Source organism: Thermobia domestica, chromosome 12, assembly GCF_964235325.1.
Source record: "Thermobia domestica chromosome 12, izTheDome1.hap1.1, whole genome shotgun sequence".
In the NCBI taxonomy this organism is placed as follows: domain Eukaryota; kingdom Metazoa; phylum Arthropoda; class Insecta; order Zygentoma; family Lepismatidae; genus Thermobia; species Thermobia domestica.
Window position 1 is genome coordinate 202630563 of NC_137465.1, and position 68194 is coordinate 202698756.

The window sequence follows — 68194 nt, forward strand, 5'->3', positions numbered from 1 at the left end:
ACACACATACATGCACACAGAACATGTGACTACTAACCAACTACCATATGACTACACAGACACCTAGTGGGAAAAATATGAACTAAGACGTCACCAAAGGCACACAACATTCTAACAAGTGATTCACGCACAAACAGTTCCAGGAAGTAACTGAACCTATAAGAACCGATTAAAGTCACAGTTGGAGTCAAAGTAAAGACTTACCCTATGCGCCACCGAAGAAATTCTCCCGTCATATAATACAAAGATATAAGAAACAGTTTCCTATTTTTCACGATAGATGGCAGAGAAGCTTACTTTTCCCATTCAACATTATCAGAACACTGCGATTGCGATGCAGTCGTTGTGATAATGATTGTGTTTACTTTCTCTGCGTGTGAAAGACTGTTTTCCCGTTATAAATGTAAGATTTCTTTATATTTAGTTGCAGATATTAGCCGTTATTTATACATCTATACATCAATACTATTTCGCTGTGGACATCTGGCTACGGTAAGTGAGTAAACAACCATATTAATATTGGTTGTTGTTAATTTTTTAAATAAGCTATCACCAGAGCCGTAGCTAAGGGGGGGGAGTGACCGGGGCTGTTGCCCCGGGAGCTGATAGCAAGGGGGCGCCGAACGAGCAAGAAGAAAGAAAAGGTGTCGGAAAAGAGTATACGACGCGGCGCCCTCTAAAAGAATCGGTGCCTTATTAAATGAATATTGTTATCGGTTTGCAAAGAAATACACTTGTTACAAATTTTCTTGCCCACCCCGCTCGCGATTCAAATATTTCAATAAGAGTCACAACAAGTTTTTACTTATTACTTAAAGAAAGTTATTATGTACGATTTGTTAATGACGATGTGATATACAAAGTGTCGAGTAATGACTTATAGTGTACACAGAAGCGTTGTCAAAATCGGAAACGGTCAAAGTCTGAAATACATGTTCAGTATTGTGATGGTGATGAGTTTGCTTTTCTACCCAATCAGAGTAATCACGATGGTGAGAATGAAAGTGTGAAAATGAGAGGAGTGAAGAGACACACGCAAGCTGCTGTTTGCACAGGAATATTAAAAATGAAGGTAAACAAGAGAAATAATAACATATTCGAAATCTTAGAGTGGGAGCATAATAGAGTCAGAACTTAGCCCAACGAATTTCGTCTTTTTCAAAGACTAATCACTACCAATGTTTATTTTTTATTCCATTGACATGAAATGCTTCCAATTTAAAGGAATTTATTGGGATCATTTCTCCATCAACTACTTATATGTATGTTTTTTGTGTATACGTATCAGTTGTGTTTTGTTTTATCTATCTACATACAGACAAAACACAAACCTTCTGAATTTCCGTTATATTTCACAAATTATTTTTAACCGTAAAATAATTAACTCTATAGACTAAAGAACCCCGAGGTTCAATGCCGCGTTCATAAAACCTCTCCAATGACTTCTGTCCTTACCCAACTGAATCCAGTTTCTATCTTGTATTTCTATTTCTGCCAGATTCATTTTAATATTGTCCTTTCATATGCATCTTCGTCTTCCTAATGTACGTTTTCCGGTTGGATTTCTAATCAAAACTTTGAAAGCTCTCCTGCTTTCTTTCGTTCTCGCTACACGACCTTCTCACCTCAGCCTCCTAGATTTGACGACCCTAACAATGTTTGGTAAAGGGTGTAAATTATGCAGTTCCTCGTTATGAAGTTTCCGCCATTCCCGATAACCGTTCCTCTATAAAAATAGGGTCCGAATATTCGTCCCTGGATTTTATCCTCAAATACTTTGTCTGTATTCTTTTAAAGTAAGCGACCATGTTTCACAACAATACAGAACAACAGGTATAATTATCTTTGTATAAATTTTGATCTTCAAATTCCTTGACAGAATTCACTACGACTAAAGATTTTGAACTGAACACGAATTCCCTGCTTTCAGTCGTCATTTAATTTCTTCGTGGATATGATTTCGGTGTGTTAATATTGATTCTACATATTAGAAAATATCAACTTTATCGAAAATATTATTTGATACTTTGACGTATGCATAATTTGCAGTATTAAAACACGGACGTTATTTCAGACCTCTCTTGAGGGGGCCAAGAGCACCGCCGACTTAAGATTTTAACGTTTTGTACTAGTGTATAGTAGACAATCGATTAAAGTATGTGTTCCTCTTGGGGGGACAATTGCCCAATCCTGCCCTCCCCCCTAAATGACGCCCCTGTATTAAAATCCAAGTGAACTTCCATGTATTTAGTTTTCTCTGCATTTACTTCTAAGCCTGCAAGGATTTAATAATGCCTCTGCATTTCCTTCTATTGTTCGCCTATCTTCTTCTACCAGATTTACATCATCAGCATACGCGATAACCTGGAGAGTACCATTCAGCTCTAGGCTCAGGTTGCTATCTTTGATTTTCCTTATAGAGTAATCCAGAATAAAGTTGAATAATAATGTCGACAACGTTTCATCTGTTTCAGGCCATTCTCGACGAAGAAGCTCGTGGACAAGAATTTTCCTACTCGGGCTTTACTTTGGGATTCGTTTAAACATCTTAATTAAACTAGCTTCTTTCAGTATTCCATATTCTGCAAGAATCTTGCACAATATTTCTCTTCTAATAGAATCGTAAGCCTTTCTAAAATCAGTAAATAATTGATGTACTAGGGTATTGTATTCCCATTTCTTTTTGAATGTTTGTCGAATGGCAAATATCTGGTCCTTAGTTGATTGTTTTCGTCTAAATGTACACTGATAATCTCCAATAATTTCATCCGCGCATGTGATCAATCTTGTTAATAAAATGTTTGAGAGGGTTTTATAGGATGTTGACACAAGAGAAATGCCGCTAAAATTATTACAATCCGCTTTCTCGCTTTCCTTGTGAGTTGGAACAATAATAATTCATTCTTTCCACTCACTCTTATGGTAATTCCTCCTTGTTCAGATAAGGAGAATGAGTTTGTGTAGTTTGTTCCACAATTTTCCTCTCTAGCTAAAATTAACTAAGCCAAAATTTCGAGTACACCCGGAGATTTGTGTTTCTTTAATTTCTTTATTGCATTTTTTACTTCTGTTCGGCTAGGTTCTGAAATTTATGGTTCTGCTGTGCATTTCCCTTTCCCCACAAACATTAGTTTTTGGCTGTGTGTTAAGCAAATCGTGAAAGAAATCTTTACATCTATTCAAGATGCTATCCGTATTAGTAAGAATTGTTCTGACGTCTCTCTTTATTATATACACACGAGGTTGATACCCTTTCTTAAATTCGTTGATGACCTTAAACATGTCTCGATTTTTTCTTTTACTATTATCTTTAAATTTATTAATTTAAGCTTTCAAAAAATCGCGTTTCTTTCTTCTTAATATTTTGGAAGTTTCCCGTCTGATGTAAACGAAATTTAGTGTAGTTATATCATTCCTGGTCGAAAAATAATTTGTTCCTACTTATTTCCGCATGCCCCAATTTTTCTCTTGCTGAAATTTTAATGCTATCCCTAATTTGAACCTACGTATCCCCAACATTAGAGCTCTCAAAACCTCACAGAAAGACAATTTATTACACTTCAATATGGTATTCCCCTCTCGCCTGGTTCTTCTCTAATTTCTATAAACTAAACCTCTTGGTTTTCAGATGTTGAATATTCTCTTTATTCCACGACAATCACTTTCTCTTGTTATTGCTGCTACCAGAAAATGATCAGTGTCACATTCGGGTCCTCTTAACGTGAGAATATTAATTATGCTAGACTGTCTTCTTCTATCTACTAAAACGTGATCAATTTGATTGTGTTCTTCCATCTGGTGAGGTCCATGTGTATTTATGAACGTCGTGGTGTGGGAATTTTGCACTCTTCACGATAAGGATTTTGGATGTTCCAAAGTTCACGAAACTAACCCCGTTGTCATTACCTTCCTTATGCAGACTTTCTTTCCCTATAACCGATTTGAAAACATCCTGTTACTCTACCTTCGCACTGAATCCTCTAATAGAATTTTCATATGGTATCGCGGGACTTGGTCGAATACCCGTGATACTTCTTAAAAAGTGTCTTTTATATCGTCATCCCCATGTTATGTTGGGGCATATTCATTTAAAACAATAATACCACGCCACCGTCCCCTGAGAGTAATAAAAGAATGTCTATCATTAACAAGTTCAACCCGTTTAATTGCTGATATTAAAAGAATCGAAATTAAAATGCTATTTGTGGGGTCACATACAGAATAAAATTACAAAAGTTTAGAATTATTAATGGAAATTAATGCTGTCACCTATTTCGAACATTTTAGAAATTCATAGTCTCTAATGTATTGAAATTTCATTTCTTATCGATAGTATGAAACGTTACAAATAGTTGAAAATTTCCGTAACTGTTCTTCAAGTGGATTTGTTTACAAACAAAGGTAGTTTTGTCAAGTTTAATAAAAAAATTCAAATACTCCTCTTGAAAACAGCTCTTATTTGTAAAAGAATACATAATGATCACTTTTGGCTGTTACAATGGTCTTCAAATAATAATAATAATAATAATAATAATAATAATAATAATAATAATAATAATAATAATAATAATAATAATAATAATAATAATAATAATAATAATAATAATAATTCAGTGTAGTATAACAGTAGCTGTTCTTTTTCTTATAAATAAAAAAGGGAAGGAAAGGCTTAGTGTGATAAGTGTAGGGGGACGCCGAATTCTACTTCGCCCCGGGCGCCGAAATCTCTATGGCTATCACGCAGGTGTACAATAGTTCCTGAAATTCAAACACACGGTTTGCTTCATTTTTCTATGCTTTAAGTGATTCTTTAACACAGTCTGGACCAGTAGTATTCAACCTTTTTTTCTCACGTACCTACGGTTGCCAACTCTGGAAAATAAAAAACTGGCACCCCCTCAAAATTCCCTATGATATAGGTCTAAGTATGAAGTATCTCTGTTCAGACCCATCCATGGGAAGAAAATGTACTACCATGAACAAATGTGCATTAGCACCAGTATTCTGCATATCCTTAATACATTCACTAATAAGCTTAATAGATATTGTGCCGTAAATGAGAAACTGAAATCGGCATTGATCATTTTATTGTATTTACCAGTAACTGCCACTTCTTTAAAATTATCTAAACATATGAAAAAATTTATTAATCTTTACGTGACAATTTTGGATTTGGAAAATGAAATTTATTCTTTAAACTTATACTTTAACTAGAGCAGACTGCTTTAAAAAGTCCTTTTTCACTCTCAATAAATATATAAAATTCCTTAAATTTTTCCTGATACAGTCCCTGTCATCTCTTTAAAATTATCTAAACTGATGAAGAAAATATACCGTATTAATCGTTGATAGATGGTGAAACGTGACAGTTTTGGATTTAGAGAATGAAATTTACTTTTTAAATCTATACTTCGAACTAGATGAAATTGCTTCGAACTAGATACAAATTTGAAAAAAAACGGTTGTTATGGGGCTGGTAAGAAATTTGTACCGTTTACCGGCTTTAATCAAAATAAGAGCAATATTTCCGGCCAGGCCGGTTGAAAACCGGCTAATTGGCAACCCTACGCGTACCCCTAGACACAGTTCGCCATCCAATTGTGTGCCCCTGAAGCTGTTTAAAGGAAATTAAATCGAAATGAATTTATTAAACTTAATACACTTGTTCCGTTTCTTAAAATGGGGGACAAATAGAGACCCACAATCTGTGTGCCAATCTAAAAACTACTTGCAGGGAGATAAATTGCATATCCGTAAAAATTAACATGAGAAATTTCAAAACATATGAGAGACATCCAGTTCTACTGAGGAGGATTATCTCCAACTATGATCACTCAATAAATATTGGAAATATGCTTATTTTAGGATTACGTACTGCCAGAAACATCTTCGCGAACCCCCTTTTGAATAGCACTGGTCTGGACTGTTTTCGTGGCAGTGTTGCCAGAATGACACTAAAAGTTGCTAAGTAACACATATAGTGACTTCAATGTTGGGTAAAAAGTCGCTAAAAACAGCCACAATATTTCTGTATCATATAATAAGTGAATTATCACTTAATAGTGCATAAAGTTTTTTTATTAACATGGAACAGAATAAACAATTAAAATATTTTTCAGTGCGAATATTTGATACGCGGAAGGTGAGAAAATAGTCAAAGTATCCAAAAATAAGAATAACCTGAGGCCAAGGTTGTGTGAACTGGAAAATAAACTTTCCCACAACAAGCTATAACATAACACCTAGCTGACCTCGATATGTGCATCTGTGATCTGATCTATTGTTGGCAAGAAAAGTTAAAAACAAAATATCTGATGAAGTTCTGGTGAACAAATACACGGATTTTCCGAAACTGAACAGAAAAACAAAAATAACCAACACTATATTCGTATACATAACAATAATATTTATCAGAAAACTATTATTTGACTGGTCTAAGATTCAAGAATATAGTGCCAACTAGTTGTGACAAACAAGGACATTTACGAGTATAAAAAGGCAGATTTTATAAACCAAGATTCATTCTTTTGAATTCTTTCTTTCGGAATCGATCATTCATTCGGCTTCCACCATTTCGGATTCACTTCGTTCCGTTCAGAGCTTCGACATGAAGTCTCTGAGTAGCTGTCGTCAGGACATTAAATATAAACTCAAAAAGAAATTATAACTAATGTATGGTATAGTATAACAAGTCAAAATTATCTATTAGCAATTTACATGCATTTGTAGTTATTGTATGCTTCTTTCTTTAATACCGTAATATATTTGTGCATTTGACTTATAGCTATGTGTAATTGTTTCTTTTATTCTGAATATTAATTAATTACATTATGCATTCTTATTATTATTTTTATTCAATCTCTTTTATTCTACTATCTGTCACATCTGAATGAAATGTCATGAATCATTTGGGTAATGGTCTCCATGAGACAGGCAATACACCAGCGTTTCCCAACCTTTTTCAACTTGCGGCACACTTCAGGGTAACTTGAATTCTCGCAGCACATATTATTATTATTATTATTATTATTATTATTATTATTATTATTATTATTATTATTATTATTATTATTATTATTATTATTATTATTATTATTTAAAAATATAAAAGACTAGTATTTTTTTCTGATTACTGACATCCTTCTCTCAGAGAAGAAAGCTCGATCACTGGTTTTTCCCCGTGGTAAATTATTTTTCATTTTAATTTAAAAATAGAAAGCAATTGCAATCAGATATAGGACTCAAGTTGTTAAAAATACACTTTCTTTTTCGAAAACTGTATCCAACCTTTCACTAAGAAGGAAGATCACTAAATAACGAACGAACAAACAAATATCTTTTACTTTTAAAACACAAATGTAGGTAATTCGTATGCATGTTTACTTTGCCGGAAGGATTGAATAATATTTTAAAATTTCAAGTTAGGAAATAGTCTGCAACAATAAAGAAGCAATAATGGTCATAACAATTATAACAAATACTTTTTTTTTCCAAAATAAGAAATGTGCAGAAAAATGTTCTACAGAAAAGTAACACAGTATGAAACTTTAAATTTTAGTTTCATAGTAGTAATGTGAAATACAAATATACCTTTTTCTCTATGTCTTGCAATTTGATTGCTATAGAATTAATAATTTTGTTTCGATTTCCTGGCGGCAAACCAGCGACCCATTCGCGGCACACCGGTTGGGAAACGCTGCAATACACTATAATCCCACTATACTACTCGTTCCATTATTGTAGTATAGTAATACTCTTTACCCACTGCACCGTTATGAATCAATTATATATATATATATATATATATATATATATATATATATATATATATATATATATATATATATATATATATATATATATATATATATGTGTGTGTGTGTGTGTGTGTGTGTGTGTGTGTGTGTGTGTGTGTGTGTGTGTTATCTGGCTCAGTTAACACTATAAAATACTCATACGAAGTCCAGAAAAAAATCTAACATTCACCCTCTGCAGTAGTTTTCCCCGTATATTGTGACCTATCTGAAAAGAGCCGGCTCTACCATACATGCAATACGTGCATTTGCACGGGTCGGCAAAATCTGTCATACCTATATTATTTAAAATAAATATTTCTTGTTGGAAAGAGACTTCATAATGATGGTAGTTAAATTTAATAAGCTGACTTTCTATTTGAATACTACGTTCATAAATCTTATTTAGCGCACATTAGTTTAAAATCACATGGACAGTGCTAAAGCAAATGGTCAAACAAATCCTAGCATGAATTGCTTGATTGTTGTCAAATACAAGAACTCAATTCTCGAAAAGTAGGGAACACCTGTTCCATTTAGTTAGTTATCACAGTTTTGATATGAAAACTAGTCTTATCTTCGTCACAAACAAGTTCCTTATCATTGAAGGTAAAAACAAGTTCATTTTTTAAAAAAAAATTAACAGATATACAAGGAAAATCAAGAAATAAAGATAAAAGAGCTAGTTGCACTGAATTGCATACTGATGTATTGAGATTGAAGCTCGATATTGAATTCTATAAAAAGGATTACCATCTTTCCTCTGCAGATGTGTTTCCTTTATCTTTCACTAACATAATAGATTATTATTTAAAGAAAAAAAGACACAACGAGATTTTATTTGTAGTGTTTAGGCCTTTCTGAGTGCGAGTGTTATTTCCCTCCCTTTCCTTCTTCATGATGGATCGTGGCTTTTAAGATTTTTTCTTTCTAGGGAAAGGGGGGACCGCAAATGATGCCATTACATGGGGCGGCAAATTGCCTAGGGTCGGCCCTGTAATTGAATGACACTGAAACGTTCTCTTCATTATAAGTTCATTCACTTCACTTAACTCATGCTTCTACAGCTGATCTGCTTGCTATTAATGCTTTCTGTATTCTTTAGTACTTCTGAGCGGAAGTTGTGCAAATAGATTACATTGGAGCTTAGAATTTTTTTCCCGTTAAAGAACAGGGTAACAGAAAACAAAGAGGGATTGGGTGGGATAGTACATTGTATACTTTGGCAATTCATTATCACTTGTCCTGATTAAAACAAAAAGAAATAAAGGAAATATATCAACTTTGAATAAATAGTAATTGATTACAGACAAACAACTTATTCTCAGTACAAAAGTAGCCAAATCTTCATTTGAAAATCATCAAAATAGTCGCTAAACAAAAAATAATTTATTTTGTCATCCTAGAAGTTGAATCCACTGGATTTAGAAACTTTCCCTCCAAATTGGCAACACTGTTTTCTGGCGCCATGCCCAAATAATTGCATGGAGTTTGATATTTATTGTTATTAATATTATTATTATCTCATGGAATCTTCGTAAAATGTCCATTACTCATATTATCTGACGTTGTGTTTACCTTCCAATATGTATCTATTTAAAAAGAATCAGTCGGACTGATGTGGGTTGAGCTAATTGATGACTAGGGGCGGTGCTTTAATGTAGTCACAAAATCATATACCTTCCTAATGAAAACAAAAAAGAGAAACATTTATTCCTGTATACGGAGCTCCCCCGTGTCTATGTGGATAGCATACGCATCTTTGGCGTAGTAAACGCAAGTTCGGTTCCCGGCAGGGGCTTATGTCGTTCGGATCCCACGTTAAGCTGTAGGTCCGCGTCTCATAGAACTCTCTTGCTGAAAAGTACGATAAATTTAATCCAATCCAATCCAATTGCTATATACGAAAGGAGCAATGAAAACAAATTTTAGGGATTAATATGGATTTCAATGTGCAACTCTGATTCACATCTATGAGAGATTTGGCAACGTAGTGTAAGTCATGATACTTGGTGTTACACTTATCTCAAGTGCTCTGGCTCATAGGCGGCGCCAGGATTTTGGTAATGTGGGTGCAGGCTGGGAAGTGATAACACATCCTAACATTGTTGCCAGAACGCTCTGCTGTATTGAGACTTAAGATCTCAAAAATAATCCCTTTAGTAAAAGAAAAACTAGAAAAACACTGTATGATAGCAAGTAACTTCACACAAATATATATCCAAACATAGGAAACTGTAAATATACAAAATAGAAAGGATTATTGTAGGAAATCTGAAAATCGAAGTTAATGTGGGTGTAGCTGCACCCACTGCACCCACTGTGGCGTCGCCTATGCTCTGGCTTGAGTGTTTTTTAGCGTTCGCCTACCTTATAGAACAGTACTTTGAACTCCTGACCTTGCAAAAGTGAGTACTCTACTATGACACTGTGGACAAAGACTCATCATATAGTGGAAAGGAAGTATGTATTAAAAAGTGTAAATTAAACTCGGACAAGTGGAACGGTAATGAAGGATTTCATCAACTTGAAACAACCTATTGTCCATTATATGTGAAGATATTCTGTCTGGTTTTCTGTGCTGAACACAACTGTCAAAGAAGAATGTAAGGGATCACAAATGAGAAATCTCAAAAATTTGAATTTCGGAATGATTAAATATACTCTTAATACTGTCTTTTGTGTTATCTGGTATGTGGTATTAAATAAAACTTTTCAACAAGAAAGGAACAACCAAGAATATTGGAGTTGTCAGTTGATTGGTTAATTGTATAGTCAGTATTGAGGCTACACGAAACAAGATTAAATTAAATGAAATCTTACAGTTTAACGTCCTACGATTATGCCCTTTAGGCTACGGGAAACGGTGATTAAAGCAAGTGAACGATAATGGAAAAAATTGGTGGAATGAGAATGTGGGGGAAAGGGAGAACCCTGATAAAACCCACGCACATGATGTTGTCCACCACAAACGTAGGCTACTTGGGCGGGGATCGAACCACGGACCCCACCTACTAAGGATAAGTACTCTACCACCGAGTCACCATACCCGCTTAAGATTAATCGTTTAAATTGGAGTTTAGATCGTTATTCAGATTTTATTCAAGGTTTGATACACCTACTGAGGACTGAACCAGCGAACACACACAGAGAAAACACGAGCGTCAACTACTTAGCTATGAAATGGTGCGCGATCTGGAAGAATTCTCCAATCAAGAATAAAGTGAAAAAATAAAAATAGGGAACGACAGGCTATAAGATAGTATTACTTATGCATTTTTTATTTCACACAATTTATTTTGAGACTATCGAGACGAGATCGAGACTTGTCCCTTGAGACCGAGACCGAGGTTGAGACAGGCATTTCTTTATCGAGACGAGACCGACATCAACATTGCGATTTTCGGCGCGAGACGAGATCAAGATTGAAACCACTATTTGTCAACTGAGACTGTACAGTCTCGTTTCGATACCATTCCTACTTGTAATTCAAATAAGTAAAATACCAATAGGTCTGAGTTAGAATAATAAAATATCGAAAAATATAAATTAAAATTTTACATTGAAATATATATATATATATACACGAATTCATATTGCCTTTACTAACATGAAGAACGGAATTTTCATACATTTGAGTCAATTATCAAGTCGTGTTGGAAAGACTTAAGACGAGGAAGACTAATGGGGGGTTTAGTAAATTCGGTCCTCGCTAGAATTGTGGGACTCCACACTTACTTTGTAGCTTCCTCGTAGATGTGTGGTTAGTAGACGTGTCTTGGAATGCGATACCAACGCTCGATTTCCGGTAGGAGAACAGGCCCGCAACTAGAGGGAGGCTGGCCCCTCCAGACCTCAACACAAAGCACAATTTAGATATGTGCAAGAGAATTTTTAATGACTTGGCCCCCCAAACCACTGTGGCTGGTTGCGGGCCTGTAGGAGAACATGTTCAGATTCTACATTAAACAGTAGATGTACGTCTTGTTACTGAAAATGAACGGTAGAATGAATTATTAATTTGCTTTAGAAACAGTCGAAATCGAATGCACATTTGAATTTTAATACTGTGAACCCATAGTCTTCAGGTTTTAATTATCAGTGATCATAATTTTGAGAAACAAGTTTTTTTTTTTGTTTTTTTTTTTTTATTTTTTTTTTTCAATCATATTACTGTCATTTCAGTTGTTGTTTATTTGCATGTCATAAATAAATGTCTGGTATTGCAAGGCAATTTTGTAAACTATTTTGTTACGTTATTGTGAAACATTGTACAGTATAATATGTTTGTACAGAGTAACACAATCATCAGACAGCTTGTTTCAAAAGATATTTCATTTTAGTATGATGTTAAAATGGATGATGTCAAGGAGAATTTTGATTCATCAAGATTTCGTCAATAAAATCTTGAGAGGACGTGTAAGATTTCAAACCCGATTATAGAAACTGTATTACTGCAATTCAGCACTTTCCAGTCCTTAGTTTGTTTCCTAGATCATAGAGAACCATAGAAATCTATTCACGGATACATGGAAAGATTTACGTGGATAAAAATTCTTACATTCACTGTATTTTTTTTTCTCGTTATAACAGGGTCTGAGTTTATTATTCTGAAAAAACGCTAAAACAAAATATGTTAGTTTCATCTTCGAAAAATCTACGCGACGTATAGGTATATGCTTTCCAATCAAAAACCTACGTACAACACTCTAAAGCCTGATACTTACATCCACAATAATATCGCACAGATATGCTAAACAAACAATACATTACACACTAAATTCAGTTTATTATAAACATACATTTAATAATTCAATAATTTGCTTTTTCATTTTATCACGGCCAATAAACAAACAGTGGTAAAACATTCCCAAATTATCATAACCTCTCCCTTGACATCATAGGTGCGTTAAAGTATACTGTTAGTTCCAAATACTAATAGATTCAATGTAAGTTGTCCAAGTATCATATAATAAGTGAATTATCACTTAGTGCATAAAGTTTTTTATTAACATGGAACAGAATGGACAATTAAAATATTTTTCAGTGCGAATATTTGATACGCGGAAGGTGAGAAAATAGTCAAAGTATCCAAAAATAAGAATAACCTGAGGCCAAGGTTGTGTGAACTGGAAAATAAACTTTCCCACAACAAGCTATAACATAACACCTAGCTGACCTCGATATGTACATCTGTGATCTGATCTATTGTTGGCAAGAAAAGTTAAAAACAAAATATCTGATGAAGTTCTGGTGAACAAATACACGGATTTTCCGAAACTGAACAGAAAAACAAAAATAACCAACACTATATTCGTATACATAACAATAATATTTATCAGAAAACTATTATTTGACTGGTCTAAGATTCAAGAATATAGTGCCAACTAGTTGTGACAAACAAGGACATTTACGAGTATAAAAAGGCAGATTTTATAAACCAAGATTCATTCTTTTGAATTCTTTCTTTCGGAATCGATCATTCATTCGGCTTCCACCATTTCGGATTCACTTCGTTCTGTTCAGATCTTCGACATGAAGTCTATGAGTAGCTGTCGTCAGGACATTAAATATAAACTCAGAAAGAAAGTATAACTAATGTATGGAATAGTATATAACAAGTCAAAATTATCTATTAGCAATTTACATGCTTTTTCTAGTAATTGTATGCTATTTTCTTTTCGTGTTTTATTTGTGTATTTGTCCTATGTGTAACAGTTTCTTTTATTCTGAATATTAATTAATTACATTATGCGTTCTTCTTATTATTTTTATTCAATATCTCTTATTCTACTATCTGTCACATCTGAATGAAATGTCATGAATCATTTGGGTAATGGTCTCCATGAGACAGGTGATACACTATAACTATAATCCCACTATACTACCCGTTCCATTATTGTGGTATACTAATACACTTTACCCATTACACCGTTGTGTTGGCACATGATAATGCATAAGGTTATTATTATTATTATTATTGATGCGGACATTTTCAGTAGCCGCTCAATAATTCCCAGAGGGGGATTGTCATATAATAAATTGGCACATGATAATGCATAAGGGTTTTTTTTTTTTTAGAAAAAAAAACAACATGAAATTGGAATCATATTTTCAGTGTACATTTTCGTACACGGAAGGTGAAAAATAGTAAATAGGAAGCGATAATACAGAGCGTTCAAAAAGTCTCTATACACCTGAATTGTCACATATTCAAAGCAACGAGAAAATTATTTTACTCAAAATTTATTATGTTTTATGGCATCAAAGCACTATGTACAGGGCGTAGCATATACACACACATTTTCACAGGAAATGTTGGAAATATCCCCCATGAGCCTCCAAATGTCCCCCACCCCCACGATTCAGGTGTATAGAGACTTTTTGAACGCTCTGTATATAGTGAAGGTTAGTTGTGTGAATAGGAAAACAAACTTTCCCATCAAAAGCAACAACAGCCAGTTGACCTCTACGTAAGCTTCTCGGCCCGTTGCTTTTACAAAATATAAACACATCTAGATATAGAAAACAAATGCATGGACTTTCCAGAAGAAAAATAGCAGCAACAGAAATACGTATTGAAAAACATTTTTTTTTTTTATTTTTCTGCATGTTACATCAGAAGGTTGAATAATATAAAAAGCACGGGCAAGAGGCATGGAGCATCACAATTAACCTCTCCGTCGATTTATACGGATTGAGTCAAATCTTCAGTAACCGCCATAGAGTTTGGGACGCTTGCTTTGTAAGTACCTTTTTTCTCCCATGATATCCCTTCTCTACTTTTGGGAGGAGTTTCAGTAAAACTCTACCATCTGGCATGTATGAGTAGAAAAGTCATTCATCATTGTGGGTACAAGTCTCCTGGTGACACGCAACCCACTGTACAAGTCAATTTTCAAAGATTTTATTCTCATTTTTGTGCGATTCAGCATAATAAATTGTATTTTAAATGGGGCCTCATGTTTTCATTTCAAGCCCTGATATTTAAAAACACCAAGAAATTTAGGTTGGTTTAAATTGCACTTTATAAATACAATGTCATGCTTTTACATTTTTTAATATTTTACAAGGGACTCTATTAGCTACGTCCAGCACTAATTTTTATAAAAAGAAAACCCAGGTTAACAATACCTAATGAAAATATTATCGTGCCCCTATTATACAAGTTAATAAATACTGGAGAAATAAAGCTAGTTTTTTTGTTTTAAATTAGGCTACATTGTTAATAAGTACATATATATGTTGATTGATATGCAACCGAATGAGAACAAATTCTGGTCAATCTCGGTAAAGAAACTGGAACAACACAAGATTGACAGGTATTTACGACGTCAGTTGATTTCCGCTAAATCCACCAGTTTTAATTCTTCAATAGATTCAATTCATTGTCCTGGTTAATGTATTTAAAATTAAATTCAATAATTCTCTACGTAGCACTTTACACTGGATTTATGATTAGGATAGCAAATTCGTTGTCTTGTTTTCCTGTTTCATTCAGCGATTCCAATACAGTATACTATATAAGAAAATGTTCCATATTAGGAAAAGAAAAGAACCATTTTAAAGAATGTATGCATTAGGTAAGGTTTTTTTTTTTTTTTTCATTAGCATGAAGCGATATTGTATCAATGTGACCTTCCCTGCATGGAACTCAAAAACCGCTATTTATACCAATTTGCTCTGTTCCAAAAATTTCTGTACAGTTGCTTTCCTAAATTCTGACAATTTGATAATTTCATGAGAAATGTTCTTATTATTTTCTGTCCTTGAATGCGTTTGAAGGATTATTTCGTAATAGGAGGAACAAAACAGAACCTAAGAGAGTTTTGCTTTCCCACTTATACATTCAGGTACTTGAGAGACCAATCCTTGCTTTAGGCAAGTCATCAGTGTAAATCAAACGAGCCAAGTAAATTCAAAAGTATATTAAGTAATACAAACAAATAGAATTACTCAGTATCTATACACACACACTAAGAATGTGGATTTAGAAACATTATGGTAAACGAGAATTTTAGGAATGATCCAAACAACTGGATTAAAAGATTGCAATCTTGGTCAATAATTAGTTTTGGATCAGGGGCTACAAAATTTTGAATGGACCCTAAATCAAGTTTTTGTATTTTCTTTGGAATGACACATCTACTGAGTTAAGTGATAGTTTGGGTTTGGCTACACTACATATAGTTCTCCAGATATAAGGCTTACAAGAATTTTTTGATTGAAATATAGTGGATCTTTTGATACAAAAATCGGTTATTCCAGATATATTAGAGTTGAACGAAAGGAAAGTGCTTTAGTCTAAAGATGAACCTAGATACCAATTGAAAGACATTCAGGTAAACAAAATGATATGCGTAAAGTGTAAATGCTCATTATTTTCGACATAATATTGTGGTATGCCAAATTAAACCAGCTTATTTTGCCACACTCAAGACCTATAGTTCAATTTCAGATGGAATCCTAGTTGGTTCCGATTTTTCATCATTAAATCTTCAGTTACCTTTCGCTGTTTGTGACATTGCTCCAGAACATTCATCCTAACGACTACATCGACTTCAATAATAAAAATCAGTCTGAATGTTGTAGTCTGTAGCATCTTGTGAATCGTTATTGTGAGTTAATATTCCAGTCAGAAATTCAAATAAAGTTAAAAGTCAGCGTATTCTCTTACGCAGTCTTTCTTGTAAAACGTTCCCAAAAACAATAACCATCATTCTTTTCCGTGTTGTCAACGCTACCTCACAACATGCAAGGTAAGAGGTTCATAGGTTCGTTATCTTCGGTTGTCTCATGACTTGTACGTACCAGTACTACAAATCCAGCTCTGTTTACGTCACAATTTGAAGACAAAACTCTTCTGTTATGCTGACGTACTCGGAACAGTAAATAACATCCAGTGACAGGGTACATTGTCATTGCGCTGAGGTTGTAAGATTTTGGAGAAACACTTTGCGTTATCAGAAGCCAGGAGATTTTCCACAAATTCGAAGAGAGTTGACCGAAGGTTGAACTGAACCACATGTGCTGTGGCTATCGAGCATCGTGACACCGCTCTGCCGTGTCGTGACAAAACGCTGTAACTTTGGCGAAGAAGTTTTGCGAAAATGAGCCTTAAAGTTTTCATCCGAAAATGTGATTTGTATCGTATAGAACCAGTGTATCTTGACTTGGGAAACACGTGGTCACATGTAATGTTACGTAAATGCATGTTGTGTGATTAACTTTTGTGAAAATTGATTGGTTGACCATTATTGCCTAGTTACACTGGTTCTACACGATACAGATCACATTTTCGGACGAAAACTTTAAGGCTCATTTTCGCAAAACTTTTTCGCCAAAGTTACATCGTTTTGTCACGACACGGCAGCGCTACTTGCAGGAGTTAAGAAAAAGCCTCGTATGTTTTGAATTTTTAATGGACTCCTGGGGATCGAGTTGTTTCTCTCCCTCACCTTTCCTATACTTAGATTATGCAATATGAGCCACAAATTCCTGTTTAAAAACCTGCTCTATCAACTTTACCAAGACTAAAAGTAATTATTGGTTATCATTGTTATTATTGATATTAAAGTAGGAATACGATAAGTGCAGATGTTTAGAAGGTTTCTGCTTTTGAGTGCACATCTATGAGTGCACAAGCACATGAGTAAAAGTACATCCCAGTCTTCACTCTGTCGTGTTTTTGTCCATTATCTGCTGTTTTTCCTCCTTAAGAATAGTGAGAAACGATGTTTTGTAAACTAAAAAATTAATGCTGTGTGATAAGATTAAACTGAAAGTGAAGAATACATTAATCAAGGTTTTCATTGTGAATCAGAAGACGACAGCCCACAAAAGTGAGTAGTTCTGAAACTTAAAATTTTGGCTTAAATTTTGACATTCTGTAAAGATAAGATATTTGTCAATGGACGTCCACTCATTAAAATGCTGCCTGGCCGTTGCTTCTTCATAATTACACTCACCTGAAACCAGGGCGATTATTCCTTCTACAGTAGCGTACACGCAGTCACACATAGTAAAGGTAATTTTAATTTTCTCTTACAGTATATTTCTCAAAATTAAAAAAGAAATTACCCTTGTTATTCGGAACACAATACTTATTAATATGGAAAATACCAGATTATAAGCAACAGCACGCACACTCAAACATCGTACGTGCCTTTGAGAATGAGCCCGATATTTAAGTGTGGTTATGTACTGTGCAAAATATAGGGGTCATTACGCCTTCGATAGTAAGTACGTCTCTTAATATGGAATTACGTGTATTTATAATTAATTAACGAGGTAAACTCTTTGACAGCGTATACATTTCTCTTCAGATGATACAATACTCGATACCGACACGAGCGTACGGTCTCTTGGAATCATATTCGATTAGAAACAAGGTTCACTGATCCCAAATTAGAAAATAATTTAACGTATGAGTGTACTTTATTTTGTAATTCTGTTTGTACTTGTCAGATGTAATGACGATTAACTACAAGTAAATTATGTACGATGCTACTAGGTTACAGAGGAACAAAGTTGATAAGAAAACTTAATTTGAAAAAAGTTTACTTTCGTCAGTATAGAATATTACTTTCCACTTCTCATTGATTGATTATTCTATTGATTTCGTGTTCTCTCCCAAACACTATAGAATGGATTCTAGTGTTTCTCATATCCTGAGAATGGGTATTTTGGAACTTCAAGATTTTTTTTTTCAGCTGATAACATCTTCACTGAGAGTTTTGGCACGAAAGAGAGAACATTTTTTAATGTGTCAGCGTTCTGCCACGAAGGTGTATCAAGCGATACCTCAAGCTGAATAAACTGACATGCTTAAGGTAATAAGCTCTGGATTATTTCATTCGAAAAGATCGAGAAAAACAGTTTTTTTTTATTTCGTTAAGAAGTAGATATGTCGTTAGTTAGCACTGCGATGTAGTTCTTGTATTCTGCTGGAATAGGTTACTATTTATTTATGTATTTCATATAAGAACGTCTGTTAAGAAGCAAATATATTACAGTTTGTCTTCTCCCGCCACATACCAAGTGAAAATGAAAACGCTGTAGGAGAGACCTTACTATGCAAAATACAAACCATTTTACTCTATTTTGGACACCCATATTGCCACCAAATTTAGAATCTCTGTGTATACCATTCCTTGGACTTCGAGTCAAAAAAAAAAAAACATTTGACTCCACGCCTCACATCTTTCTCATTGACGAATGTTTTACCATGAAGGAAGTGCTTCGATGGACGGAACAAGTGGCAATCTGAAGATGCTAGGTCAAGACTGTACGCTGGATGTGGTAACAATTCAACACCTTTAATGTTACGGAATTTTTCTTGAATGACATAAGACCTACGTGAGGGAGCATTATCCTGTTACACTAAGAGGTGTTTGACGTTGATTAAATGTGGGTATTTTTTCTAATACAATTTGTAACAAAGTGAATGTATAAAACATTTAACTTTGCATACCAGACCAAAATTGGCGGCGGAATGACGATTGTTTGCATGCTATCTACAATTTTGTTTTCTTTTTTATTTTGTAACGAAGAATATAAGGAACAGCAACTATATATATGAGCTCTATCCAAAAATATATGTTTTAGAATCCTGAGGTACTCACGCAACAATTTTTATAGAGGTAGTTGGAGAGTACTTTATATCATAGGCCCGTAATCAAACTCCCTCTATAAAAATTGTTGTGGAAGCACCTCAGGATTCTGAAACACGCATTTTTAGATAGGGCACATACTAGTTCCTAAGTGAAGTCTTGATCCGACCAAGGTAGGTCCCATAGTTTTATAGTTATGAACCTTTAAAATTCATTTTTCATGATTTCGGCAGCCTATAACACGTAAACGGTGGGGGTTCCGCCCTATGTTTATTGGAACTTTTTTGTTTGTTTTACTCTCAGGAATCACTCCTCTGCTTTTGTACAAAGAATTTAGCGTCATACTGGAGATATATATCCTTTGTGTGTGTGTATATAATTTCGTTTTCAACATTAATAATCACATCTTCCTAATTTCCAGTTCTTTAATGTTTTATACGTGATTCTGTTTAATTCGCTAGATTAAGAGTTCGTACTTAATAACATAAAACGAGCTCCAACTTGCAGAACATGTTAACATTAAATTACATTAAAAAATTCTCCAGGATTTCCGAACCAAATTTTAAAATTACGAAATATGAAATGTTGAATTTAGAAAGACAGAAGGCAATAGTAACGTATTGATTCTACATACTTCCTTCACCAATTATATTAAGACAATATATAAAATCAAAACTGTACTAGATTTCAAATATTTGTAAGTTGCTAATAACTTCAGTTACATTGACTTTTATTGTTTTTAGAGCAGCCAGATTTTTTTGCCACCAGTTGACCACGGATGAGATTCTGCAATGCAGATGAATATATCCCAAAGATACGACTCGCTCGGAAGAGTAATGCTCCCGGAAGTACGTTTTCTTCGCGCGCTACTCAAGCCAGCTATTTTACGCGCTATTCTAGCCAGCTCTTTTAAGTTGGTCACAAAATTTATATAATGGGGGTCAAGGTGGAACAAAACTAGCCCTGAGCTTCTAACTCATTCCTACTACTACGTATCTGCAGAAAAGTAAGTAAATCACTTTTTTGAATATTATTTTCATCATATTTGAATAAAAGTGTTATGAATTTTTTTAAAAAAAAAACTTTCCTTGGCCTGGGTTTGAACCCACTCCAAAAGCGATATTCGTTACTAGCACATAGCGCTAGCACATTCGCCCACGAGGGCCGACAGCAGCAATCGTTTGGTTTCTGCTATTTGAATGCTACATGGCAAGAAATGGATAACGCCAACCTATCAGAACTGTGTATTTCATTCGTATTTCGGGGAGCATTTCTCTCCCGAGCTAATCCTCCAAAGACCCAGCAAAATTTTAGTTCATGAAACTGCCACTAGAGGCAGCAGCAGTTAGGTGGAGTTAAAGGTCTTCATTCCATAGCATATATCTCCGTATGGAAATGAACACAATTATAACTTACGGTTTATTTCCATTTATGTGTTGATTACGTTACAAGTTTCACACCTCTGCTCCAGTTGCTCACAGTCCAGCTTAGTGTTCACGACACGACCATGAGGAAGGTCCTAGTGCACGAGTCCTTCAAAATTCCACGATACAGCAAGCATGAGTTTGTGTTCAAACAACCCGTATTTCACTACGGGTGATCGTCCTGATTTGGGTGCATTACTGGTGTCTGAAGTCTCACAGTAAACCCATTTTTCTTCTGCGTCAGAGATCGTGGAATGGAACGCTGATCCACCAGATTGTTCAACAGTGCTTTGTACATTTCCACTCTTCGTGTTCCTGCTGAGAAGTGAGATTATTGGGAACAGTTTACATTGTATACCTTCCCAACAGTAGCCAATATCCTTTATATGGCTGATTCTGAAGTATCCACCTAGACAATCAATATACGGGTACTGGTGCTTGGATTTGCCCCCACAACTTGGAATAAGCCTCCATGTTAAAGGTATCGGATCTTCCTACATGATGTTTTACTGGCAGGTCATATCACACTCTTTGATTTTTTTTTTTTTACTCACATCTTTGCTGTATTGTAACTAACTGCATGCTCCCCTTTCAAAGCACAGATGTTTTGTGCTGCTTCACGAGCTGTGTGTCTGAGTTGAATCTCATACAGGTGGAGCTCACGAATAAGTCTTTGCCACTTCAAATTTCAGCTCATAAGACTGTCTCTAACGAGACTAAAAACGGCCATTAATTTATGTATAACAGAGAAATGATTTCTCTGTGCATTGGTTGCTATGTCTCTGTTAAAAACTACAGAAGTAATGTTTTCAGAAATATCCAAAGCTTATATTCTGGCATGGAAAATTTATGGGACACATCGGCAATGGTGGCATGCACATTTCCTAGCAATGATGCACTTGTTATGGTACTTTCTCTTCAACCTGTGATAGAAACAACAAGTGTTTCAAGAGTGTTACTGTATTGACTACTAGTCTTTTTTAATTATTATTATTTCACTTGTTTGATTCCTGGGAGATTAGCAGCGTAAAGTACGTCAATATACTAAATTTGTTAAACAAACTAGAAAACTCTTGTTAAATTATACAACACATACAATGCTTTCAAATTTTCCTCGGAAAGATTTCGAATAAACAGGGAGTTAAAATACTGGTAATCCACGTTGAGCCTGATCGAAGAAATGCCTTGGCGGAATGCACCCTGAGATATTTCCCGAAATCACCACTGCTTATGTGGATAAAAATGGTTCATATGAGTAGTACTAGTGACAGTTGGTCTCGCTTTTGTGCCTCTGAGTTCCTGGAACAGGAGCTATGGTCTAGCTTTACATAGGTCCACCATTTCTAGATTTTGGCAGGTATGCCTTAATCCGCGCCTAAATTTCGGGAAGGGTACATGGGAATACTCCCTTATATTTTGGAAATTGATAAATTTAAAACATTAGTATGGTAGCATAGGACCAGGAAATGTACATCTCTAAGTTGGCACATACTTCCACTTCCATTACGATAATTGACTTCAGTATCCCAAATTTTCTACATCAGAATTCATTGATATTAAGAGAAGTGGCATATTTTAATGGCACGAGCTTGCAAAAATGTTCAACATGGGTCTTCCTCGAAGATTTCTAGAGATCAGCATACGTCCGGATTCAGACAATGGGCTACCTACGCAGGTGCTGACTGTAGTATGTGTTCAAACTTAGTTTCAACTATATCATTGGTTATCGTCCATTAAAACAATCGGACTAGAAGTTTTTAATCCTTCCGATCAATACATTTTTCCTTCTCTTTTATTTTTTACAATGCTTTTATAGATTGACAGCAATGACTTGTCTAAGATCAGGAATGCCCGTTAACGGGTTTTAAGATGCAGAGAGTTTATTCGAGGAAGTAATTTTTCTTTGCAAATGGCATAGTTAAACTGGATAAGGTAAATTTGGGAGGGAATGGTAAATCTGGGAGTGAGGAGTCACGCTCCAGTCTTTGTGGATGGGCATTCCTGTCTGAGATGCTGAAATTACAGGAAGTTATAAAGAAACACAACGCTCTATTATCTATTTACAGTAGTTGGTTGACAATAAAGCGTTTCTAGCTAATGTTTTCCTCATTTGACTTTGTGACGGCTTGTTACGTTATATTTAGCTAGAATTCTACTAGACCTACAAATTCAAGCCATTTGTGTCGGGCTATATTCTTCACTTTTTCTTTCAGAAAATTTCGTCCCTACACCCAAATATAAATGTAATGGACACTGAAATACTATTTGCTCAAGTGTACTCTTCACAAGTGTAACACATAATCGCATTTTAAATTACCTTAGGTCCGGGTGGTTGCTGCGGAACTCCGGGAGAGTGTGTCTGGAAGAAACATTCCTTTTATTAGCTTACGGTGTAAGCACACGAGAGCTTATAGTTTCCATCCAGGTGTGTGTAATACTTGATTTCTCGTAACTACCGGCGGATCTAAACGAAATTTGGTAGGCAAGTTGCATATTGTCTAAGAAGTAAAGATTGCTATATTTGGTGGCCAAGCTCTTCCAGTGACGGGCTCGGCTTGGCGACAGAGGCGTCTTACATAGCTTTTCACTTCAGGATCTTCTGAGTTTGGCTCAAGACTGTGTTCTGCTTGTTAGAAATGTATTTAGGTTGTGTGTACGCGTAGGCAACATCAAGTAATTAGGCATAACATCAACAGATGAAAGACAGAGTGGTTCAGTGCTGACTCGAAATCTTCATGAGACGTCTTCAAGGAAAAGCTTTAAAATGTTGTCTTGCACTTGTAAAAAATTTGAATTAACTGTTGTCAGTTTTATAAAATGTTCTAGAAAATAACAAATGTAAGCACAAAACTTCAAATCAGGTAGAATTTTGAAGTTAATGAAATTAGGACTAAAGAATCGATGACAGGATATTGATTCTACTAAAATATAATAGTAACCACAAGGCATTTATCAAATGCACTAAAAAGAATATATATACGAGGGCAATTCGGAGGAAAAAAACCTCCGTTTGCACATGTGCGAGAAACGGCCAAGAAGAGTGACGTCAGTCCTGTGACGCTGTGTGCAGTATTCCAGTAGACAGTGAGCAGTGCAAGGAAACAGTTGGGTTGCAGTTCACTCGTCCGCTATAACAATTCAAAATGAACATTTCAATATAAATTCCGCCAAATTTGAAGTACTTGCAGTAATACAATGTCAGTGCGAAGAAACCTTCGGCAGCTGCGATTCGTCGCGAACTGTGTGGTGTTTAGACTAAACGTGATGAGTGAAGGTGTGCCGTAGTACGTGAATGATCTGTTAAAGATGTTCGAACTGATATGCATGATGCGGCAAAAAAGTGGTCACCATATTTAGTCAGAAATGAATTCGTACAGAAAATTAACAAAACTGCCGAGACTACCACCTTCAGGCAGATGAAACAGGGCTTGCGTCGCACCGCTTCCACAATGACAATGCACTTCAAGATGCTGTTAGCGAGTGGCTTCATTCCTAGGTGGGATTTTTTTTAGAAGGAATTTCATACCTTATAAAACATTATGACAAGTAGCTCAATTTGAATGATGAGTATATTGAAGAGTAATGTAATGTTGTACTTTTCTAATGTGTATAATAAAGGTTCTGTGTTTGCGAGTGTATGTAATTGATAACCACTGAGAAAAAATATATACTTAGTGGAATGTTTCCACATGGAGAGTTTATAGATTAGAACGTCCATAATTAGTAAACTATGTAAGATTAGAGATGCCGCTAAGCACGAGTTCGTCCATTAATTGCGCTAGTTCTTTGTTTCAAGTCTTCGAATCGTCTGCACGCTAGCGACATATCTTGGCGTCAGGTAGGAGCCAGCGCTGCTAGTGACAATTACAGCATGAATGTGAACTATTAGGGTCGTAAGTGATATAGTGAGGCGTCTTGGCTTTATAATAAAGATACGAGATACATGTTAAATAGATACGAATTACTGTAGTTAATTTTGCAAACTGGTTACATTAATGTCATTTTATTCACTTCCAATAAATTATTAGTGGGGCAAATTTTCTTAAACCCTAAAATATGAAGTAGATAATTACCCTTTTCCAAAGCATTTCGCATCACATTTATCACGTGTATATACATAATTAGAAACTTGTGTTAACCTATAGTTGAAACGTCACTTTTAGTCTCAGATACCAGTTCTTCATTTTATACAAAAAAAAAAAAAAAACTTTTCTTTTCCAATACAATTTATAAAAACATTCTTTTAATTTTCTTACTGTTAGTATTTTTCCCTTTGGCAAGAACGCTAATTTTTACGAAACCAGCTCTACGTCTTAATGGGGATGTACGTAATCTTTGTAACGATATAGAACAAGTTGGTAACACATATGACGAGAGCATAATGAGAAATATAGTGTATTAGGCTATCTCCCAATTTTCAAATTCTCGGTTATTTTAGAATACGGTTGCACACTGAGACCAGAAATATCTAAGAGTGAAATATTATGTTCCCAATTGTTAAGGATATTTAGTGTTGATTTAGAGAGTAAGCAGGGCCATATTTACATGGATGAATATGGTCCATGGCAGGAAAGTTTTTCAGACTAAATATTCTCCGAGAAAATACCTTATTATACGGTAAATTGTTATGTAGGGGTAGTTGGAGTAAGTGGGGACAGGCACGTTTTCTAAAAGCTGGTAAAAACATATGAAAACATTGATATTTTTTATGGTTCCTCCAAATTTGAAGAGAGTAGATATAGTGCCATTGGTCTGGTAGAGTGGTTTTAACTAATACTTAGAGTATAAAAGGATACCCCTATGACAAAAGTGGATCCATGTTTTAGCGTGAGATCAACTTTCGTAGATCTTTCAGCGTTTGGCTATCCCGAGATAATTGTTACAGAATCATCTGGGGAAAACATTGTACGGTTAAGAAGAGATGATAAGGTACCCATAATAGTTGAATGTACTGTGTTATGTTTGTCAGTATATGCACAATTGAGGTGTCTTCACTTATCCCACATTTTTGTACAGTGGAGTAAGTGGGGACACAAATTTTATACCTGCAGGGTAAGTGGGGACACAAATTTTATATCTGCAGGGTAAGTAGGGACATGGGCAGATGCAAGTATTTCCGATATTACATCTGAAGATGATGACGACAGTGCAATGCCTGACTTAGAGCACGTGGAACAAAATGAATATTATGCAACTGATTACGTTAAAAATTGGTATATTGGCAGAGTCATAAAATCAGTTAGCAAAAATGTGTATGAAATGAAGTTCCTTGAATGAATTGGCATACAGTTTCCTTTTTCACTTCGAGAAGATGTAGATACTGTACACAAAAGGGCTATTTTGTATGGCCCTGTTAAGTTTGACACTGTGACACCTTTCGTAATTAAGCCTTCTATTGTAGCTGATATTGGTAAATACTATGGTTTCTTTAAGGCAAAACTGTAGACTACAAATATAGTTCATGCAGTCAATGTTTTGTGTAGACCCTATTTATATCGTATAAACTATAAGTAGATTTGCATTAGATGCCTTACAATGCTCAGTAATAGTCATCACTTTTTAAGGCAACGACCTATGAATCTACATAGGCCTCAAGATGTAATCTACATTTATTCTTATTTGTCCATTTTTAGAACTGTTAGGCACTAGTAAATTTGTTAATATTCAGTATTTGGTTGTCATAGTCCAGAGACGTACCCCATCAGGAGCTCTGTAGTTTTTTTTTTTTTTTTTTTTTTTTAATTTTATTTTATGTTATGGACTAAAGCTTATTTTGTCTATCTCCACTTTCCCTGTACCAAATATCAAGCCTCAGGGCAAACTATAATCACATATTTTTCATTATTTCAATGTTTCTGGGACAAGTAAATGATGTCCAGAAAATATTTTAATATCGGAGTTTTCTGAACAAAATAAAACATATTTTTGAAATATTGACATTGCTTGATTTTTTTTTCTACATTTGCTACAGCATCATTTTCAAAATGTATCTCTGGCTAGAACTGCAGGAGAAATATGAAACTTGGACCTATCAGCAGTAGACAACAGGTACTCTGTCCCCAATTTCCCTTCTTTATTGCCTGTTTTAACATATGGAAGGGAACACGGTTGTCCCTCACTTACCCCAAAAAGCGTGGTAAGTGGGGACAGTAACTTATTTTTAATAAAAACTTTATTGTGGAACAAGTATCCACATTGCCTCAAAATGGGCCCTATGTGTATCAAGTGTACAAACCAAAGTTAATATACCATACTTTCAGTTTGATAATCGGAAAACCATTACTGGTACAGTATTTGAAAGTTGAACGTTGCAAAACGTGCCCCTACTTACCCCAACAACCCCTATATATTATTATTTACGTATTATTTTATTCATTGTATAGATATATCTTTTACAGTTCTAGTTAAATGTGTATTATTTATTTCAGTGTTTCAAATTTTCTACACCGCTTTATATTGATTTTGAAGGTGTTAAATATACATTAATTTTCGTTTGCATTGTTCATTGTAGTGATCGTAACTTATCCAGATATGTTGATGCATAAGCTATCGAGGATTAAGCGCTTGGTGATAGCAGCTGTAACAGCCATTCTCATAGCAATGAAAGAACTTGTACTGCAGTGGGTTACGAAACCCTACAAGTATGGCTTCGACGGAGACAACATGGAAGGGAAAACTGTTCTTATCACAGGAGGTGAATCAGGTATTACCAAAAGTACAACTTTCTGTTAAGCTAGTAACTCGACCAGATGTCCATATAGTTAATTTACATTTTGTACACGAGTTATTTCCAGCTGAGTGTTCTGTGACGTAACCGTTTCCGCTCCCATTCTCAGAAAACCACACTGAGAGAAAATGGAGCAATCAAGGAGTCCTGGCGTTGATAAAAGACATTGGTGACAGGTAAACAAGAACGGCATCGCTTTTGCAGATGACTTACTTGTGGATCCATGTCGATTACTTGTACAGTCACAAACAATATTAAGTATAAGTTGGAGGTATAAGAAATGAAAGCTCCAACCTACACTTAGTATTGTTTCCGACTGTACGCTGCCAAACCTTGTTTTGTTTCATTTCCTTACTTTTTCTTCATTTTCTCCAACTTTTTTCCTTCTTCAATCCTAAAAGCGTTGGATAGTAGAAGGGTAGAAGGGTATTGATCAGTAGAAGGGTATTGACTTTCGATCCGAATGGTACTTCATTCGATCCCAAGCCATTTGTTCTCTCTGTTGCTTTCCCAATCATACAGTCAGTTGGAAATGACTTCTGATAGAATAAAGTTTCAAATCTCTAGCCATAACATTAGTATTTCACACGTTTACCTTCAGCATTGATTTTATGTGACAAAATGTGTCCAGCAAGTAATGAAGTATCGTATATCGTAGTTAGAGCAGAAGATGCAATACAGTTACTGATTTTTAAAAAATCTAGAAATATTCTTATTTAAATTCAGAATACTCTCATCATATTTTCAGTTACAAAACGAGTACGTAACAATTTCTTCCCGCCCTTTTCGAATAATTATGCATTTAGTATTATTTCTGTATGGCCGGTTCTTTGTTTTTAACTACATATATCCTTAACATTTTTCTGTTTGTATTTCAGTTTTAATATATGTACACTCATGTCCAAAATAATTGTTGCATAATCTTTAACTGTCTTCTTGTAAGAATATAATTTCATAATGGTTTTGCAGGGTACTTTGAATACTGATACTATGTGTATAATCGGAAAATGTATATTTGTGGTAAATTTCATAGCAAAAGAATTAACAAAATAATGAGTAAAACAAAATGTTGCTAAATGGACAAGAAAGTTTTATTTTCGTTTTATTGTTCTTATTTACTGCTCTTTTGACATGAAATTTGCCACATACTTGTCTTTTCCGATTATATACATACTAACATTATAAGAAATGCCGGGCAAATTCGTTATCAAATTATATTCCTACAACAACACATTTATAGGCATGCGACAAGAATTTTGGACATGAGTGTACATCATTATTCTTTCTCCTCTCTAGTCTTTTTCTCACTTTGCACCCACCTCTCTTTTTTTCCTCTCTAGTATTTTTCTCACTTTGCACCCACCTCTCTATTTTTCCTCTCTTGTCTTTTTCTCACATTGCACCCACCTCTCTTTTTTTCTTCTCTTGTCTTTTTCTCACTTTGCACCCACCTCTCTTTTAAAAGTTCCATACTCACAGCTAAAATAGGATAATCTACTATTTAAATTCAATTTCGTAGAGACTTTGAAACAACTGAAGATGGTTTTGTGTTTGTTTTACTTACAGCAAAGGATATTTTAACCCTTCCAAGACATCGTGGCATATAAACATAACCAATTGGTTAATTGAAAACAGACATGACATATAAATATCAAAACTGAGTTTATAAACCTTATTAACGTTTAATTGGTCAAATATGACAATTAATAAGTAATCATATGCTTGGATGATTTTCACGGTTTACATTTTTTGTTTGTTTTTAACAAAAGACTGATAGACGTCACTAAAATGTTAAAAAAAAAAGTAGATGGATGACTAAAACTTTTTCAACAAGACTGTACATCTATATGATTATTTTCACTCATCTATCATCATCACCGTCTCCCTTAGCCTAACCGGCATAACCGTGGGATGTAAAAATTAAAGAATCATTTCATTTTTCTATATGTTTATTTTCCTATCAAGTAACATATTCTGCATTTATTTATTTATATCTTAATTGTCTGTTGTGGTGTAGCTTTGCTTTTGGGCTATTATTATTATTATTATTATTATTATTATTATTATTATTATTATTATTATTATTATTATTATTATTATTATTATTATTATTATTATTATTATTACCACTCTAGGATTGGGTAAGGAGACTGCTAAAGCTTTAGCCAAGAAAGGCGCCAGGGTTATTCTCGGATGCTACAGAATGGACGAAGCTATACGAACTCAGGGTAAGTCAAACTCACCTTGCTATATTATATATATATAGGAGGTAAGAAATTAACAAAAAAAAGAGTCCTCTGGAACTTTGATTAGTGAGGGATAGTTTCGGCGATATAAGGTGCTAAAGCGTGGGAAAATGAACTTCAGAGGGCTGTAATTCAAAAAAAAAAAAAAACAAAACAAAACGCAACGTAGAGAGTGCGGTTATACCTGCTCGATTGAAAAATGTATGTTTGAAACTTCTGCAAGATGTGTGAGAGGAATTTTCCAAAGGAACTTAGGGAATACTTGCTACGTTATAGGGAATCCCTAAGTTCCGCAATAGTAATTGCAAAGTACGTGTGTCAGCAGTAGAAAGCATTAGAATATTAAAAAGTACAACAAAATGAGCTACTAATTATGGCAGCAGCTACTAAATCAAAGATAAAAAAGTTTTTGTTTGTTATCAGAATAACTGTAAATTACTACTTGTATAGGGTGGGGTAGAACAGAGTTCCAGAAGCTGGGCTGCAGGAATTGCTGCTATCTCATCAGAAATGTTTTGCTGCAGTTCTTGAAGACTATTGTTACAATACACCTTAGACTTGAGGTTTCCCAACAAAAAGTAATCGCACACGGACCGATCAGGTGACCGGGGTGGCCTGCTAGAGCCGACACCAGACTGACCTCTACTGACAACTCTGTCAGGAGTGAAGATTATGCAAACGTGATCACCGGGCGGTTAGGCGGGCTGTATGGGCAGTTGCTCCATCCTGTTGGAAGTAACAGTAGGTCTTTTGCTCGGCGTGGTGTGATTCAATGCATACTTTTACGTCCAATCGTATCTACTCGTTCGGTACACTTTTCTTTGCCACACCCGGTATATTCTTTGAGTCATTCTCTTGATTGTATTATTAAAATCGTTGATCAACTTTGTAAATTACGTATATCTACTAGTTTCTCTCGTTCTTGCAACACAGACATTAATTGTTATACGAGGGTCACTACGAAAGTTTTCAGATGTGAAATAACTTACATACTTAAAATCAATTTAACACTTACATTTTCTCAATGTATTCACCATTACGCTGTACACACTTTTGCATCCTCGAAAACCACTTTTGGAAGCAGTGTTGCCAGTCTTTTTCTTCAAGTGTTGAAAGTTCATTCTCGTAAGCCACTACAGCTTCTTCAGGGCTGCAAAATCTCTTCCCACGCATGCGATCTTTGATCCTGGGGAACAGAAAAAATCACACGGGGCCAGGTCAGAGCTATACGGCGGATGAGTCATAAGTTTGACCTTCGTAGATTCTAAAAACTGAATTGTGATGTTGCCCGTGTGTGCGGACGCGTTCTCATGATGAAGCAGGATCCCACGATATCCAGTTCTTGGACGCCGTTCCCGAAGCTTCTGGAACACTTTTGTTAGGCAAACGGTGGTGTACCACTGAGCAGTAACAGTCCTTTGTTCTTCAAGTGGAACAGTTGCAACATGACCAGATTTGGAGAAGAAAGTTGCGACCATCTTCTTCCCCACACTTCGCGGTCGCTTGACTTTCATGGGTGGATTTTCGTCTGGAAAGATCCAAACTGTAGACTGGCGTTTATTTTCAGGATCAAATTGATAGATCCAAGTCTCATCACCAGTAACAATGTCAGAGACGCGTCGAGAATTGCCTCCATCAAATCTTGCAAGCATTTCTTCACACCATTCCACACGCATGCGCTTCTGCTGTTGAGTCAAAGTGTGAGGTACCCAACGAGATGAAACCTTCCTGAGCCAAAGATGATCATGAAGAATTATTGTTACTGCTGGCGATTCAATGTTCACTGTAGATTCAATGTTCTTGAAAGTTGATCGAGGATTTTCTCGAATCATTTGTTCCACAGCGGCAATGTTTTCATCTGACATAGCTGTTGCCGGACGTCCAGCTCTCTCTTCATCTTTAAGCAATGTCCGGCCTCTTCTGAATTCACCAAACCACCGAAAAATTGTAGCACAGGAAGGAGCAAGGTCCCCAAATGCCCCCTGCAAATGTTCAAGGCTTTGTGTCTCGTTCAAACCACTTTTGAAATCGTAAAGGATCATTGCCCGAAAATGTTCCCTTTCGAGCTCCATTCTAGACAGCCGAATACTGCTCACATTAACAAACAAGTGAATGCGATACGGCCACGCCGATAAGCGAAGCGAGTTGAAACTCGCTTCGCTTCTTCGCTCTGGTTACCACTACCGAACGCAATTGTTGGAATTCAAATACTGTGCCACAACAATGCGTATCTCAAAACTTTCGTAGTGACCCTCGTATATAACAATTTGATACAAATTTGAGAGGTGCAAATGTTATCATCATCGAATTCCTGAACTCGGTGGAAAAGTATGTATCACAGTTCAGGACGAAACAGTGGAAATTGTTTGTCTTTTCTTCATCATTTGATGCTGTTGTGCGTTGAGAAAAAAGCTGTCGATACTCACACATGTCTCTCTCTCTGATGAGCAAAAATTTCGGACATTCAATATTAGCCCAAATTAAAATTCCCAAAAAGGCACAGTTATAATGATTGAATTAATACTAATTCATCTTACAAGGGAAGAGAGGGAGATTATATATCGAAGTGGAAGATGGTTTTTTATGTCAATCGAAAGCACTAATGACACCTATTACGAAACTGTAATAAAAAAATTCCGGATGCATATACTGTCCGAGTTATATGAATATACAGGGTGTCCAGAAAATACGTTTCCACCTCTAGAAATCGCAAACCATGAGACAGATGCCAAAACAGGAAAACACGTGTTTGATCTTTGTAAAAGTGCAACATACCAAAGCAAAAAGTGTTGTCCCAGGGCCACCCGCAGGGTCCCAGGCGGAGTCCAACTAAAAAATTGCAAAAGGTAAGGAGTTCAAGTAGCATATCGTTGGAATGCTGTTGGGAAATGAAAAAAGACGGAACAAGTCTCGGCTCTCTAAAATTACCCTGTGCAGAATGGCGGCCGGTCAAAATGCCAGCATAAACGTCATCATAGAGTCTATGGCCACTCCAAAGAAACTGAAATGGTAATACAAATGTCATCTTTTCAAAATTACAATGATTGAAAGTAAAATTATTTGTCTCAAGGTCCTCCACAGGGTCCCAAACGGAGTCCTATTCAAAATTTTCTAGGGGACCACGGTGGCTCAGTGGTAGAGCGTTCACCTCTGGTGCATGGGGTCCCGGGTTCAATCCCAGCTCCCGCCAAGTGAACTTTGTGGTGAACAAATTCCGTGTGCGTGTGTTTCCTCCCACTTTCTTCATTTCACTCATTGCTCATCATCACCGTCTCCTTTAGCCTAGCCATCATAACTGTGGGACGTAAAATTCAAAAATTTCATTTCATTTTTCATTTCATTTCAAAATTTTCAAATGGCAAGGGAGGTCAAGTAGCATATCGTTGGAAAGCTGTTGGTAAATGAACGAAGACGGAACAAATCTCGACTCTCTAAAATTATTCTGTGTAAAATGGTGGCCGCTCAAAATGTGCATCCTCATTTCGATTCTCCGAGCGCATTCACTTTCCATTTTGCAATCGGCATTAGTTGCCATACTGAGATATTTGCACGTATTAGCTGTTCCTGATGCAAGAAACTTTTTGTTTGAATCATTTTATAATTGATAATCCAGACAATGAGCATAAGAATCACTGTTGTACACACTGTTGTATTTTCGTGGTTCTACATTATATGTTAACTTGTCAGTTCTATATTCAAAGATGTCAAATGTTATTTCTTTTCTTTATTTATTAATTTGTTTTTATTTTATTATATTTTTTATTTATGTAGATATTACTGGGCCCAAGGACCAAAATCTCACAGTAGGGGAATTTCCTTTCTTTCCGTTGAGTACAAGAATTAAAGTGAAAATAAACTAAAACCCGGCTACAGAAAGAACTAAAATGCAAGATGTTTGCACAGTGTTATCGTAAAGTGTCCAGATTTGTTCCATCTGCTTTCATTTAACAACAGCCTTAAACGATGTGCTTGCCATTTGAAATTTTTGAGTAGGGCCCACTCTGGGACCCAGTGGGGGACAATGGGACAAATATTTTTACTTTCAATCATTGTACTTTTGAAATGATGACATACGTCGTTTCCTGTTTTGACATCTGTCTCACCGTTTCCGTTTTTTTTTTTTCTTTTTGCGGGGGTGGCCATAGAATTTACAATGACGTTTTTGCTGACGTTTTAACCGGCCGTCATTCTGCACAGGGTTAATTTAGAGAGTCGAGACTTGTTACATTTTCTTTCATTTCCCAACAGCATTCCAACAATATGCTACTTGATCCTCTTATCATTTGTAATATTTTAGTTGAACCTCGCCTGGGATCCTGCGGGTGGCCCTGGCACATTTTTTTTTTTTTTTGCTTTGATACGTTGTACTTTTAAAATGATCAAACACGTGTTTCCCTGTTTTGGCATCTGTCTCATCGTTAGCGATTTCTAGAGGTGGAAACGTATTTTCTGGACACCCTGTATATTCATATAACTCGCACAGTATATGCATTCGGATTTTTTTTTATTACAGTTTCGTAATAGGCGTCATTAATGCTTCCGATTGGCGTATCAACCATTTTCCACTTCGATATATATCTATAATCTCCCTCTCTTCCCTTGTCAGCTCAATCGTGAAAATTGCTATTCTCATATTTAACCATCTTGTTAGTAGCACCTTGGTCATCTCTGACTCGCAACGACCAGCTGCTCTAACACTATATGATGGATACGATATATAATTTGCTTGATATGATATAGGTCATATTCGATGATAATATTGATATGGTATATGCTGAATATGATATAGAATAAGAAGATTTTGAATATCGTACAACTTTTTAACCATTAGAAACATTTTAACGCTCTAACACAGAACATATGTATAACTTAATGATACGCTGAGCCCCAAATGTCGTAAAAAGCTTCCGCCTTTGGTTTTACTTCGATGTGATGTGATTTTGAGTTTAACATCCGTTTCAGTAGCGAGACTATATGAGAGGTGGAAGTACAGCGTAACGTGGCATCCAAAGCACATGAGCTTCTACCGGAAATTAAATGCAGGTTCTCCACGCCAAAGGCGCAAATGCTAACCGGCTAGCCACTAGGGATCCCGGTTTTACTTGGAATAATGTGTTATTGGTAATAAACAAATGACACCAGTTGAAAATCTTACTCTTATCACGTGACACTTGCCAGTGTCTCAAACCTTCCTTTCATTTATTTTGCATTGAGTGTGTGTTTTCCTTCTATGTTCTTTGTCCGTATAGGTCTGAAACATTTATATTCCACAGAAGTGATGAGAAACGACTGGAAGCTTTCGAAATGTGGGTGTGAAGAAGAACGGAGCGAATTAGCTGGATCGAGCGGAAAACGAATGAGAGAGTATTAGAAATAGTGGGGGAGAAAATAACAATTTTAGATATTATTAAGAAGAGGAAGAGAAACTGGTTGGGACATTTACTAAGAAGGAACTGTATCAAGAGGGACGTGGTAGAAGGTATGGTGGCAGGAAAGAGAGGGAGGGGGCAAAGGAGGCTACAATTAATTCACGATATCAAAACAGAAAAATCGTACGTAAAAACGAAGAGATTAGCAGAAGACTGTGGAGTATGGAAGCTTCTTAGATGCAGCATGTGACCTGCCAATAATCACAGAATACCTATGATGATGATGATGACGATGATAATGGTGATGATGATGATGATGATGATGTTGTTGTTGTTGTTGTTCCAGCTGGTTAGAATACAAATTGTTTTGTATACCGGTACCGGGAGTCGAATTTGGGACCATGCGTACCAAAAGATATAGACCTAGCTAATCCAAGTAAGATTATTTTTCCTTTTTGGATAAGGAAATCATGAAACATGGCGAAGTAGTTTGATTTATTAATAACATTTCAGCTCTCATACCCTTGTGTTGTATGACAGTTTCTCCTTCTACTTTCAGGAGAAATTATAAAAGAATCAGGCAACATCCAGGTTCTTGTAAAGCAGCTGGACGTGAGTTCAATGAAGTGTGTACGACGTTTCGCTGAAGAAATCTTTCGAACGGAAAAGAGATTAGACGTGTTGATAAACAATGCTGGGATTGTAGGAATATTTGGCAACACTGATGAAGGCCTAGTTAAAATCATGGCTACCAACTATTTAGGTCCATTTCTACTAACACATTTACTTGCAGGTAAGATTGGCTACTTTTACAGTACAGATACGATTTATCTCTGGTTCATTGCGGTCGTTGGTTCGAAAGAGAGACTGATATATTTTAAATTTTAATTTACAATTCTATCGATTTCCTACCAAGACAATAATACCTCGAATAAACTACCATCTTATAATAAGAAAGAAAACTAATGTAGTCTTCCAAATCATTTCTCGCACCACAACAAGATACAGTAAAACCTGTCGTCAACGGACCCTTTATTAAAAGGAAACTTGTGTTAAACAGCAATATTTCATGGTCTCATGAATTTACTGGCGAAAATCTTGCTGAATTCTCCTCATTAAACGGAAACTGTATTACGCGGATAACAGAAATCAAAATAAGCCTCTTAACGGAAACTTTCAAGATTCGGAGTGCGGCATTTAAGAAGTTTTTAGACATCCTATGAGAGGTTAAAAATATTTTAGCAAATCAGACAGTGATATGCGGTGTGCAAACCGAAGCAGACACGATGGATATAGCTACATGCTTTATTTGAGAATCATGCGGAAATTCCGAAAGGAGTAGAGGAGGTGGAGGAAGAAACGAAATAAGGCATTGAGTTGGAATAAGAGTAGGTTAAAGACTTATTAAGATTCTGTCAAAACTTTATAGGAACTGGAACAATTGCCTTACTCAAAATGACACTGAAATGCTTAGGTAAGTATGGCTTCTCAGACTAAAGTCTCTGGAAAGTTCGGCAGACAAGCAGCGATGTGTAAAGGAACCCTCCTTGACTATAGGAAAAATTAAGTTAACGCGTGTACAGTATTTTTTTCTTCTCATTGTAAGTTTTGAACGTATTAATTCGTAGTAGAAATAAATACTGTAAATTGAGTAAGGTACGTACAGAATCTTATTTTATCTCAATATGTCTATTTTAGGCATGCACTTTTTTGCATAGGTTTACCTCCGTTAACCGGAAACATATCTTTAACAGAAATTTTTGCGAATCCCATTTGATTCCGCTAAAGACATGTTTTACTGTATCGTGCATTACAAATCATTACTCAAATTTGGGAGAAATTTGAATAATGATTGGTAGCAACACTTTTGGTCACGTTTGGGTTGTCAGTGAGTGAGGTAATGAGAACCCGTTAACAAGTTTTTTTTCCTTTTTTTTTTTTTAAAGGACGAGTGGCAATCCACTATTTCTAATAGAAAATATATGCCACGACTTCATCTCTAGTACTAACTTGGAATTAAACTATGATCTTGTCAGAAAAAAAAATATGTAACGCTATTTTATAATTTCAAAATGTCATATCTCCAAAAAGAAACCGATTAAGGTAACAGTTCTTTCACACTTTCTCGATTGTTATTAGATATTTATGTTCATAGAAATACACTGAGCGATAAATACATTTGTGAAAGAGCAGTAATCATGTTAAACTACAAAATACATTTTGTTTCAAAACAACACCGACAACGTTTGGGAGGTGATTCCTGACACCAAAATAAGACAAAAAGTATAGACCAACCTGCGTGCACAAATGCTTCCTTTCGGAGTTATAGGCTGCCGAAAATATTAAAAAATGAACTTTAAAGGTCCTTAGCTCCAAAACTGTGGGACCTACTGAAGTCGGGTCAAGACTTCTCTTAGGAACTCAACTAATATGAGCCCTATCAAAATATCCATGTTTCAGAATCCTAAGGTATTCACACAACAGTTTTTATAGAGGGAGTTTGGCTGCGGGTGCATAATTTGAAGTACTCACCAACTACCTCTATAAAAATGGTTGCGGAAGCACTTCAGGATTCTGTTTCTAAGTGAAGTCTCGACCCGACTACGGTAGGTCCCATAGTTTTGAAACTACGGACCTTTAAAGTTCATTTTTTCATGTTTTCAGCAGCCTATAACCCCGAAAGGAAGCATTTCTGCACCCAAGTTGGTCTATACTTTTTGTCTTCTCTTGGTGTCAGGAATAACCTCCCAAACGTTGTTGGTGTTGTTTTGAAACACCCTGTGTAATTAAAAATAACTTTGTATTATACAGGGTGATTCTTTATAGGGTTTACAACTTCAATCAGTTATAATTCTTTATTGAAACCAAATACAGACTTGGTTTATGTCATCATACTGCAAAACACTTCAAGTTTGAGTCGCGTAGTGAATAGTTGCAGAGTTGACCACACGCGGCACCACTGGTCAGACATTGAAAATGGAGACTTTCACTGGTGCGGAAAGAGCTAAGTGCGTGTTTTGGTTTGAAGAAACGAAGTCAACAACGAGTGTACAGCTTAAGTTTCGCCCACATACGGCAAGGAACCACCCAGCAGACCAACAGTGTATAAATGCACCAGACATTTGTTGAAACAGGTTGTTCTGTGCGACACACAAAGGCTATAGGGCGCTCTTTCGTGACTGACGATGTTGTGGAAGTAGTTTGGGAGAGTTTTGTCCGCAGTCCTCGAAACCTACACGACATGCATCACAAAAAACTCGTATCCCTCAGACCACTGTTTGGCGCGTATTGAGTAGACGTTTGTCCATGAAGCCATACAGACTATCCTTGGTTCAAGCACTGAGTGAAGCGGATAAACATAGCTGATACGAATTCCTGTGTTACCATGTTGGATCGCATTAGCGGTTATGAGACATTCTTGAACAATGTGATTTTCGGTGACGAATCAACTTTTCACCTTTCCGGCCCAGTCAGCACACACAATTATCGTATTTGGAAAATCCACAAGCGCGCGTGGTGCTGGTTCGTGACAGCCCCAAAGTTAACGTGTTTTGCACTGTTTCCAGAGGAAAGGTGTATGGACCATTCTTCTTTGCTGAGATCACCATCACCGGCATCGCCTATCTTAATATGCTCCAGAACTTCCGTGTTCCACAGTTAGATGAAAATGACCACGATGGCCGCTTATGGTGGCAACAAGATGGCGTCCGCCGCTATAGCTAATAGACGTAAGAGGAATCAACGTTCTTAATCAACGTTTCCGAGATAAGTGGATAGGTCGTGGTGGACTAATTGCCTGGCCGCCACGGTCTCAAGATTACACGCCACTTGATTTCTTTCTGTGGGGGTTTGTGGTGAAAGATAATGTGTACACCCCTCCTCTATCTGATAATGTTAATGAACTGAAAAATCACATTACAACAGGCATCGCGGACGTTACCCCAGAAATGCTGGCTGCTGTTTGGCAGGAAATCGACTTTCGTTGGGATGTGTCCAGGATGACCGCAGGTGCACACATTGAGCCATAATGGATTTGTCAAAAAAAACTTGAAGTGTTTTGCAGTATAATGACTTTTATACCAAGTTTGTATGTTGTTCCAGTAAAGAATTATAACTGAATGAAATTGTAAACCCTATAAAAATCACCGCGTACATATATACAATAAATTGGTTATTTTTTAAAACAACTTCACCGTCCCGGTGTCGGACCGTCGGGCATTCCGGACTGTTGGAAGCCGGAATAACGGGAGCCTACTGTATATGAAGGGAGCAACTTTGATAAGCATAAAAATATATCATTGAGCAGGATATTTCATAAACATTTCCAGCTCTTTGGTTATGTGTTACAGAGGTGGGGTTCGTAGGATAGCAGGAAGTATAACCGACGTGTTTCCTTCTTTCAGATTTACTTCTGAAGTCATCTCCCAGCAGAGTAGTGAACGTGAATTCGTCTATGCAATTTATCCCACAAAGTCTTGACTTGGATGCTTTGACCACTAATTTAAGTGAATCTTACGCTTACTCCAAACTTTACTTGCTCATGTTTACTTTGAACTTGGCTGAGAAACTCAACGGAACAGGTGAGTCTATACTCTTTAGGAAAGGGAAATGCTTAAAGTCTACTGACTATCTACCCTGTCTTGATGTCTGAATCCATTCATTTATACAGTAAGTTTGAAAAGTAACTATACACCTATACAAACGTCATTAAATGTTGAGCAATCTTATTCGGTGCGCTGGAAGTAATGCTTTCCGCAAAGGTTGGTAATCCTGGTGGTGTGCAATTTGCTTCGGTCACCAGGCTTACCAATCATACGATAATTTAAGCATGATAGGGCTCGGAAGTTGAAGACCTAAAACATTGCCTAAAAAGAACAAATAAAAAGACCTTAAAATATCTTTTAAAAAGACCTAAAAAGTGGGCAAAAGGACGTAAAAATATTACCCAATTTAATTAGAACTACATATTTAATGGATATAATGCTCAAGAAATAGAAGCTTCTGGTAGGTTGACTGTCTGTTCTTCTTCCACAAACTGAAGTACAAACTAAAATATGAAAACTTCCCTCCTCTTCCTTGCTGGAGAACATTGTTACACTTCCTTATCTGACATGTGATTGTTGCAGATCTGGTCTTATCAATACAGTCGTTCAAGAATGTCTTATCATTGGAATTTTCTTTACTAAAGAAAAGATGTTTAAGAAGTGATGGTGATTTGAGTTAATGACCAGTGTTTATATTCTTGTTTATGGTCTCATATACTTTGGTTTTAACTAGTTTGAATCGTGTACTGTATATACTCTTCTACATGCAAGATTCATATAGGAATTCATATAGGCCTATCCTCAAACGGCAACACTGTACATTAATACTTCACAGATATGGTTCTACTCATAATTAGATTTGCTAAATGTTATAATTTGTGTTCCGTGCCATTTAACAAAACTTCATTTTGTGATCAGTTGGCAACACTGCATTACATATGGTGTTATTGAGCATGTCAGTGGATCTAATGTTTGCTTACTATACTGTTGTGTAAATGACATTTTGATTACTTTAATCATTTTGGAGTTCTTTCTGTGTCAGTGTATCTTTTGCATTGCTGTCTTCACATGATTCTAGATCCTTCTTTTCTCTATATCTCCTGTGTTTCTGGGTGTCGGCCCGTCAAACTTTGAATTTCTCACTTTTCTTCACTCCTCTATCGAATGCGCATTGTTTGATTGGCCAATGCTACTATCAATATAAGATGTTCCCTTGTCAGACACTACTATGAAACAATATCCACATTATAAGCTTTCTGAAAATACTACTTGGGACCTCCGGAACACTGTCATCAAATTTGAACTGAAAAATCGCAGTCATTTTTATCTATCCCGCCCATAGTGTAGATGGTAAATTTCATTGTAATTCTGGGCAACTTTTTGAGGTTTTGCCGGTTTGAAACTTTCTGAGAACAGGGGGGCGCGGTGGCTCAGTGGTAGAGCGTTCACCTCTGGTGTTTGAGGTCTCGGGTTCGATCCCAGCCCCCGCCAAGTGAACTTTGTGGTGGACAAACACCGTGCTCGTGGGTTTTCTCGGGGTTCTCCTGTTTCCTCCCACTTTCTTCATTCCACCATTTCACTCATCTCTCATCATCACCGTCTCCTTTAGCCTAAACCGGCATAACCGTGGGACGTAAAACAAAGATTTCATTTTTTTCTGAGAACACTATTTGGAAAACCTTAAAAACCCATTGTAATCAAATTAGAACTGAAAAACGGCGGCACCTTTTATCTACACACCTACAGGAGTTAATTCTGAATTTCTGATTGAAATTTTCTTAGATTACTTTCTACGTTTCACAAGGTGAATATCTGATTTGTATATATCTACATTAAATAAGGCGAGTTTCTTCACAGTCGAGAACATTTCAACAATAATAGTAACTTGTATTGTTATTTTTCGAAGTCTTTTTTCCCAGTTAGCTGGGGCTGGCTTCTCGGATCACTGCCTTCCACTTGCTTCTATGTCATATCCACTATGACACCACATTGTACCATATCGTTCGTTCTTCCCACAATCTTCCCATACCTTCTTTGGTTGGCTTCGCACGTGTTTCCCATTTAGTTCTATAGCATCCATTTCGTTAAGCTACGTATTGCGAAGTTCTTCTTTCATGCCCAAACCATCTCAATCTACTTTACAGTCTCTCTTTTATTGTTCCTTGGAACACATAATTCTTAATTCTGTCCTTCCGCGTCACTTAGAGATTTGCACGGGCCGGAATTTTTAGCCCGAGCCCGGCCCGGCCCGTGAATTACAATGTGAGGCCCGAACCCGAGTCAGAAATATGTTTTAGCATTTAGGGCCGAGCCCGGGCTGAGCTCGCGTGATAATTAAATGAGGCCAAAATAAACCCGAATTACAGAAACTTAATAATTAACGCAAAATTGTATTTTTATTGACAGCAATTAGAGGTTAATTTTGCAGTTGTGCTTTCTCCAGAAAGAACGGTGCAATATATATCGTTGTACAGTATATTTACAAAGTGAGGCCCGAAAAGGCCCGAGAAATATAGTTGTATATTTAAAAATTTGCGACCGAAGCCCGGCCCGGGCCCGTAGTTATATGTGCTTTCTAGGCCCGAGCCCTGCCCGCGGACTTGGCTCGAGCCCGTGCAGACCTCTAGCCGTCACTCCATACAACAGCTTCATCTCCTTAACTACTGGTTCTCTCTCTTCTTTGTCGTCGAACATTCCACTCCATATAATATGACAGGTCTGAGTATTGTATTGTAAACTTTTCCTTGAAGATGTATTGGTACCCTACGGTCACACAATACTTCTGCCTCTTCTCTCCGTTTCGTCCAACGTCTGCTAATTCTACTGTTTACACCTTCTTCTATTCCTGCATTTTCCTGTAGTATTGATCCTAAGTACTTCAATTTTTCGTCAATACCATCTCTTGTTCGTTCAGTCGTATTCTTGTATTCACAATCACATTTTTCCTGAAAGTACAATATAAATATTCTGTCTTGGTTTCACTGATTCGAAGCCCTTTGCTTTCCAGTGCTTTTCTTCAGGTACACTGAGAAAAAAAGGACTAGGATTTCCGTGTGGATAAATCGTATTTACGCGGGTGCGCTCCGTAAGTAATGTAATTTCATGTATAAAAGTACAGCAGGTGGGAACACTATGCCAAGTCTGGAGTTCGGCGTCGAACTGGACTCGCTGTGATTGGATAATTTTATTCACATGATTGATTTCGTGTTAAAAACTATTACTCTCGTAAGGTAGGGAGTCACAGGTTTAGAAAAAAGCAAGAGGGGACACTCGTAGGAAGGTAGTAACAACATTATATACCTAAGTTACCACCGTCGGAATGGGTATGGCGTTAATTCTAGATTTGAAATGGTGGTCCCACAATACAAAATTTTCGCTGGACGGTGGCGTAGATCGTACTACTGATGAAACAACATTACTTAATGTGGTGAGGCGCGTAACCTGGTAAAAACAGCATTTACATGCCGACTGGATTATGCATTTTTCTCCGTGTATCTAATTTCTCTTGCACTACTACCTTAGTCTCACTCATTAGCACGATGTCGTCCGGAAATAGAATTTCCAGGATGGTAACTCTTGGATATCCTTTGTAACCTTATCCACCACATCTGTAAAAAGGTATAGGCTAAGACTAGACTAGATCCCTGATGAAGTCACACTTTAACTGTGAACTCTTCCGTTGTTCCACACGCCCTCTTCACTCCTATCGTACGTCCATCATACGTAACTTGAATTATACAGATGTATGTGTTCGGAACACACTCCTTCTTCATTGTTCAGCAGATAAGATCCCGTGGTACCCTATCAAACGCTTTCTCTAGATCAGCGCTGTCCAAGTGGCGGCCCGCGGGCCGCATGCGACCTGCCAAACCATTTGCTGCAACCCACAAAATTCTCACGATTTGAGATTGTTATTACTGATAATATTTTCATTTATATTTATTCATTCTTTTAATGTTTCCACTCTTCTTTCGAAATAAGGCATCCATTTAACGCTTCTGTACAACAACAACAACAACAACAAAACACAGGTATCCACGGAAACACTGCAATCGCTAATGTAACTATAGGCAAGGCATCGTTACTGATAGGAACGATTACTTCAATAATCAATACATCTGGTCTAGCTTTAAAAAATTAGACCTTTTCTTCCTCGAAAACTGTCTAGAAGCCATAAAGCGCAAGAAATACACACTTCTGTCACAAACACATAATAATAATAATAATAATAATAATAATAATAATAATAATAATAATAATAATAATAATAATAATAATAATAATAATAGTTGCGGCCCTACACTTTACTAATGAAGACGTCTATGGCCCTCAGGCTCATTATAATTGGACACCACTGCTCTAGATCGATGAAAACTATGTGGAGGTTCTTCTGGTATTCTCTGTACTTTTCCATTAGCATCCTAAATGCAAATATTGCATCCGTTGTCAACCATACTGGCTTAAAACTAAATTGGTGCTCTGTTATTTCCATCTTTCCTCAATAATGCTTCTATCATTCTCTCCCTGAGCTTCATAAGTTTTATTCCCCTATAATTGCCACATTCTTGCGCCGCTTCCTTGTTTTTAAAAGCTGACACAACTAGTACTTACAAGTTTATTATTATTATTATTATTATTATTATTATTATTATTATTATTATATCAATAATAGTATCTTGAGAGTACTAGAAACTTATTTCAATATTTGAGTGTTAAAAAAACTTGGAAAAGTGCATAAACAGTATTCATTGAATTATAACTTTATGCTTCTATTTCAGGTGTCACTGTAAATGCATTGCATCCAGGAATTGTTGGAACTAACATATTGAACTCCGTTCCTACGTGGTTATATTACGCCAATATGCCTTTGAAATATCTGTTGTCCAAAGTAAGTAAGTATTTAACTCCTTGAAAACGATTTGTTTAAATAATAAAGTTTACAATAATATACAATATTATGGAAATACTCTAGCTATTAGCAAACCGGAAATTTCAAGAATAAATTCGTTTGTAATGAATGTCTAATTTATCCTGGAAATATCTAAAATCAATGAATTTTCTCTCTTCAAAAAATGAAATTTATTCAAACCATTTCCATTACTCTTAAAGGAATAGACCATGAGTGGAGCCTATGGTACTCAGCTTTCATCTGTTTAGAAAAAATATATATTGCTAGTCTATGCCTTGCTCCATAATTTCTGCATTAAGCGGTTGCTCTGGTCTAATTGTTAAAAGAGTTCACTTTTATTGGAAATCAAATAATTATTTCAGTATTTTTAAATAATCAACGAAAAAAGGAATGAATGAAAAAGTTTACATTTACAAATCAACTGAATTAGAGATGTATATTGATTCTAATTTATTACATGTGCCGGTGCTGTGCTATCAGCAGTTGTAGCTCAGAATAATCTCTAAAAATACTCATAGAATAAAGTAACTATTGGGAATGGAACTGATGCACAACACGGTACTTAATAACTAAATTATGATTGAATTTAAATAAAATTCAAATGTTTCTAATTTTGAAAAATGACTAGTAAGGAAAAGGTGAGAGAGAGAAATAGGTTATAATTGAAAGATAAAGGATGAGCACTAGCCTGATAGATCCAACGAAGCTGGCGTCGTCCTAGTCATCTGGAACGATGAATGTTTCCCCTGGAAGAGCCTGGATAAGCTGGAGACAGTCAACATCTGGATCTCTATCCTGTTGATCTGCAAGGGGCGTCGATAATGCGTCTTTACGATGATGTCCTCCTACACCTTCATTCTACTTGTCTGCTGAAGCTTAATGAGTCTGCAGTGATAAACCAACAGAATGGTATCCTTTGAACTTGGAGTCGGTGGTCCTCCAATGGTGCGATCCGCTTCTCTCGTCGATCCTGCACCTATCCTGATCGTGTGTCGAATACCCCTTGTTGTTGTGTTCCTCTTGGTTTTGTGTCGCTGAAGAATGATGACTTTGGAGTTCAATGAATCGGGAAGTATCAGGCTATGTTTGAAGGTATGCGGAAAGGCAATGAGGAAACTAGTCGTGTTTATTAACAAATATGCGTTTATAAAAGCTGTCTGAGAATGTACAATCTTGATCAAAGTTTCCTTCCGATGAATTTTCAAAACTTCATGATTCTGTCGTTGATAATGCAATTTAATAAAATAATACAAATTAGTGAATAAAATTCACAGTTACTTCTAATACACAGTCACTTCACAGTATTTTGAGCTCCCTCGTCAAAGGTACCAGCTACCCCTCGCGGTTTTTGCCACGGTAACTGATAGAATGTGACGTATGAATTCAAAAAGTCCACTCACATCAATGCTATGTCCTGGTAGATGAACATTTTCTAATAGATTTCAATTTTGGCGTCTATTGTATAAACATGGCAAGCAAAATCACCTTCCCTGTAGCACATCGAAGAATATTACAATTACAGATTACCCTAATGAACCACTCCCTACATTCCTAATGGAAATTCAAATCGTTCCCACAATGCAACATTCGTAGTACCCAACTTCCTTGAATGGCGGCGCCACAATCCACAGTTTCAGCGGGAAGAGCACCTGAAACCTCTTATACTCTTATTATTATTTTATGATTACAATGCTGCAATTTTAAATTGATTTCTGTGTAGTTTTATTTATTATGCCCTGGAAGAAAAATGGCGTTTAACCCTTTAGGGATGTCTTTAGCGATGCGTTATGGGTTTATGTGTTTATATACTATTCCTGTATCGAAAGGATGTAAAGATGATGCAGGTAACTAAGAGGGAAAACTTGCCCAATACTCAAAGCGTTGCAAATCAAAACCAACTAACATTTTCAAAATTGACCTTTTCCAATGTACAATTTAAATAGTAGCCCAGAGCTAAAGCAACACTTCTTAAGCTCCTGGCGGAAAAGGAAAAAGCGGAGTATTTATCATATTTGTTAATGTTCAATAATAATAATAATAATAATAATAATAATAATAATAATAATAATAATAATAATAATAATAATAATAATAATAAAAATAATAATAATACACGTAATTCTAGTAATATACTAACTGATTTTGATGTCCCGAGTATCTTCATTGGTTGTCTACGCCATTCAAAGACAATATTGAAAACAAAAATAAATCCAAACTTTGCTCTTTTTTTTTTTTTCTATTCAGATGCTTTCCGTAGCAACATTAACATTATAAAAGGACTTTCACGTTTTAAGATTTACTTTACCTGATTATAAGATACCGTAAGTAGTGATAAAAGAATAACTTTTTTTTTTTTTAATTTACAGAGTCCTAAAGATGGTGCTCTGACGCACATTTACTTGGCTAGTTCTAAAGAAGTGGAAAAGACCTCCGGAAAATATTTTGTTGATTGTCAAGTAAGTAAAGTCAATAAATATTTATTATTCGTCTTTATTGCCAGACAAATAGTATTCCTGCCTATTACTAGAATGATTAACATTTTCTTAATTTCATTTATTTATTTATTTTATTTTATTTTCCATGCAGGCGCTATGCTTGATTATAAAATCATTCCTCATAGTAAACTTAACTTGGTATGAGTATATGTGCCTTTTTCGTATATATCTTCACTTCACAGACTAAAGTCTCTTTTCTCTTCTTTATTTTTATTTTACTAACTTAAATACTCCGTCCGAGAAAGTGATATATTGGTTTATCAATACTATGTGAACCAAGGGCGGATCCAGGGAAGGCAGCCATCGGGGCGATCGCCCCCCGCCCAGAAGAGGAAACTTTTTATTATATATATATATATATAAATAAAACCTGTCCCAAAGTTTGAAGCTCTTAAAAGTAGCTCTAACTGACAGTATGACAACCCCCTCCCCCGCAGAAATCGGTCCTAGATCCGCCCCTAATGTGAGCCCCTTCTCCCTTTCGGATATACATTTAATGAAAATATAACGATAAAAGTTCGTAATGTAGCCCCTTTCCACTCACTGCTCTCATCAAATGCCTTCAGAGTTGCTGTTTCCACATCTTCGTTAAATGTAAGTAAATGAGCGAAATAAGTAACGAAGAGCAGCACCTTTGGCGTTGCTGCCTCTGTCAATCCCCGCACGAGAAGAAAGAGGTTTGTACATTTTTTTTTTTCAAAATATAGAAACGTGCGAAATAAGTATTGAAGAGCAACCCCTTCGACTCTGCCGTCCCCACGCTTTCTTTGAAAATAAATGAATGTTTCACATAAATAACGGTCGTTGCTGTTTAAAAGTAAAAAAAAAAAAAAAAAAAAAAAATGAGTGAAATACGTAAGTAACAGTGAGCAACGCCTTTGGGGTTTTCCTTGCCAATTCCCGGGCAATGTCTTCCATTCCAGTACACTCTAGGCCACCTGGTATGTCCTTGTTGCGTAATCTTGTGCTTAAATTTCATCGCGAGTATCACCAAACATCTCAGTGACCCCAAAAATTATGGATCCCTCACTAATTTACATCTGTTTTCGATTCTTTTACATGTGCCGCTTCCTACTCCTTAGAGGTGCTAGGAGTATCTTACCCCACACTACTTTCTCCGATTGTATGTTATATGTGTACCAAGATTCGTTGAAATTGCTCCAACAGTTTCAGAGTTGTACTGTAGTATGCATACATACGTACGTATGGCACATATAAGTACGTATATATATATTGTTGAGGGAGTAAAGTTAAATGAATTTTATTTCTAAAAAAAATAATAATTAAATTAAATAAAGATAAATAAATGTGTGAAAGTTAGGTTAAGGAAATAAATTACAAAATTATGTTATGCCAGTATTGTTTTAGTTATATCAGTTGTAAATGCAAACATGTAAATGTACAATGTTTTAATTACACAAAATAACAAAAATAAAATGCTGTGTCAAAAATGTTGTAAAAGTAAATTGTAATGTTTATGTTATTATTTGTCAATTGTTAACATCAACACAAATTTTAAGATGTGACAAAATTGTCAAATTACGAAAATAAACGTCTAAAAATTTTGTCTACTTGATGATCATTGCAGAAATGTAAATTTCGGCAATGAGATAGCAAACACGTAAAGCAAGGTGGCAGTTTAAAAAGTAACAGGTTTAACATAAATACTCGACAAAAATAAAATCAATATCATTCAACAAAAAGGTCTCAAACAATCACTCAACAACAACAACAAAAAAAAAACTCTCAATTCAGTCATTTAACATTTTATAATTCAACAAAAATTACTTTAAGACTATTCATTAGCTATGGTAAACTAGTCCGTAATACCAATTCTAAAATCGTTCAACTTTAAATTATCTAAGCAGCATTATTATCGCCAATAGTTAAAATTTACTCTACTGCACCTTAACTTCCTAACATCATCAACATCTATCCTAAAAATATATGTTTACTATTTATTTTTCATCATCAAATAAAAAAAAATAATCAAACTCCGTAAATTATAATCTAATAACGTTTATCCATTCTTCACACAACAAAATACACTTAAACACTACAATTAATTATTAAAAATACAATAATTTAAACTTTACTCATCCTGTATTTACTTTTTAAAAATAATAATTATACTTTCCCAAACATTATAAAAAATATTCAAAAAACAATCTTCCTATATCTCTAAGCTACACAATTGCTTATATAAACACACACAAAAAATTAACAATTATATATATATATATATATATATATATATATATATATATATATATATATATATATATATATATATATATATATATATATATATATATATATATATATATATATATATAATATATGTGTATGCATGCCTTCTTTCCCCTTAAAATGAAAATTAATTTCTTAATTTTAAAAAGCGCTAAAACAGGGTCTATTTATTTTTAATTAAAAGTTAAAATACCTAAACTCCTATAATTTGGAAATTGTGGTCTTAGCTATGCTGCGTTAAAAAAAGAAAGAAAGAGAACCATTGGCTGCAAGCAGCATATGACGTCATACTATTCCAATCCAAATGTGAAGTATGAAGTCATGGATAATTTTTCTGTTATATTTTTGTTTTACTTTCTAACGACTTGAAAGTACCTCATGCCGTAAGCGTCAGTGGACCGCCGATGGGCAACTAGCGACATCTTACCAAAAATTGACGGTCCCGCAGCGACTATCCGCGGTGGCCTCACTTGAAGTGAAAATTACTCCCGTCAAATGTGTTAAATAGCCTATATGCATGATTTATTTACATTAAGGTGAGTTTAAAAAACATTTTAAAAAAAAACACCCCAGGGTGACTGCGAACCACCATCGTTTTAACTACTAGGCGCGTGCCCTACCGACTTCGCCACGAGGGCAATGAAGAAAACCTCATTTGTAGACGGATAAATCGTTGCTGTCTTTTTAATTTGACAATCAGAATGCTCCTTTAACCATGTATATTAGACGATAATCATTTGGCATAAGATAAAATGCGTTTTTTATAATTCTCCCATATTCACTTTCTAATGATCGGCAACAGTTGCCATCTAAATTCATACAATTACACGAACTCATCTCAAGATTTTTCACTTCATGATGTAAAGGCGGGGGTTACTCTTGACCGCCGGAGCTCACTTGAGGAACAATTCGTCAGGGAAAAAATAATATATAATAATAACCGCATGCACATGGCTGGCAATAGTTCGTGTTGGTCCCTTCGAGATTCTCCGCAACGAATCAAAGGAGCGCGGACCAAAATGAAGTCCTCGCTGCTACCTGGTGGTAACTTCAACACCCTGGCTCAAGATATCTGTTTCGATTCGACGAAACCCTCCCGGGAGTTTAACACTAGCGGTAATCCTTCGACGCGTTGCTATATCGAGGATCGACATTTACCGGCAAATGGGCCACTAGATGTTGGCGACATTTACGGCATGTGGTATATTTAGTTAATGTTTAATTACTGTGTATCATTTTGATTTGATTTGCTTGTTCGTAGGAATCTCGCATGAGTAATCTGGCGTTGGACCCTCAGCTGAGGAAGAAATTGTGGGAGAGGACGGAACAGATCGTTGGTCTACGACAGGAGGAGACAATAGAAAACGTCATCAACCAGAGACACAGCGAAAAGAGAAAGCCACTCACATCCTGATAATTCACCCATCTAGTAATGCGTCTAAAAGGATCTTCGTAGAACAGACATAAGAAGTCTAACCTAAACCAACATAACCTCTCCTAAACACTGCTTTTCTACAAATGGATGAGTCAAGAAATTTTGTTACTTCAGTGTCAAAGGAAGTACAACAAAGATACGGTATCGCTTCGAAACAATACGGATGATAACATATTTACACGAATTTGAAACATAAAATAAGTAAATTAAAGTTTGTTGGCGGATTAATGCGCATAAATGGTAGGGTAAATGTATTTATTTTACCAACAATGAATATGTAAAATGGTATTCAAAAAGCGCGCTGGTTTTGGATCGTCTGGCAAATTTTTGTTTCTCGGTTGGAGACATTGTGTTGTATTGTTGCTCTACCCACAAATATTCCAATTGCCGCCTTAGTCTGAATTTCTCGCATTTCTTCAGTCTGTGTCTAGCCTTGGAGCAGTTTACTATAGCGCAACGTGTGCTAATTGTGAAAAGTTCTTTTTTATTAGAGAGTTATGCAGCAAATGTCAGACGCCTTCGCGAGGTTCTAAGCGAAATGAGGCACCGTATAAATCAACAGTTCACAGATTTATGAAAAAGTTCATTGAAACGGGTTCAACAGTGAACATTAAAAGTCCTGAGAGTTGTCATAGTGGTCGTTCTGAGCAAAACGTTGGGGTGATTCGTGACAGTGTGACTGTTAGTCAGGTAGTCACAGCGAATTTCACGAACAAAGTTATTGCATGTAAACGCAGTAGAAGAGGTCATATGCCCAACGTTATTCACCATACCTAAAATGGCAATACGTGATGAACATGTTTATGAATTTTGTTAGTGTGTTTTGAAAAAATAAAGTTCATAATTTGATGTAACAAAACCGGCGCTCTTTTTGAATAACCCTATATATAAATTATCAGAATAGAAGTTTATATCTGATCTATTCTTACGCGACATAGTCTTGTTAAAGAAATTGCTTTAAAACCCTGTTGATCACGTGAAATAAACACTCGAAATAAAGTTAAGTGGACTTCGAAGCTTAAAACTAGTCTCATAGGATGTTCTCTTTGGTCTGTCCTCCATTTCGTGAGTAACAATTTAAACGCTCTTTGCAATAATAGACCAAGAAGTGTAATGAAATCGAGAATTGAAATACATCGTAAAGTAAGAAGTGATTATTTTGAACAAAGATACCAGTAAATGAAGTTAATTCGAATCTACTTAGCGCCAAAATTTTGAATACTATTTGGTCTAGGAATTAATTCGTGCGGTTTTACAAAAGATGGCGTAACTAGCTTATTGTCCCATAGTTTCGTTGATCCAAACATGCGTTGAAAACTACTGTCATTGAGCATATTGTTTAGTATATGTCAGTTGCTTGAAGCGGAAACAACAACATTTTTTCTTCAACTGAAAATGGCGCATTTTGTGCCTGATAAAGTGTTTTTGCGGGGAGTTATTCTTCATTGCTTTAACATGAAGAAAAGTGCTACCGCAAGTCATCATATTTTAGTGGAAGTGTTTGGTGACCATGCTCTAGCTGAGCGAACGTGTCAGAAGTGGTTTGCACGGTTTAAAGGTGGTGATTTCAGCTTGGAAGACCAAAAGCAATTTGGACAGCCAAAAGAATTTGAAGATGAAGAATTGAGAGCATTGCTTGATCAGGATTCGTGTCAAACGCAGGACGAACTTGCAGAAGCATTTGGAGTTGAGCAAACAACAGTTTCCAAACGTCTCAAAGCCATAGGAATGATTCAAAAGATGTCACATTGGGTTTCACATGAATTGAAAAGAAAGACGTTGAAAGAAGAAAAACCGTTTGCGAATTGCTGCTTCAAAGACAGAAAAGGAAGAGATTTTTGCATCGAATTGTAACTGGTGATGAGAAGTGGATTCATTACGAGAATCCTAAACGAAAAAAGGCCTGGGTGAAGCAAGGTGAACCAGGTCCTTCACAACCGAAACGAGATATTCATTGTGCAAAGGTTATGCTGTATATATGGTGGGATTTAAAACGTGTGGTGTACTATGAACTTCTGAAACTTGGTGAAACTATTAATGGACACCGCTATCGAAAACAATTAATGCGTTTGAAGCAAGCTCTGGCCTGAAAACGACCAGAATGGAATAACAGGCATAGTAAACTTATTTATCAAGATGATAACGCTCGACCACATGTCGCAAAACCGGTCAAAACCTATTTGGAAAATGTCGGATGGAAAGTGTTACTCCACCCGCCATATTCACCAGACACTCCTCCGTCTGACTACTACTTGATCGATTGCATGAATAACGATTTGATTGGACAGCGGTTCACTTCTTCAGGAAATATCGAAAAATGGATCTTTGATTAGATTGCGTCAAAAGATGAGGAATTCTTTCGACACGGAATCCGTAAATTGCCTGAAAGATGGGAGAAAGTAGTGGCTAGCGATGGACAATATTTTTGTGAACGTATTCATTTACTTTGTTTTTGAAATAAAGCTTCAATTTTTATTAAAAACCGCACGAATTAATTCCTAGACCAAAAATACATAGGGAGAAAAATGTGCGCAATTTGATTCGCATAAATATTTTATATAGTCTATAGAACGCGTAGGCCGGTATATACCCAGATACATTAGAGCTATTTTCATAGAGACATAGTACTTTATCTTCCTTAGCTTTGACCCGTTTATTCTTGGGGGCCGCGGTGGCTCAGTGGTAGAGCGTTCACCTCTGGTGCTTGGGGTCCCGGGTTCGATCCCAGCCCCCGCCAAGTGAACTTTGTGGTGGACAAACACCGTGTGCGTGGGTTTTCTCGGGGTTCTCCCGTTTCCTCCCACTTTCTTCATTCCACCATTTCATTCATTTCTCATTATCACCGTCTCCTTTAGCCTAACCGGCATAACCGTGGGACGTAAAACTCAAAGATTTCATTTTTTTTATTCTTCTTTCGGAAATTTAAATCAAAATTAGTGTACTTTTCATTGTAATGTTTAAATATCAGCGCAAAATATTACTATTGTAACTTACGTATGTTTGACATTTTCTTGGAACCCCCAGAGACAAAGATACCGGAAGTACTTCATCTTGCCTCATCCTTTTTGCTGCTTTAATGTTGCGAGATATATCAGCAACATTTCAAGATTTCGAAAGAATAGAAGTAAAACACTTGTAAGTAAAATATTTACGCACGTGACCAACTGACTGATGATGATTCAATGATAATGGACTTTTGTTTCTTCGTTTTAGAAGTTTAAAATCCCCTTTCAGCACCGACGTTAAGGTGAAATCAAACCAGAGTAATTACTTCATTACTCTCCCACCTGGATTCAATCAGGGACCACATAAAGCAAAGGCGCTCACGTTAGCCATTCAACCAAGAGGGTCGACACAATTACAATGAACTTGAATACCACGTCTTGATGTAAGAATTCAACTCCTTGATAATATTCAGAGCAATAACCCTACTTTCTTCTTGCAATACTGATTATTTTTTTATGTAATACAAATGAATAGTTTTCAATATCAAATCATGTTGAGAGCATTCCTGTTGTATGTATTAGACCAGATAATGAATGCTGTAGAGTTCATCTCAAATGTACCATAAGGAGTTATATTCCAGCTTATACAGGGTGATCAAGAAAGTTCTTGCCGTTCTAAAGCAATGATAAACAAAGAACAATACAGTGATACTTTTAGGTTTCGAACTAATCTCCATCAGCACCCAACAAGGGCGCCCATGTTGTGGTTTCCAAGGGGGGCAAGTATAAGCGACATTTCAAATGTAGTCTCAAATTTTGCGGTAACTATTCTAAAATATCTATTGGGTTTTTGATCTTCCGAAGCACAATTTCCTCTAAAGGGGGGCGAGCGCCCCACCTAGCCCCCCTGATGGGCGCCCTTATCACCCAATACCTTTTGCCAACGTTCCTGCAGCTGCACAATACCTGGTAATAAAACTCGATGGTCGTGGATGCAAAGTCCGTGAGGGCGTTCCGCAGGTCTTCCTCGTTTCCGAAGGATCTACCACAGGGGTGGTTCTCGAGGGAATGAAACAGGTAGTAATCTGTTGGTGAAAGGTCCAGTGAATATGATGCATTGAAGAGTGTTTCACAGCCAGGTTGCTGAAGGGTTTGCTGGGTCCTCTTTGACTCATGTGGCTTGGCATTGTGGTGCAGGAACAGCACATCCGTGCGATTCACCAATGTCAGCTCCTTCTGCCGCAATGCACAGTCACCCTCAACAGAGGACAACAGTTATAGTCTGACCAGGTGGAAAGAACTCGTAATGCACCACGCCAATAATTAAAAATACAAAGTTGGTCTTGAGGTGTGAGGTACCTGGATTACGTGACAATAACCAATATGGGGATTGGGAGTGTCATAGAAGACCCACTTTTCGTCTCCAGTGAGCAAGCGATCAAAGATGGGCGTGTTCAGGTGCCGAGTGAGCAAGGACAAATAGCCTGTTACGTGTTGTTCCTTGTTGGCTGCAGACAATGTGTGGGGCTTAATTTGTATGACTTTCTTATCCCATGCAGATGTAGTTCGACTGTTTCAGCAGAAACATGGAATCATTCTGCAAGTTCATCACACGTTAGATTAATGTCCTTCTTGAAGGCTGCTTCCGTCATCCAACACGTGCTGTCGTTCACTACGAGGTTCATTCGAAAGGTTCACATCTCTTGAACGGAATTTCTGGAACCAATGCTTGACGGTGCTTTCGTTGACGGTAATCTCCCCAAATACCCAGCATAGGTGGCAGCTGACAGGCCTACTTCAAAGTCATACAACAAACACTCGCGGTTAAGCTGCTTCGATGCCTCCAATTCTCTTCGACACTGGAGGATCTATGACTGCTTTATGTGCGCAACGCGCCACCATTACTGAAGGCTGATGGTCAGACGAACTTCCGATCGCCTGGCAGGCACGTGCATCATTTCGCTTCCTTTCTGTGAACGCATGATTAATCAGATATCAAAAACAGCAAGAATTTTTCGATTATTTTGTGTTTATACATAGTTTTCTTTAATTAATGAAATCTAAAACATATATTTAGTATGTTTCTTTGGTAAAAATGAAAGGAGAAACACAAAACAATTGACAAATTACTAGTATGTGTCAAAGTTTTTTAATTTTTTTCAAAGGTTTAGAACCATGAACAAGATGTGTGACCTCCAGAAACTTCTTTTTGGTGTTATTCCAACTATTTTAACTGTACATAAAATAAACAGAATCGAGGAAATTACGCTTATTTTTATAATGTATTTCCAATTAAACAAAATTAAAAAACGTTTATCAAAAATTTTACTCTCAATTATTTAATTGTTGAAATGAAATAAAGTTGGGAAGCAGTGTGCACTGTAAAAAAAAAATCATAGGTAAATTTACAAAAAAAAAACGGGGTAATCTGTTTGCCAAGCCTCTGTGTAAATCAATTTACACCTATAAAGTAAAATTAATAACATGAAATGGTGCAAAAATTACATTTTTATCAATACAAATATCATATTTTCTATTAAATTTATTGTAAATTTGTAAAAAAAAAAGCAAATTTTGTAATTTAATCTAAGGAAATATATGTCAACATACAAAATGAAGAATAAATGATTTTACATTGATATTTAGTAATTTAAAATACAGAAATATTTTCCGTTGTATATGTCATTCTCGAAAAGAAAAGGTTAAGACTAATAGCTTCTATTTCAAGCTGAAATGTATTGATTGTATATACCTATACTACCCAATCTATCTTTCTATATATCTATAGAATCCTCCGAAGAGAGGAAAGGACCCCTAACTACAGGTATTTTGTCAACAATGTTTAATATAATGTAGTGTGTGTGTGTGTGTTACACTGGGCTCAAAATCCACCCCAAAAATTTTCTTAACTCAACATACCATTTGTACACTACTACTTGTTTAATAGGATATGATTGATGTAGCATGAAAATTTGATCTTGCACTTCATCTGTACTTTATCTCTTATAGAAACAATCTAGTTCTAACATCAACGAACTTAAAAAGTTCGTTACTGAATTATCTATGTCTGTTTGTCTGTCTGTCCATCTGTCTGTTATTTCCGATTTCTTTCAACTTTGAACCATGTATTCGATAGAGCATCAAAAACTATTAGAGAAAGTGATTAAATTTTTCACGTCACTCGTTCCTGAGATATTGGCCAAAGAATGGCCGACTTCCAGATATTTAAGGAGCCACATCTCGGGAACCGTAAGTCATAGAGAGATCATATTGGTGTTGATCAATATCTAAAAGGATGGTAAATATTTTGGTACCAAATAGTAACCGGTGGCCACTGTCCAACTGACCATTCGTTTGGCCAATGGCCAGTAGGCCACTGGTTACCAAGTAATATCGGTACAAAAATGTTTAACATTCTATTACGGATTGATCAACACCAACATCATCTCTCTATGACTTACTGTTTCCGTGATATTGGCCCAAAATGGCCAATTTCTAGATATTTAGCAAGCCACATCTCGGAACCATAAGTTGTAGAGAGATGGTATTGATGTTGATCAACACCTAAGAGGATGGTAAATATTTTGGTACCAAATAGTAACCGGTGACCACAATGGCCAATTGGATAGTGGCCATCAATTAATATCCATACGAAAAATCGGTCAAAAGATAGTTCCGATTTCGGGAGATTTAAGGAGTCAAATCTCGGGAACCGTAAGTCACACAGAGGCCATATTGGTGTTGATCAATATCTAAGAGGATGGTGAACATTTTGGTATCAAATAGTAACAGGTGGCCGCACTGTTTAACTGTCTACTGGCCAACTGGCCACGTTCCCCAGATATTGGGGAAAAAAAGTTAAAATTTCTAGGTATCTAAGCAGCCATATTCGAGAATTGTAAGTCATAGAGAGATAATATTTTGCTAATTTTTGCGAGAAAGAGAAGAAGGTGCGGTTAAAAAGATTTATTTTTACATGTAGGAACAATCACAGTTATCCTTCCCTCTCCATTATTTTTAAGTTCGTTCTGGCAGTGCTCTTGGAGCATTCTCAAATGTTTTTTTTTAAATATAGATGGAAATATTTTACAATTACTTATCGTTTTTCTGGTGCAGAATAATACCCATTCAATACTACACAGTGGCGTAGAGAAGGGGGGGCAGAGGGGCCGGGTCCCTCAAAGAGGTCCGACAATGTACTTTAGTACTTTGATGTTTGCAATTTTTTATATATTTTTATGTTTATATAATTTTTGTTTGTAATTTTTCTGTGTACCTATAACAGCACTTGCCCCCCCCCCCGAAACACACATCCTGGCTACGCTACTGATACTACATACCTGTAGTGGATTTGGATTGGGCCCTCCTCTCCCAACAAAAATTTCTGAGTGCGCGCCTGTCTTTTTTTTTAATTGACAAAAGAATTGGAAAGTAGGATATTTTAGGTTGTTAATTAGCTAATGAAAGGAAAGCCTGGCTAAAGGGCAGACAAGTTGCCCATCAATCCTCAGAGAGCGCACACGCGAAGATCTTTGGATTACTATGAAAACTACCTTTTTTTAGTTTAACAGTTACGTAATAGCTTGGCGGATTTCAAGAGTTCGCATAAGTGTTTGACCCATTAAGTGGTCCTCATAAAGTAAAGAGTTAATTAGGCAAATAGCGACTTTGATGAACAGCTCTTCTACCAACTCAAGAGATGGATTGAGTCAGTAGCGGCAGTATAGTGTTGGTACATTATATTGACGTTCAGGGTCCGTGATTCTGAGCCAGTATCTCTGTTTCGGAAAAGATATCTGTGTTCTGGGATAGATAAGAGAACTCCGTATGACATTTTTGTAGAGTCTGTTGATTGCAGGAGTTTAGATGGCGATTCTTTAGAATGTGTGATAATCAGTGGCGTATTTAGTGAAAAGGGAAAAAAAAAGAAAAGGGAAAGAAAGCTCTGTAACAAATGAGATGCATGGAGTAAGTCGTGAGTGGGAACCCTTCACCCCTGGTGGGGGAATATTCATGAAATTATCAGCTTATGTCTAATTATATATATATTTCATTTCTTACTTTCGAACCTACAAGGTTCGACCAAAATGAAAAAAAAAATAACTCTTATATCGGACTTCCGAAGAAAAGTAAAATAAAGTAAAATAAATACATGACCGTGTTTATTATATATGGAATTCCCAGTCAGGACCCCCTTTTCGGTTTTATTAAAATAGAAGAAGAAGTAAAGAAGAGAAGAGAAAGTTGGGATAGAAAGAGAGGAAAAATTGGGGAAAGTAAGAAGATGAGAAAAGAGGGAAACTGTTACTGGGTATTTTTGAGAAATATGGTAAAGGAAAGTGAATAATTATCGAATTGGGATCATTTCCAATAGCTATTGGGTGAATATTTAATATTAAGGTGATCAAAGGTAGACACATGTTAACCCATACCTCCCAGACCTAGATCCATGCAACCCCAACTACAGAATTATCCCAATCTAGCTCTGAGATAGGTGAGAAAGTTTAATTTAACAGTTTATTAAATATTTCCAAAATTCTTGACGAGTATCCAGTACTTGAAGTATAAACGATGAAGTGGACGGCATGCTAGAATTGATCACAGAGAAGAATAAAAAAAATCAAAGTAATACATATATTTGTCGAAGATTTTGACTTTCACAGTTCTCCCATGATGATCATTCGTTCAGGCTACTTCGGTCCTTTTTGCTTCCTTTATAGAGCCAACTTAAGTTAGTATTGACTTTCAACGACTTTAATTGCCAACTACCATTAATTATATTAAGTCACACATATATGTCAAAAGAATTGGTGCACTTAATACTAAACCTACATTTCACTCACACTCACATTCATGCTAGACAATGTATACTTCAGGTTGCATTTAGTTGAATTAAACTAACCTAACTACATTTCTATAGACATTTATTACATTTCAAGAAAAGAAAACTTAGTTTGACATAACAGGAAAAGTTTGATACATGAATAAAAAAATTAATAATAATAATATGGTTTTTAGACATGCACAGAAATCTGTTACTTTTAACAATATAGAATAATACATTTCTCTTTGTAGATACATTGAAAGTTGGATTACGTTAAAAAAAATCGACAAAACGAAAGGAGAGAGAGAAAGAAAAAAGGGGTTTAACATTGAACAGATTTGACATTCAGTACAAAACGAATACATATCAATGTGAAAGAAGAATAAATTGGTTACTTATTTTAAAAAAAACTTTGGTAGCACTTTTATTGAGTCTCTATCCCAAGAGGAGAAATTTCGACAATTTTATGAGTCCTTTTTCTCACGTCGATAGTAACTCCTTTATCAACTCTCTTTATGCACTGTGATTGATGAGGATTGATGGGCAGCCTTAACTACAGAGAAAAAAATTAGTTTCTTCATATTATATATAGTTTTCATTTCGTCACTTGACGCACTTGGTATAAAATTTCAAAATTTATTAACATTAAAAAAAATATCGAATCCAGTCCCAGACATTGGGAATATATTTCCATAATACTATATGATATCTCACTGGAGCTAGGTCTCTGGACCTATCTAGGTCCTGTATTCACATTACTAAATTATTAACCAAAATCAGTTCAAAGTAAGATCACTGAATTTTTATTTCTAGTATAGATCGTGGAGTCAAGAGATTTTAGTCACTGAACTGACGAACGACAAATAGTTAGGTTTCCGATCGTAGGGGAAGGATTTGGGGCGCACTGTTTCATAGTTTACTGATTTCACTATTGTTTTACAAGATAACTTCAGATACGGATTAGTGTTTTTGTTTCTTACGACCTGTTACTTGTTCTATTTACATGCAACATTTAACATAGTATTAAACTTTAATAGTTGCGAACATTTCTAAGAAATCAATAAGGTGTCATTTATCACAAATTACGCGGTAATACTTTACAAACACAAATAGTTGGTCAACTATCGAGTGTCAAAATCTATGGCAACCTAAAACAACCAGGGTAAATACCGAGCCCTTTACATACATACTCGCTCATATATATATTCATATTATTCAGTATAATAAATTTCACTCTAATATCAATCTTAGTATTTCGTCGACGTTTAAATTCTACATAACCTTTTCATATTCAACAAGTATTCACATTTTCTTGGCTCAAAACAAAACAGAAAAAAACCCTGCTAACAAAAATTCCTTTCATTTAATGAGGTTGCAACATTGAAATGTATATATAAACCCGATAATCAATAATAATTCAATTTACTAAAATCCGCGTATAAAGAAATGGTTGATGTTATTTAATAAGTTGACACAAGAGGTGGAAATACAACAAATAGAACAGGCACGTAACTTTTCAAACTATGTAAGCATATATATATAGATGTATATACAGAGAAAGAAAAAAATCAAGGCTATTTGAAACTAGTGGGCCCAAACTACTAATACATACACACCATATAACCAATCAATAGAAAGAAAACCAGAAATCAGTAATCAATGGATATAATTTGTACAATCGATTAACAATAATCGAGCTTCTGGATATCTGAAATCGTATTGTACCTTCTCGTCAGTCCCTCCCATGGTGGATTGAGTATCGTGAAAACAGTAGTAAGTTGTTCTGAAATACCGAAAATACCTCCAAGAATTGTATCCCTCGATGTCTCAGTTAGTACATACGATCGAAATAAGTGATATGAACATTGTATGCTTTCATGAGTTTCAGAACCGGGGGCGGAAGGTTCAAAAAATAAAAAAACCTTTAGAGAAGGAATAGAAGAAGGATAGGTAAAAAGAGAGGAGACAGAACACTACAACTACGAAAGGCTATTTATGTATACAACATACTATAACCAAATATTCTCTTTTATGCCAAAAGTGGTTCGGCTTACCAAATAAATAGCCGAAAAACAAATGTCTGCAACGACGAGACGAGTCTGTGCCCTCGATGAGATTTTCGGAAAGACAAAGGGTTTAGGGAAATCCCACCACTCACCGTATCCGGTCAACGCCATTGAAGACCCCGGAAATCCACCGGAAGGTTGGAGTAGAATCTTAATTTGGAATTTCAGAAAAGAAAAAAATCATCCGACCTCTAAGAAACTAAGAAAGTCAAGAATAGTAATGAAACTAGAGTAATAACTAAGATATCCCTAGTGATATTTGGCAAAATAAAAAAAATTAAAATAAACTAAATTTTGGATCGGTGATTTCAGTGACCAAACATCACCGATGGCTACCCTGCGCAGACATGTCAAGGTCTGGGACGTCGTTAATTTCCATCATCTAATTAAACTAAGAAAAGAAACGAAAATACTTAAGAGGGTCATGAGTCGACGTCCGGGTACGCAATGGACATAAATATTAATTTAGTAGCGGTTGATTTAATCGGATAGCCCGATCTAAGCTGTTAGCTATATGAACACTGCACGGTAAATAAGGTAAGCAACGAAAAAAAATCTCGGAGAGTGAATGAATGTTAAAGGTACAACAAACCAAACCTGTACTTTCCGATGATCACAGGGTATAGCAGTTATTTTTCTTAATTATCATTTCTGTAAACCTTTAAAAGTAATTGACACATGATGCTACCCTATCTGATGAAAGGCTTAAGATCCGGGGCTGTTAGTATGACCCAGATAGCAAAAATGACCTGCAACAAACTTGCAGCAGATTTGCATTTCAAGTCAGGCAAACTTGCAGCAGACTTGTGATGCAAGTCTGCAAGTTTAATGAAAGTTCAATGCAAACTTCCTAGTTGACGCTCTTCGAACTTGCAGCACGCCTGCAGTGCAAGTGTATGGTAAGTTTGCAAAGCAAGTTTCTGCAAGGGGTTTACTTGCAGTGCAAGTGCACAGCAAGTCGGCAGCAAGTTAGTGCAGGTTTGACGCAAGCCTCTGCAAGGATACAACTTGCCCTGTAAGTCTACAGCAAGTTTTTAGCAAGTCTTTGGCAAGTATATACTTGCATTGCAAGTCTACAGCAGGTCTTCAGCAATTGAGTGTAGTAAGTCTTCTGCAGGTATATACTTGCATTGCATTGCATGCCTTTTACAAACCGAACATTTACTGTATACGAACAATTACACAGTATATTTTTCTCAATAACTTTGTCAAACAATACACGTTTAAAAATATAAATTATCTCTACATACTGGATACTTACGTAATTATCTTAATTATCCACTTGTTTTAATGCTTGACACACTTCGCACCTACTACAAATGGCAGCCTGGCGGAAAGATTTCTAAGATTCGACTTTTGTGCCACCTGTTGGTAGAAACTAGAACTGACACACTTGCTACAAAATTGCAGCAAACCTCCAAGGCAAGTAAAATCTAGCAAGTGAAAATCAAATTACGACATTTGCGGGTAACTCTTTCAAAAGGCCTGCAGCAGGTGTACAGTGCACGGAAAGTCTATCAAGTTAAAATCAAATATAGTGAAAGACTTGCTGCAAACCAACATGCTATTAGGGGAGGTACTTAAATGCGAAGTAACACAATTCCCAACTACACATTACTATCCAATAGCAAACTCGGTTGGATGAATGTACTGGTGTAGAAGTCAAAACGCGAGAGATTTTCAGTAAAACATATTCATATTCTCCATATATAATATACACTGGGCCTATTCATTTAAGTACGGGTGTCCTACCATCTCATTCATATTTTATATCGTATTATTACTATATCATTACATTCATTCATTATTTACTCATTTTCGCGCGAAGTAATATTTTACAGACACCCTATTTCATACATTTACAAGCAGGCCATACACATATTTATATTACGCACTAATAAATATATAATTATCACAATCTGTCACGCTTAAACTACTACACGATAACATTCATCGAACCACGGACTCTTTGTTTCGAAGCACCCAAATTATATTTACTTCGCAGTTTTGAAAAAAAAATCATACGTGCATTCACTGAAAGTTAAATTGTCAACGATTATTTTATTTCTGATTTGCTGATAAAACTAAAGCAACAATGGAATTTTTCTACAGCCACGGGAAAAGAGAATTTAATATTACATTTTGAAACAAACAGTAACATCATGTGGGCTTTACTTATATTAAGAAAATATGCATTCTTGATTTCAGTGGATATTTCGGGTTCTAATTGACATAGCAAGCTGTAATTTTCAGAACAGTAAGATCTCATGCTATTTTATATGAATGTATACTCATTCAAACCACAAACCATGTCCACGGGATGTAATTTAAGAAGAAGGGGCCAAAATCAAACAAACTAAATCACTAACTCGTGCAATGACGTAATGTCAACAAACAATTGATCACCGAAAACGGACACGATGGCGCTGTAGTAAGGAATAATCTACTGTGTACTAATATCTACTTGCACTTATTAATCAGTACTATAATATTTACTCTTGTTTGGTTATTTTTAGTTAGAAAAATGGTATTAAATTAACGCAGGTGAACTACACTGTCCTTACGGTAAAAATCATGCACTCACACAGAACTACGAATTCTACACCTTTATAAATACTACACATAAATACTAACTAAACAAAATAAGCACCATTTATTATAGTCATGTTGAAGACAAGTACCTTCAAACACATTATTCCTTGTCGGTATATAAAGTTGGCTCTATTGAACTTTATGCGGGCAAAATGAGAAGGGTAACCCTAGGTCCAGTTGACCTGACCAATTATTTAGAACATATTTACTAGAATTTGAAGCCCTGGGGGCACCTTAACAAAATTTATTAAGGGACCCTTCCCCTGAGAGGGGAAAAGGCCCTAAATCGGACAATAACTAACCCATTCCCCCGCTAGAACTGGTTCAATTTGGAAAAGGAATAGGAGCCCTTTTATTGAGATTAAGCTGCCATTCTGATAGTTAACATTCCAACTATGAAACCTACTGTGTACATGCACTTACTGAAAAATAAAAATAAAAAAATCACATCTACCGAGTACACAAACAAATTGCACAAAACCAGGTCGTATTTTCCCTAACCCATAACTGAATATGAAAGGATCAAAAATTACTCTTCCTTTCTGTCCATCCTATCTGGGCAGCAATATGGCTTCCTGTAAACCGGAATCTGATATTTTCCCTTGGTTTTACAGTTCTTTGAACAAAAATATGGGTTTCTGGCTCCTAAATGATCACACGGCGTTTACGATGACATTTAATCGGATTTTTTTACTGGATTTTTAGTAAAAATTTTAGTCCTTACCAGCAAATATAGAGTAGATGCTGTCCACGGCTGTGCTTGTAGAATTCTGTGTTGAGAATGAAAACATTGCGCCGAAAACGACAGGGATTGGAGAATTCCACCAATCAGGGCGGAGTCTCCCAGCCGCAGAAACTACAAAGCGAATAGAAATTTGGTGAAATCCAGATATAACCGGATCTGAAAGTGACTATGGACTAGTGAGAAGGGGTGAGGGAAAGTTTAGGTACCTGGCCAAAATCTACATTGGTCTGAAATTAAGAAAATTTATATCCAATGGCGGAACTATATTTCGGTATGACGTCAGAATGATAAACCTTGTAACTATTCAACTTGTATATGCGAAAATGGGATTTACAATTAATCAAAATATAAATAAATATGTTATTCAATTAAAATATGATTTTCTAATGAAACCTTTCGATTCATTACATTTAATTTGAAGTAAAGAGAATAAATAAATCGTATAGTTAAACCGAAATCGAATTTTAAAAAATAATTTCACTAGGTACAGGGTGAGAAAAAAATTGCCATTACTCTCAACTGTGATGGTACATTACATTAGGATTTTGCTTCGGGAGAGGCTATGCACAACACGTGAATAAACAGTTAATTTTTTTTCTTTTGGGTGAAGACAAATTTTAATGAAGTTTTGCATATAACAAAGCTATTTCGCGGAGGGTTGAGCCCGATAGCCACCCCTAAATACGCCACTAGAAAATAATAACAATAATATGTATGTTATTATTAATATAAAAGGGGAACTTTTACTGGGAATATAGAAATAATTTATATAAAAATAATATAGGATTGTATGCAAAAAATCATTATGCATTTACATTGTGATTTTATAAATAAATATAAGTAAAACAATTGAGTCATGTGATTAATTTGTGGACTACAAAAATTTTGAAACTGCAGCTTAAATCGTCTTCCGACAACTGATCAAAATGATATTTTAACCTGTACTATATAGAGGTTATTCTATCTGACCGACTTAACAGCCGGACAGTCTCAACTGAAGTCAGTTTGACTCGACTACTAACTGCATTTTAATTTAATGATTTTTATGCATGCTCAAACTTGATCTGCACCTAAACTGAGATAAGGAATTTCAGGTTGCTATACAAACATGACTTTTTTAAAGCACTTTATTATTATTATTATTATTATTATTATTATTATTATTATTATTATTATTATTATTATTATTATTATTATTATTATTATTATTATTATTATTAATTATCGAGAAAAGGACTTACACGAATATAAAGTTGAAGGAAATATGAGGCGAATTTTATTTCTTAGAATATAAAAGGTGGTGCAGAGATGAGAATTATGTTGGATGCATGATGGGGACGAGGAAGGACTTAATAAGGAATTATTATATAAGAGACAATGTTAAGGTGAGACTCTTGAGAAAAACATTTCAAGATCGGAGCCTGAGGTGGCTGGGACATGAACGAATAAACGATGACTATGTGGGAAAGAGAGTTCTATAGAAGAGAAGAAGATGAGATGAAAGGGCAAGATACAAAATGATCTGGTGAAGAAGGGATGGAAAATAGATGATTCCCAAAATAGAAGGAAGTGGAAGAAAATAAAGACGGGAACGCCCACCCAATATAAACATGGTGAAAGGTAGAGACAAAGAAGAAGATTGAATTGCATTTGAGTTTAGCGTCTCGTTCAGCAGCAAGGTTATATGTGACGTGAACCAACAGTTTAACATCCACATCACACCATCCCCCTCTCGCCGAATCCGGGTCTTCCACGCCAATGGCGCATTCACTATCTACATAGCCACGAAGGAACTAAAAAAAAAAAATATGATGATGATGATGATAAAGGATGAGGGAGGTTACGAGAGATTTTAATTTTTGATTTCTTTTACGTTGACAAGATTGTAAGAATGCTATTTTGTTCCTACAATAATGCATTTAGTATTGGACGAATAGTCAAGTGAACAACGTGTATTTTGTTTGTTTACACACCCTTCCATGTGAAATTACACTTCGTCTGACATCCATAAAATATCCTGCATTTTTTTTAATTTTCATTGAGAGCAGCTAAGAATTGTCCTTCAGAAATAGTTATGTTATTGAAATCCCATGTTCTCAGTTTTTGAACCACCTGAATTTTATAGAAACGTAGAAATAATACATCTTCCCAATGTGCAGCGTAATTAGTGCTCTCAACGGGTCGGGTCGAGTTAAAGGCCGACCCGACCCGAATTGACTGACCCGAGTGACCCGACCCGACAACCCGACAACGGGTCGGGTCGGGTCACGGATCGGGTCAGGTCAACCCGACCCGTTTGAAAGCACTATGGTCACGACACTGGGTGAACGCCAAAATGCACTCCCATTGGGAATTAAACCCGGACCACGTGTACCGAAGTCTTACACGTTAATTACTAGCTAGATCAAGCGGGGGATTTGTATATGCATATTAATGAATATTAGGCACTTGTGAGATTTGGTTATTTCTTTTTATAACTGATACCAATGTCCGACGTGGAAGAAATTTATTTTTTTCTCTTGCTTTAGTTCTATGTGATGAAATTTTTCTTCAAGGTCAGTGTTGAAATGAAATGAAATTTTTGAATTTTACGTCCCACAGTTATGCCGGCTAGGTTAAAGGAGACGCTGATGATGAGTAATGAATGAAATGGTGGAATGAAGAAAGTGGGAGAACCCCGAGAAAACCCATGCACACGGCGATTGTCCACCACAAAGTTCACTTGGTGGGAGAGAGTTTGAACCCAGGACCCCAAGCACCAGAGGTGAACGCTCTACCACTGAGCCACCGCGGCCCCTAAGGTCAGTGTTCTCACCTGCTTGGACGGCAGGGGCTCTTCTCGTAAGGCAGTAGCAAGAGTCTATTGGCGGAGAGAAAAGGAAACGGGAGAACACCTGTGATTTTTTCCAACCCTTCAAATTTCATTCCAAACTAGGTTCTTATGATTCCGGGACCTGCACCACTTTGATTTTTCTTTCTCGGTAATTAAAACGTATTTTACAGTATATATAGTTGCAAGTAAGAAGATACATAATATGAATTTTGTAATTTAAAATTTAAAAATACAGTATGATAATTAATTATAAAGTACTAATTTTATTTCATCACTTTCAGCCCAACAAATGAAATTCAAACAATTCACACCCTGGGTCTTGGTCATCAATACTGCGTCTTATTCTTTGTCTTGCACAGTCAAGTCTTGATCCTGCATTTCGTAG

General features: G+C 36.0%; 1 protein-coding gene across 3 annotated transcripts; it reads left to right on the forward strand.

Annotated features, from left to right (window-relative positions):
* Window positions 1–330: 330 nt before the first annotated feature.
* On the forward strand, window positions 331–52021 carry LOC145666937 (retinol dehydrogenase 14-like). Of its 3 annotated transcripts, none has more exons than XM_081734551.1 (8): window positions 331–492; window positions 27341–27532; window positions 29692–29784; window positions 35731–35964; window positions 39575–39751; window positions 44494–44603; window positions 46991–47080; window positions 50631–52021. In XM_081734551.1, the coding sequence occupies exons 2-8, from the start codon at window positions 27361–27363 to the stop codon at window positions 50781–50783; spliced, it is 1029 nt and encodes a 342-aa protein (XP_081590677.1). In that variant the 5' UTR covers window positions 331–492; window positions 27341–27360; the 3' UTR covers window positions 50784–52021. The 3 variants fall into 3 exon arrangements, with proteins under 3 accessions (XP_081590677.1, XP_081590676.1, XP_081590678.1); XM_081734550.1 differs by having other exon boundaries at window positions 332–492; window positions 27359–27532; window positions 50631–52020; XM_081734552.1 differs by lacking the exon at window positions 331–492 and adding an exon at window positions 646–1072 and having other exon boundaries at window positions 27359–27532.
* Window positions 52022–68194: the final 16173 nt, after the last annotated feature.

Excerpts from the sequence above, each read along its gene's own strand:
- LOC145666937 (XM_081734551.1), top strand. The coding sequence starts at position 27,361 with ATGTTGATGCATAAGCTATCGAGGATTAAGCGCTTGGTGATAGCAGCT. Across the intron at positions 27,533-29,691 it reads TATCACAGGAGGTGAATCAG|GATTGGGTAAGGAGACTGCT; the intron begins GTATTACCAAAA and ends TTACCACTCTAG. Across the intron at positions 47,081-50,630 it reads AATATTTTGTTGATTGTCAA|GAATCTCGCATGAGTAATCT; the intron begins GTAAGTAAAGTC and ends GCTTGTTCGTAG.